This window comes from Budorcas taxicolor, chromosome 10 (assembly GCF_023091745.1).
Source record: "Budorcas taxicolor isolate Tak-1 chromosome 10, Takin1.1, whole genome shotgun sequence".
NCBI classification, from domain to species: Eukaryota; Metazoa; Chordata; class Mammalia; order Artiodactyla; family Bovidae; genus Budorcas; species Budorcas taxicolor.
This window is the reverse complement of record NC_068919.1, coordinates 23,069,779-23,141,867: the sequence shown is the minus strand read 5'-3', so window position 1 is coordinate 23,141,867 and position 72,089 is coordinate 23,069,779. Positions and strand designations below refer to the sequence as shown.

The 72,089-nt window shown below is 41.8% G+C and overlaps 1 pseudogene and 3 gene segments (V, D, J or C); all 4 read left to right on the top strand.

Annotated features, from left to right (window-relative positions):
* The first annotated feature begins 18,322 nt into the window (after positions 1 to 18,322).
* LOC128054686 (T cell receptor alpha variable 12-2-like) lies at positions 18,323 to 18,995 on the top strand. The segment is given in 2 exon segments: positions 18,323 to 18,374; positions 18,586 to 18,995. Coding segments are annotated over 2 exon segments (462 nt in total).
* Positions 18,996 to 33,227: 14,232 nt separating this feature from the next.
* Positions 33,228 to 33,819, top strand: LOC128054685 (T cell receptor alpha variable 16-like). The segment is given in 2 exon segments: positions 33,228 to 33,348; positions 33,464 to 33,819. Coding segments are annotated over 2 exon segments (468 nt in total).
* Positions 33,820 to 57,470: 23,651 nt separating this feature from the next.
* Positions 57,471 to 58,045, top strand: LOC128054684 (T cell receptor alpha variable 18-like). The segment is given in 2 exon segments: positions 57,471 to 57,516; positions 57,687 to 58,045. Coding segments are annotated over 2 exon segments (405 nt in total).
* A 3,405-nt stretch (positions 58,046 to 61,450) lies between these two features.
* Positions 61,451 to 62,122, top strand: LOC128054683 (T cell receptor alpha variable 18-like; annotated as a pseudogene).
* Positions 62,123 to 72,089: the final 9,967 nt, after the last annotated feature.

Below are 72,089 nucleotides of genomic sequence, written 5' to 3'. Positions count from 1 at the left end.
TTTCCTGTGTGCCTCAACTTCACTGAAACTAAACGTCACTGTCACTGTGACTTCAACATTTCTTCATGTTGAGAGTCAAGAACGTTATTCAGGAGACACTCTAGAGATGAGCTCTTCTCCAGGCTTAGTGACTGTGATACTCTTCCTGCTGGGGAAGAAAAACGCCTCTAAACATTTGGATCCTTCTGTTATGTCAACAAAACCTTGAAGTGTAATTTTATCCCAGAGTTTTATGCCCAAGATCACAGAGAACTCTCTTATTTCCCCCTAGGACAAACCCGTGGAGACTCAGTGAGCCAGATGGACGGCCAAGTGACCCTTTTGGAAGGGGCTACCTTGACTGTGAACTGTACTTATTCAGTCACCGGTATACCCCACTCTTTTCTGATATGTCCAGTATCCTGGAGAAGGTCCACAGCTCCTCCTGAAAGCCACGAAGGCCAACGACAAGGGAACCAACAAAGGTTTTGAAGCCACTTACAATGCAAAAACCACTTCCCTCCACTTGGAGAAAGCCTCAGTCCAAGAGTCAGACTCGGCTGTGTACCACTGTGCTCTGAGTGACACAGTGAGGGAAACTGCGGGGCGAGCTGACCACAAACTCTGAGCAGCAATGGGGCCTGGATCCATGTGGTTCCAGCAGAGCCTATGGTTGTTTGTCTCTTAGTCTCTGGTTCATACAAAAAACATACAAATGGCTAAAGCATAAGAATGCTGCTGCTAAGTCGCTTCAGTAGTGTCCGACTCCGTGCGACCCCAGAGATGGCAGCCCACCAGACTCCGCTGTCCCTAGGATTCTCCAGGCAAGAACATTGGAGTGGGTTGCCATTTCCTTCTCCAATGCATGAATGTGAAAAGTGAAAGTGAAGTCGCTCAGCTGTGTCAGACTCTTCGCGACGCCATGGACTACAGCCCACCAGGCTCCTCTGTCCATGGGATTTTCCAGGTGAGAGTACTGGAGTGGGGTCTATTTAAGAAGTGAATATTCCCCATACTCAACTCTTCATTAGTGAAACTGAAAACTCTCTGACACCAATAGTTCCTTTTCCAGGGTCAAAGTAATTTCAAGGTAAACCACATAAGCAACGAAGTGGTGTTTTGCATGTTCTGCTGCTTCCACAAGTTGTTCCAGGTCACCCAGGTGGGTGTTACTAGGCCTCAGTATACTTTCACAGAACCAAAGTGTGCCAGATGAGGTGTGGTCTGCACAATGTCTTCCCGACAGAGCATGGCATGAGAGGTGACAGGAGAGCCACAGCCTCCACAAGTTATCATTCTTAATAGAGAAAGAAGGGATGAAGGAGGAGGAACAGAATCTCATACATGATGGAACAGTGGAAAGAGAGGAAAGGATTTTATTCACACTCATCTCTTTATCCCCCTGAAACTCTATTTAAAAGATAGTAAATAAATTAGAATGGGTATACACCTGAAAATACAGAGAACAGAAAAGGAGTTAGCAGCACAGAGTGCTGTCAACAATTTTACAGGATGAGAAGTGTAAGGAAGAACGAAGACTTGTAGAATAGTTGAAGAAGAAACCTCGACCTCGTGTGAGATGCGTCACAATGTGCGCTGAACACCTGTGCAAAGGCTAAGAAGACAAGGCACCGATCATCTCTGAGTAACAGAAAGACGGTGTTGCCCCATGAGTGCACATGTGTGAGTGCTGAGGGTTTTGGGGAGCACTGAAACAGGAGGCCTGAGTGAGGTCACTGTGAGCAGAGAAGAGCCGTGCTCGCCACAGTTCTTTATGACAAGCAATGATGACTTTCTAAACTCAGCATAAAAGTGGAAGTTAGTCTTTGATGAACTGAAAACAACACAAAGAATTCCCCCAAACTTTGTATGTGCCGTGCTGTGCTTGGTCCCTTCAGCTGTGCCCGACTCTTCACAACCCCATGGACTCCTCTGTCCATGGACTCCTCTGTCCACAGGATTCTCCAGGCAAGAATCCTGGAGGGGGTTGCCATTTCCTTCTCCAGGGGACCTTCCCAACCCAGGAATCGAACCCAGGTCAGGCAGATTCTTTACTGTATAAGCCACCAGGGAAGACCAATAATACTGGAGCGGGTAGCTTGTCCCTTCTTGAGGGGAACTTCCCGACTGAGGAATCAAACTGGGGTCTCCTGCATTGCAGGTGGATTCTTTACCAGCTGAGCTACCCAAGTTTGTTAAACTTTACTATTAAACTTTTTGACTTTTACTCATTGCTTAGGCTTTCTTTTCTTAAAAGCGTTCTGTAAAAATTTTTCCCTTCTTCCCTATAACCCCTGCAAACACTGGTCTTTCTATTGTCTCCATAGCTTTGCTCCATCCAGAATATCATGTAGGTGGGATCAGATGGTGCAGCTTTCTCAGACTGGCTTCTCTCATTCGTGTGTGTGTGTGCTCAGGTGCTTCAGGCCTGTCTGGTTCTCTGTGACCCTGTGGACTGTAGCCAAACAATGGCTGTGTAACGGTTTTAAAGGTTAGCTTCCATTTACAATTATTACAAAATATTGGCTATATTCTCCGTGTTGTAACAAGACATCCTTAAGCCGACCTTGTACCCAATTGCTTGCATCTCCCACACCCACACCCCTCTACTGGCCCTGCCCCCACTAATAACCACCAGTTTGTTCTCTGTGAGTCTGCTTTTATTGTTATAGTCACTAGTTTATTGTGTTTGTTAGATTCTATACACAAATGATATCATACAGTATTTATCTTTCTCTGACATATTTCACTTAGCATAATGCCCTCCAAGTCCATCCCAGTTACTGAAAATGGCAAAATTTTGTTCTTTTTAATAAATTACCATATTTACAGGACAAATTCTATAAATAAGGATTTATTTTGAAGTAAAGAAACGAAAAAAAAAAGCACAAGATGAAATTCATCAAAATTTTTTAAGACATAAATTTCCATGAAATGACATTTTAAGAGTAAGAGTTTATTTTTAGTTTCCATTCAGTCTAGGCAGTGACTGTTTTTTTCTGACCACTTTCTTCACCAGGAAGCATGCAGTGAATGGGACTGGGGATTTGAGATGCTGCAGTTGTTGGTCTGAAGGGGTCTTTGTTGAGGGTTTCAGTCCACTAGGGGGCACTGTAGGCTTTACAAGACATGAAGACCTTTTCTGATGATTCCAAAGATAGAACAGTTAAGAGAGGAGCCCAGAGAGCATGGGGAACGGTCAAATTTTAGACAGCAAAGGTGGGGAGAGGGGAACCGTGTTTGTTTAAAGTTAATCTCAGATTGCAGCTTTGTTATTCTATATAAGGTTTGGAAAGCTGTAGCCCTTACCTCTGTAAATCCATAGTGAGGATGATTTTTCAGAGGTAGAGAAGTTGGGATACTACTGAAATCTGAGAGCATGGAAGCTCAACAGAAAACATCTGCATTACCTTTATTCATTTTTAAAATTTTTATGACTGAATTCCCCAAACCCACTGACCCAGAAATTATTCCAATACCCCAGACCTCCTACCTTTTCATATATTTCTCGAGAGTAGAAAGAACAAGAATAAAAAGAGGAAAAAATAAGGAACAAAAATAGAAGGAAAGGAGAAAGACAATATTGAATTTGAGGAAAAAAGTGTGGTCAGATCAGAATCAAATGTAGGTCAGCAGGGTGTCCAAGAGTTGGACAGTAGGAAGGGAGAGGTGGAAATTAAGGCAGAGGGAATATTATACGCATGTCCTGTTTTTCAACAACCAAATTCTTATTGGAATCATTTCTGTGCAGAGGCCGCCTATATATCTTGGTTTCTAAATGATTTCAAGAAGTTGTATTTATTTCTGCAGTAAACAATGCACATGTCAGATAGTTTTCCTTGATCAACATTTTCACATAACTGAATTATCAAAATCTCTGCCAAACTATGCAGTTTGAAAAATGGGTCATCCTTCCCTATAATTCCTCAAGGTTCTACATAATCCATCATGACCCAATTCTTCTAGAAATATCATCTACCTTTCCTCACACACTATCCCACAATCTTCTCTTACATATAGTCTTTTAAGGAAAAAAAAAATTCTTTACAACTTCACATATCAGAAATATTGCTTTTACTTCTCTGCACTGTCCCCCCAAACCTCAATTTTGGAGAAACTGCTGACCTTACTGCAGTCTCACTAGGCCACTGTGGGTGGAGTTTCCTGTTAAGTGAGTTGCCTCACCTCAGATGTGATTGGTACTCAGTGATTCTGGCGGAACATACTGACAGTAAGAACAAAATTTCTCCGGCCCCAAGACTCTATATTCTTCAGAGCAGGGGTGAAGGCACCTCAGTAACTGGGCAAGGGATCATGAAGAGAAGATCGGGAGCCCTGCTGGGGTTTCTGTGGGTCCAGATTTGCTGTGAGTTGGGGTCATCCCAGACAGGGAACTGGGGAGTGTCCACAGCTGTCAGTGGGAGGGAGGGGAGGAGAGCTGACCTGGAGCTCCTAGAGGGTCCTACATCCTCAGGTGTTTCCTCAGATAGTTTCCTGGTCTGGAAAACCCATCCATGACTCTCCAGTGAAATCATATGTGTTTGTTTTCCTCTTTCCAAGCAGGGGTGAGGGGAGTGAAGGTGGAGCAGAGTCCTTCAATCTTGAGCCTCCAGGAGGGAGCCAACTCTACTCTGTGGTGCAATTCTTCTGACACAGTGAGCAGTGTGCAGTGGTTCCAGCAGAATCCCAGAGGCAGCCTCACCAGGCTGTTTTACATAGCTTCAGGGACGAAGCAAAATGAAAGGCTGAGTTCCACAGTGAATTCTAAGGAGCGGTATAGTACCCTACACATCACAGCCTCCCAGCTGGAAGACGCAGCCACCTACCTCTGTGCGGTGGAGGCACAGTGCTCCCAGGCAGCCTGCAGCCTGTACCCAAACTGCAGCTGCCTCAGCCCCAGCCCTGCACAGTACTACACCATCCAAGTACCCTTGTTACCTCTGTGGGTTTCCAGATACATAATTCAGCATTTTTTCCTCTGAAGATCAGATCCTTTAGGACTGTCATTTCACTTTTTTTTGCCCTTCTTCCCAGAAATCTCTCGTGGATACAAAGCTCTAATATGGAGCCATTGTCATAACTGATGTAGATGCTAATATCCAATGTCCTGTTAAAATAATCTAGTGTGCCTGACAGATAAAATGTAAGCTATATATAAATTTCTCTGATGGAAAATGCTTGGAAAAATATACGGTGATCGACAAATAGAAAGAGATGACTCAATTTTTTGGTTAACTGCACTTGTGTGTTCCCTCAAAGTGAAAAGGGAATTAAATGTGTGTAATGTTTTTAAAGTTTGTATTCAGATTTTTGAGTCCTGGTAATAACAAATATGAGAGAAATAATTTTTTATGTGAAGACAAGGCAGAGACTGGAGTGATGTGTCTGCAAGCCAAGGAGCACCACACACTGACGGCAGCTGCCACAAGCTAAGAGAAAGCATGGGAGTTTAGAGCACTTTATTCATAATTACCAAAATCTGGGACTAACCAAGATGTCCTTCAACAAGAGGGTGGATAAGTAAATTGTGGTACATCCAAACAATGGAATATTGCTCAGTGTTAAAAAGAAATGGGCTGTCAAGCCATAAAAATACAGAGGAAACTTAAATGCATGATACTAAGTGAAAGAAGTCAATCTAAAAGGCTGCCTACTATATGATTCCAACTATATGACATTCTGGGAAAGGCAAAATTACAAAGGGAGTGAAAACCAGTGATTGCAAGGATTGAGGGGAGCGGAAGGATGAATGGGCAGAGCACAAAGGATTTTCAGGAGTGAAACTACTCTCTGTGATACTATAATCATGAGCACATGCCACTATACATTTGTGTAAACCCATAGAATGTACAACACCAAGAGTGAATCCTGGTAGACTATAGACTTTGCGCGATTATAATGCATTAATATGGGCTTGTCAGTTGTGAGAAATAGACCAGTCTCATGTGGCAGTTGATAAGAAGAGAGGTTATGCAAGTGTGGGAGTGGGAGGTGTATTGGAAACCTCTGCATCTTCTCTTGAATTTTTCTGTGAACCTAAAATGATCGAAAAGTCTCAAAAAGTTAGATTCAGATACATGAAACTAATTTGTATGAAGAGTTAAAGCATTTTAGAAAAATGGTGCCACTAGAAACGTTGAAAGTGAAAGTGTTAGTCGCTCCATCCTGTCCTACTCTGTGACCCCATGGACTGTAGCCTGCCAGGCTCCTCTTCCCACGGAATTCCCCAGGCAAGAATACTGGAGCGGCTTGCCATTTCCTACTCAACGGGATCTTTCTGACCCAGGGATCGGACCCGGGGATGGACCCAGGGATCGAACTCAGGTCTCCTGCATTGCAGGCAACTTCTTTACCATTTGAGCCACCAGGGAAGCCCTCTAGAAACATTACCTAATGAAACTTTACTCAGCTTCTTGTAAAGAAGATTCCAAATTTTCATTTTGCACTGGTTCTAAAAATGATGTAGGTGATCCCCACCTACACTTGCAAGGAAAAAGGCAGAAGCCAGAAAGCAATTTGGTTGCTTTAGAAAGAGCCTCTTGCTTTACCTGTAGGCAACTCATCTACTTCCTCCAGGTCCTCCAGTTGTGCAGATGTTTTTTCTTTTGTTCCTACAAGATGAAATAAGACTTATAGAATGAGTCACCAAAAGAATATCTTCTTGCCAGTTAGGTCACAAAGCCCCTTTGATTTCACTGTCTGTGATGATGCTTACATTCAGTGAGCCACGTCCCATTTTATGCCATTTTACTATGGATTTATATTCTCCTTGATCTTATAGGAGAAATGAAATCACAGATAGGGATTCATTCCAAGGAAGGCCCTAGGGTTAATTAGTGGCCACTGCAGCCCTTAAAGACTGCATGGGATGCGAAAATAGTGTTGGGGGTTCCAGAGGGCAAGGGGGTTCTCCCCACTCTTTCTCATCACTTTACATTGTATATAAGTAGACCTCAATAAAGATTTGTTCTGCGAATAGTATAAAAGAATTTAGAGCCAGATGAGCCCTTAGACAGGGTTTAGTTCAACCTCATTTTACAAAACAGGAACTACATCCAAAAGACAGAATAAAAAATTATATAATTAAAAAATAGATCAAATGAGCCAGCAGTAGAAAGTAGAGGATAAACTGGATACTCTTATCTCCCCCTTATTCTGTTCCTATCTCCTTCTTCCAGACCCTCGTTGCTGAGCAGAGAAAAGCTGTCTAATGCAAACTGCAACACTTAGATCTCTGCCATTTAGTAATTGCATTTTAGGATACATTTCAACTGATTCTACTGTCAATTCTCTGAGATAGCAAGGGGCCACTAAAAACCAGCTTAGAGGAGACAGTCTGAGATAACAGGCAGTTGAAATGTCAGATGATCTTCTCTCTGTTACTCTGATCTTTGGCTTACAAGTTCCTTTTAGAGAGAGTTTTCCTCCATAACAGGCAAATGAAAATGGTATATTGGCTGACATTGAAGTCACTCAGTCGTGTCCAACTCTTTGCGACCCCATGAACTGTAGCCTACCAGGCTCCTCCATCCATGGAATTTTCCAGGCAAGAGTACTGGAGTGGAGTGCCATTTCCTTCTCATATATATATATATACAGACACACACACACATATACACATATACATACATACATATATATATTTGGTTTGTTTGTTTAGGAGAGTGAATCATGGTGTTTTTATAATTTAAAAACTGTATATCAAACCCATCATTGAATAAAGAGCAGCAGCATCTACCTCATTTCATCTTATAAACAGTCAAATTCTCTATCTCTACATTCTTACTGTGCATGAGTGCTGAAGAATTGATGCTTTTGAAATATGGTGTTGGAGAAGACTCTTGAGAGTCCCTTGGACTGCACGGAGATCCAACCAGTCCATCCTAAAGGAGATCAGTCCTGGCTGTTCATTGGAAGGACTGATGTTGAAGCTGAAACCCCAATACTTTGGCCACCTGATGCGAAGAGCCGATTCATTTGAAAAGACCCTGATGCTGGGAAAGATTGAGGACAGGAGGAGAAGGGGACAACAGAGGATGAGATGGTTGGATGGCATCACTGACTCGATGGACATGGATTTGGGTGGACTCCGGGAGTTAGTGATGGACAGGGAGGCCTGGTATGCTGCAGTTCAATGGGGTCACAAAGAGTTGGACATAACTGAGCAACTGAACTGAATTTAATTGAGATTACTTCAATTTGAGACATAATTTGTTTGACCTTTGCTGTTTTTATGCATGTCCCTCATAGGCACAGCCATGAAAAGGACATTTAACCAGAGTTCAGTAGTTGGAGATGTGACCACCAGATGGTGGTGCACCTCTGCTGATCAGAACATGTGGAGGGTTCATGTGAGTGGGTTCTGAATGGATAGGGTTAGGGCAGATGCAGAGCCTTTTCTTATTGGTTGGGTAGACAATGAAAGAAACCACTAGAGAAAAGAAGGGAACACTTGGTAACAGAAGCAGGTCTCCTGGTTGGAGACTGCAGGTCCACAATTGATCCTAAATGGGAAAATCAATGAAGACACCCATTGGAGCTTTAATCATGTTCTTATGGCTACAGCTGGACTGTGAGTTGAGGGTTTAAGGGAAATAGAGTGTATTAGTAGATATTCTTTAGACCCTGAGACTGATTTTATTCAGGTTTCTTCTAGTTATTGTAGAAAAGGGAAAGTAAATTGTGGAACTTAATCTGACAACCCTTCTCCTTTCTCTGACTTCTACTTTCTCCGACTTCTACTTTCTCCATAGGTGTCAGCCTTGGGAACAAGGTGGAGCAGAGTCCTTCTACCCTGAGTGTCCAGGAGGGAAACAGCTCTGTTATCACCTGCACTTATACAGACACAGCTTCAGACTACTTCTCTTGGTATAAGCAAGAACCTGGGAAAGGTCCCCAGCTCCTTATAGCTATTCGTTCAAATATGGGTGAAAAAAAAGATCAGAGACTGACTGTTTTATTGAATAACACTGCCAAACATCTCTCCCTGCACATTGCAACCATCCAGCCTGGAGACTCAGCTGTCTACTTCTGTGCAGCAAGGACACAGTGCTTCCCAGGCACCCGCTACCTGTACTCAAACTTGTGACTGGGGCAGCCCCCTTCCTTTGATGCAACCTTCAAAGTAGCATTTGTCATATTGTTTGTCTGCAAGTGGAAACTGATGTGTTAGACAAGCATAGAATAAAAAGGTTAGGTTCAAGATGACCCAGAAAGCATGACACATTTTATGGATAATTGCTGCTTACTGAATTCTTGAAGGGAGTTAGCATTGTTTTGTTTCGAAATTGTAAGATTGCCTTTACATTTGCCACTCAGACTCCTTTTCTATAAATAACCTCTTGGAAGCAATTCACAGTCCTTATTATGAATGGGTTTTTTTAAATACTATGTTTTGAAATAGCATTTATTATTTTTCTGGTTATATATTGCATGCCAATTATGGGGAAATGTGTGATATCCAATAAATATGATATTTATAATTCACATAGTATTGTGAATATTCAGCTTACCTTTTTAATAAATGATTGTTACAATAGGCTTATAATGTTTTTCATTTACTATTATATGTTGAATTGAGCATTCGCCACTCACATAGTTGATTATCAGTAGATGTTTGTTGAAGAAATAAGAAAGGGTGACTCTTGCCATGCAGGAGACTGGTTCAATTCCTGGGTTGGGAAGATCTGCTGGAGAAGGGGTAGGCTGCCCACTCCAGTATTCTTGGGCTTTGCTTGTGGCTCAGCTGGTAAAGAACCTGCCTGCAATGTGGGAGAGCTGGGTTCAACCCCTGGGTTGAGAAGATCCCCTGGAGAAGGGAAAGGCTACCCACTCCAGTATTGTGGCCTGTTGTGGCCTGGAGAATTCCATGGGCTGTATAGTCCATGGGGTCACCAAGAGTCAGACATGATGAGCGACTTTCACTTTCACTTTAACAGGCATACATGATATGCGAACTGTGTTAAAAACCTATAACTACCACTGTATGTATACTTTTTGCAATTTAATGTATCCAAGATAGATCCATAAGTTCAGCTACTTCGTTAATTTCATTTTTTGCTAATGATTGGTTTAAAAAGGAGTTTAGAATAGTTATTGCATGGACAGCCTGGTATTATTTCTTTCAATATTTAAGATAAGATTATTTTATAACACATTAATTCACATTTGGTATGAGAGTGTTAAAAAAATCTGTCCTGGACATGAAGGCATTTTGAATAGCAGAGGTACTATCAGGAGAACCTTTCACTGAGAAGGCTAACAAAGTTGAATAACCTGAGTAATATTTTGTATTAGTCAACCGATTGGTAGAAAAAGGTTGGGGGTTTTAGGTTGGAGAACAATCTGTGCTATGTGTGGTACCATCAGATTTAATGGAGATTCCAGGGCAGGATCTGAAAAAACTTCAACCAGTTTAGCTGAGGCTGTGATTACTTTGAGATAAGAAGATAGTTCTGTTTAACTTTAAGGGGTAGGCCATTGTAGGTAACAGCTCTTTGCTGTTTGCATTGTTGACTAAAAAGATGCACAATGTGAGAGTTGTGAAGTAAGTTTTACTTGGGGCAAAATGAGGACTGCAGCTGGGGAGACTGAAGCTCAGAGAGCCCTGAGAGACTGCTCCAAAGCGGTAGTGGGGGAAAGTCAACATATAAGATTTTGTTGAAGGGAATTCAATGCAATCAAGTGCTTACTTTACAAAAGATTTTCTGCTAGTCACAAGGAGCTGATGTCACCATGAAGGGATTTAGATATGAAGAGATGCAAGGATTGGGATCATGAAATCAGTTCCTGAAAATATCTAGCCATGTAAAGACCTGTTTCACCAGTTTCCCTGGAGCACAGAGTGCCTCACTCTCCACTCTGCATTCCCCTCAGTGGGTGTTGAAGGTCAGCAGCTGCGGCAGCACAGGGCTCAGTCTCTGTAGAGGCAGAAGACAGATGCCCTCGCTGTTGTTCTGTGGCTGGCAAATACTCTTGGCAAGTGCCAGTTTGTAGTTGACACCATGTTGCTTAGTAATATCCTTAGGCATGGCTTTCCTTTTACATTCTTACACAAATATTATAATCAGTAGTGGTCTTATGATCAACTGTCTTATGGAGGTCTCTTGTGGTATATTCCCTTAGAACTAGGTGCACAGAATATAGAGGCTTTTTGTGGCTTTTTTTGGACTTCCCTGGTGGCTCAGATGGTCAAGAATCTGCCTACAATGCAGGAGACCTGGGTTCAATCCTGGGAGAAGGCAATGGCACCCCACTCCAGTACTCCTGCCTGGGAAATCCCATGGGCAGAGGAGCCTGGTAGGCTGCAGTCCATGGGGTGGCGAAGAGTCAGACACGACTGAGCAACTTCACTTTCACTTTTCACTTTCATGCATTGGAGAAGGAAATGGCAACCCACTCCAGTGTTCTTGCCTGGAGAATCCCAAGGACAGGGGAGCCTGGTGGGCTACCTTCTCTGGGGTTGCACAGAGTCAGACACGACTGAAGCGACTTAGCAACAGCAGGGTTCAATCCTGGGGTTGGAAAGATCCACTGGAGAAGGGAATGGCTACCCACTGCAGTATTCTTGCCTGGAGAATGCCATGGACAGAGGAGCCTGGCAGGTCTGGGGTCACAAAGAGTCAGACCTGACTGAGAGGGTTCCAACTGAATCGATGGGAACAATATAAATTCAAAGGCTTGGTAACCCGATGACCAAAATCTAGCACCTATTTGCCTTCTCTGAACAGACTTGGGCTGTCAGAACAAATAGAGAAGAGAAAGGGACCACTGTGACAGGACTCCATGTCTGCGAGATTCATTCTAGCCTTCTGCAAAGGGAGATTATCTTTTCTCCTACTATTAGGTCCCAAGTTAGGTAACTGAACAGATGTTGTGGTGAAGAATTATAGTGATCACTATATTGATTTGCAGGTTGAGAAAGCTGCAGTAATTAGCACAGATTTTTCTTCTTTTCATAAAACAATTATTTATATCTTAAGTGAAAGAAAGCATATGTTGAAGCTCCAATACTTTGGCCATCTGATGTGAAGAACTGACTCATTGGAAAAGGTCCTGATGCTGAAAAAGTTGAAGGTAGGAGGAGAAGGGGATGATGACAGAGGATGAGATGATTGGATGGCATCACTGATTCTATCGACAAGAGTTTGAGCAAGTTTTGGAAATTGGTGATGGACAGGGAAGCCTGGTGTGCTGCAGTCCATGGGGTTGCAAAGAGTTGGACACGACTGAGTGACTGCATTGAACTGATCTTTTCAACTGTTCTGATCCAGGTTACCTTCTAACTTGTCTCTTTTCTCTCAAAGTGTATTACCCAGAGTTTTGATATTCAAAATATAGACCAGCAATATTAGAACTTGTGCAGAATCCCAGGATCAACTCAAATCTACTGAATTTGAATCTTCATTTTAACAAATCCCCAGGTGATTCTACCACTTTGAAATTTGAGAAGCACCAATCTAACTGGTAACAACAGTGGTTTTTTAATTATAAATCAAAGTTGTTGCTACCTGCCTAAATGCTTCAATGGATTTCTATTGCCTCTAGAATAAAATATAAACTCTTGGCTATGGTATACAAGATTCTGCACAATGTGAATCACACCTGACCCTTCAATCTTAGTTCATAACTCTCTTCCCTGACTCTCTGTGCAGTCACAATGCTGACCTTTCAGTTTTCTAAACTTGTCGAGTCTTGTCCCACGTTGGGTCTTATTCTTTCATTTGTCTGCAATTCCCGCCCCTCCCCTCACCCTGATCTTGGTGAGCGTGACCTATTTTCATCCTTCAGGTCTCAGCTCAAATATCACTTGTTTATGTTTGATCACTAATTTGTGTCTAACTCTTTTGTGACCCCAGGGACTGTAGTTCACAAGGCTTCTCTGTCCATGGGATTCTCCAAGAAATTTCTGCAAGAAAACTGGCTTGGGTCACCATTTCCTTCTCCAGGGGATCTTCCCAACCCAGGGATTGAACCCAGATCTCCCACAGTGGAGGCAGACACTTTAACCTCTGAGCCACCAGGGAAGCTCTGTAACAAACACCCTGGTCAATGGTAATAACCATAATGAGCAGGCATATTTTTTATTGACATGTCAATATATTCATTGCTAATAACTCCAGTTAGATTATAAGTCCTGTGAGGTCAGTATTGTTGTGTGTTCTGCTCATGGGCTCTACTCTTAGTGTCTAGAACAGTGACTGGCCCATAGTAGCCAGTTGATCACTATCTACTAAATAAATGTTGCGTGGGCCTTCTCCCTCTTTGCTTTCCTTTCCCTTCTTGTCATTTCCCCCCTTGAAACTCTTCACTTCATGCATGTTCTCATTGCTTCTTCTGTGCTCTAGTTCAGTTATCTCTGGCTCTTACTTGAAGACTCAGGTTCCAGCCTTCCTCTGCTCAGGAGGCTCTGGTAAATGATTAGATCCACGCAGGGTCTCAGTCTGTCCTCAGTCAGCTGACTTCACCTTATCAGGTGTAATCTCAATGAACTGGGTCAACTTGAAAGCTAGAAACCCTGAAGTGAAATAGTAAAAGAGAAAAAAAAAAAAAAAAAAGACATGTCCAAAAGACTTTGGAAAATATAAAATGAATTTCAAGTCAAATAATTATGAGCACAAGTTAAAATTTGATTTCAAATTACTGCAAGAAAAAAGTCTCAGGAAACATATTCAAATAATTAGCTTTGGTAGAAACATTTTACAGGAGATAAGATTTTTTAAAGAAGCTTTGATTAGAGATCATAATTATGGCCAGAGGACTGGTTCATAATTGTTCTACTTTTGATCGTGTACTGGTATTAGATTCCTCACATGATTAATAGTCATTTGAGGGTGCAACACGAATTTCTCAAGAGTCTTTATTTCATTACAGTATGTCAGAGAATTATTCATTTCATTAGAAATAACAGTTAAGTCCCATGTGAGGCTATAAAGAACATCCTTCAGAAAAGATCCATTTTAGACCAGTTTGGGGAAATATTTTTCTCAAAAGTAATTCAAGTATTTATTATAGTATCTCTAAAGATGGCAGAGAGGATTTTGTCAGGTCTTGATCTTACTTTCTTACAGGCTAATAGCTTGTTGTGTCTTTGGTGCTATCAGTAAAGTCACAAATCCTGTGTCAGAGATGAAGGGTGTTATTACTTAGGACACAGCAAGCAGCATGAACACTAGCACATTTGCTTCAGTTGCCTTTGTCCATAAGTCTCTCATGGTGATTTAAGGGGTGTAAATGGATGCTATGCATGCGATGGGATTGTGTCACAGCTGATGAATAGTGAGCTTAGGGAATTCATTGCTATTTTCACCAAGCAGTAAGCAAGCTCATTTTTTGTCTCAGAGAAGACATTACCCCATCCATCAAGGTTACATACTGCAAGCACAACTCTGAGAAATGGTTCAGGTTGACTGGTAATGACCTTACGTTGTTGGTTAACCCACAACATCATGTAGACTTATAAGAGACTCAAAGCAAACTGCCTTTCAACAACATTCACTTCATGGTTCTAAATTGTATTCGTTTCTAGAAATTTTTCTTGAGAGTTTGCCACTCCTTCCACTGTTCTTTTTTCTCTGAATGACAAAGACTGAGATTAAATTTATTTGATTTTTCTCTAACAACATTTAATTAAATCCACTATTAGCAGGGCTTCCCTTGTGGCTCAGTGGTAAAGAATCTGCCTGCAATCCAGAAGACACGGGAAACACTGGTTCGATCCCTGGGTTGGGAAGATAGCCTGGAGCAGAAAATGGCGACCCATTCCAGTATTCTCACCTGGAAAATCTCATGGACAGAGGAGCCTGGCAGGCTACAGTCCATGGGATCATAAAAGAACTGAACACAGCTTAGCGAATAAACAGCAACTGTGAGCAGAAATATATATAGCAGGATGAGACCAGTCTGCATGATCAAGCTCAGTCATGTCTCCTAGGATCCCAGATTCAGTCAACTGTGAATAAGTTCCAGGACATAAACAGCTTGGACGTAGTATAATATTCATTATGACCCATGCAAGGGAATTGGACACACTGGTCTTTGGTTTAATTTCTAAAAAGGGACCAAAGATCAACCATCCCTCCCAATGGAGAGATGTTGTTTCTTCCCAAACACAAACATATAACTCCAAGGGAGACAGATTGGTCCAGTTTTAAATTTATTGTTAAACTTGATTAGAATCATCGTTACATCACTTACTAAGTTATATGAGCAGCATCATTCATGAGGCATAATTCAAGATGGGCAGACACCAAAAGCATATGCATTTGAACCCACCATACTGAAACAAAGATGCACTGAATTACAGGTTTGTACACATAAGGGGCTGGGAATCCATGTTGAGCAGCTTCTGTTGGTGATGTCAGGTGCAGAAGAACAGTCCAGGATGAGCCACATTCATTTCAATTTTTCTGTTTTCACAGACCATATGGTTATTCTGCTTAGGCTGCAGTGCTGGGTCTAGCATACAAAGAGAGCATGAACAATCTTCCCTTCCAACAAACACAAACTTTCCAGGGTCTAAGGTTTCCCCTTCCCGAGTACCAGGGTTGTTGCTCCTTTTCCACTACCACAAAATTGGCGTGATCATTCTAGTAGCTATAACTTTGCCATTTTTCCTAGTCATTTCCTAATCACACTCAAAACTTTTATATAGAATGATAAGGAGCGAGAGGAATAAGGGCATTTTCATGCCATTTACAGAGATCATTTATATTCACCACCTTGGGCCTACTGGGCCATTTAAGGGAATTCTTAGAGCAGTGTACTCAAGTAAACCATAGTTATCTTCATAATCTAGGACTATATTTATTCAACAGGAGAATCTAGGTGGCTGAACAAGAATTAAATAATTTTAATACCATTTGGACGGGCCTATTGCCAAGGAGGTGGACTAGCCAAGCTGGTTAGAGGTTCACTCTTCAGGGAAAGAAGGAAGCATCATGCTTTCTTTCCACATCTGACAAGCTGTAGTAGGTGTATTTTTTTTCTACTCAACCTGTTAAGGACAGTTAGAAACCCTGGACCACATGTAAGAGAAAAACATAAGAATTTGGAGAGAAGAAGCCAGACTAGCTTAGGAACTTGGGGCTTCAGGAATGGTAGAGCAGTGAGTTCCCTGAGCTTTCTTTTGCCTCATGTAACCCAAGTGGGTCCTGGAGAAGCCAGGAACCTGGAAATGCCAACAGATGTAGATTTAAAAGGCCATGAAAAGTCTTTTCTCTTCAGCCAAAGGACCAGGAAGAGGAAAGCTTAGAAAGACAGGAAACTTTAACACATTAATCTGTTCATAGAGGCAAACACCATGGAAAGTTGTGCAGCAACCGAGCAAACACATAAGTGGAAACGGACTCCTGGCAGGAAAGCTATACAGTATTTTAACTCACCCTTGTTCCGTCTTTCCGTCACTGGATCCATGGCAGTTTTTAGATAGCTGCCTGCATCGCCAGTGTGGGTTCCTGGTGGGGGAGGGGGAAGAGCTCTTTGTCATGAGAGAGCAGAGCTTCACTGTTTTAACCTGTCTTGTGGTTCCCTCAAGGACTAACACAAAGGGCTTGTCTACATGTCACATAACTCAGCACTTTCTCAGGGCAGAGAAATTGTTACACAGAGAACATTTTCTAAGAAAAATTCAACAGTAGATTTGAATAGGCAGGAGAAAGAACTTGAAGGTAGGTTAACTGAAATTGTCCAGTCAGAGAGCAGAAAGAAAAAAGAATGAAGAGAAATGAACTGAGGCTGAAGGACCTCTGGGACACTGTCACATTTTCTGACATAAGTATAATCGGATTCCCAGAAGAGGAGGAGAGTGAGAAATAGCTGTGTGAGTTTTGTCAAAAGCAATGTTCTCTTAAAGAAAAGGATCCCACTGTTAGCATCTTTTCCCTCATCCTACTTCCTACATAGCCATCAGTGGGAATAGGGAGGACCTGAGCAGTCCACCTTTAATGGATACTGTTTACCTAGTTCTTGAGCAGAAAGGGACCTGCTGCATTGCTGGTCTCTAGCCACTAGCTTCTACAAGGGCATGAGCAGGAAGTGAAATGAGAAGGAACAGTACTTGTCTGTGCTTCTTTTTCCGTTAGACTCAGTTAAGCTTCTTGCATAGGCAGCCCTCTGATAAACCTGATTTGTGGTTAGGGTACAATAGAAAGGCAGAGAGTGATTGTTGCTGTTCTTGTCTAGTTGCTAAGTCATGTCTGACTCTTTTGTAACCCCATGGACTATAGCCTTGCCAGGCTCCTCTGTCCATGGGATTTTCCAGGCAAGAATACTGGAGTGGCTTGCCATTTCCTTCTCCCAGGGAATCTTCTAAACCCAGGGATTGAACTCACGTCTCTTGCACTGGCAGGCAGATACTTTACCACTGAGGCACCAGGGAAGCTTGTTAGAGAGACTGATACCAGACCCATAATCCTGAGGTGCCAGGGCTGTGTACAAGAAGAGGGATTAGACCCATGAACATGTCCTTTGGATTTTATTTACACTCTAGGTACTGAAAGCTGGTCCATCTAATACTACCATCAGCCCAAGTAATCAATGCTTCCACACAGATATGCCACTGGTACAAAATGGAATTAAGAATTAAGTCCTTGACTTTGTTAAAAATCTGCCCAAGTTGTGAGCTGGAAACATGTTTATTCAGTTAGATTTTAGGCCATTGTGTCTTAAGAGGATTCTTTTGACTTAGATTAGATTTCTTTAAAAATAGAAGTAGGGAAATAAGATAGGAAGTGTTGGCCTGATATGGAGAAGAGCTACACAGACCCCCTGAATCATGAGAGCCTCACCCAGACTTCTATCACTAGAATACCTTAGGACTGGTTTTTCAGTGTGAGAGAGTGGCCATTTGATAAAGCTGCTTCTAATCAGACAAGTGTTGCCATTTGATGTAAAACACACATGTAGACATCACTCTATCCCCACACACATTGACTTGGACCATATGCTTCTCAAATTTTTAATTTAACTAAAGTGGCACATTTTTATTTTCATCAGTTCCCACAATAAGGATCTATGTTTCAAATATTTCTTTGATCAGGATCTTGAGTCCACAAGATGGCAGTGTCTTCTCAGGGACCCTACTCATGTATTCCTTCCTCTGTGTGTGTGTGTGTGTGTGTGTGTGAGGGGGGGGGGGGGGGGCGGGGAGAGAGGGAGAAAATGGGAGGAGAGAGGAGGAGCTTGGTGGTGTGTTGCATGGATAATGAAAAGAGTCTCTTTTGTCTTTGATAGAACAGGCTCTTTTTATGATTTCTAAAGCAGAAGAATTGAAATGTCTGAGCTCAATTCTTTTTTTTTTTTAGGCCTTAAAAATTGAATCCTCAGTGAACCAAAGGAGGCAAGAATGATGAAATCCTCAAGGGTTTTATTAGTGATCCTGTGGCTTCAGTTAATCTGTAAGTTTGGGGCATTTCTATGGGACCATAAAATACACTATTTGGAGTCATTGTCCCTTCTAGGCTCATGGAGAAACATGAACACTATTTCCCTTAAATAAGGGATGGTAGAGGTGGGAGGCCTGTGAAAAGGTAACTTGAATTCTGGAGAGGAGGCATCCACTACCTAACCCACCTTCTTTGACTGAGTGTTCACTGTCTCTTTGCACAGCAGTGAGCAGCCAGCAGAACACAGTGGAGCAGAGTCCTGCGTCTCTGCCTGTCCCAGAGGGAGCCATCGCCTCTCTCAGCTGCACTTATTCTGACAGTGCTTCTCAGTACTTCACATGGTACAGAGAGTACCCTGGGAAAGGACCTGAGTTTCTGCTATACGTGTATGCCGACAAAGACAAAGAGGAAGGAAAATTTACAGCGCAGTCCAATAAAACCAACAGGCATGTCTCCCTGCGTATCAGAGACTCTGAGCCCAGCGACTCAGCCACCTACCTCTGTGCAGTGAGCACACAGTGCTCCCCAGGCACCTGCAGCCTGTGCCCAAACCTGCTGGGGCCTCGGCAGCGCCTCTTGGAGAGCTTAGGCTGCAGGGCACAGACATTCTGTCACCTCTCTAGATGCAAATGAAGATTAAGAGTAACAGTGTAGAAGGTTTGACTGATCAGGGAAGTATTTTCATAATTCTGAGACAGTTGGTTCTGAAGGGAAATTAGAGAGACAGTTTGGTCTGAATGACTGAAATATTTTTCAATCTTCTCATTGTACTCTAGTTTTGTACCGTAACTTTACTCACTGGAATTGGTATTATGATGCTTTTACATATGGCAATATTTTAATAGGATAAATGAGATACTCCCTCATAGTTCCTGGTACATTTTGCTCTTTCCCCATGTAGTTATTCAAGGTGTTTGATATTCATTGTTTTCGGAAATAATGGAAAAACATAAATGTAGAAGTCTTTCTTTTTTTTAATGTGGACCATTTTTAAAGCCTTTAATTGAATTTGTTACAATATTGTTTCTATTTTATGTTTCTTGCTTTTTGGCTGTGAAGCATGTGGGATCTTAGTCCCCAGACCTCCCCAGACCAGGGATTGGAAGGCACACAAGTGGAAAGAGAATGGAAAGTCCCCCTGCATTGGAAGGCCAAGTGTTAACCACTGGACCTCCAGGGAAGCCCCAGAAAGGAGTCTTAAGCAACTATTCTGAGAAAGTTGTGAGTCATGAATTATTTTAGTTATAGATCTGCCACCTCATCTTCACCCATCTTCATCTGCAACTGCAGCCCCATTGGTGGATTAGATAAGGATATATTTGATGGGTGGATGGAAGGACTAACATCAGAAGGTGAGAAGTGGTTGAAACAAAAAGCCTAGACAGTTGCAGGAATTCAGATCAGAGGTTTATGTTACCATTTTTGAGTAAAGGCTGAGTAGAATTCAAAGTTCCAGGTGTGAGCCTTGTGGAAGAGTGCATTGATTCCTATGTACTTGCATGTAGCTGGGGATGGTAGAGAGAATTAGCTATAGCCATAGAATATCCCACACCCACAGCAGGGTGTAGGGGTACAGATTTCCTGAGAAGGATCTCTGAGTAACCAATGTTATGGTGATTAAAGACCTACATGGATCAGTTATCAAAGACCATATGGTACTGAGGATGTTTTAGAGAATGTTGGTGAGAGAGCTGGGAATACCAACAAGAATATGAATATCCGCTCTCCCCTCCTCACTGGCACTGTGGAATTGTCCTATAACTTATGCCAAAGTCTGGGGAAAATGTTTGTGATCTGATGGAAATCAACTGATGCTTTTGAACTGTGGTGCTGAAGACTCTTGAGAGTCCCTTGGTTTGCAAGGAGATTAAACCGGTCAATCCTAAAGGAAATTAACCCTGAATATTCATTGGAAGGACTGATGATGAAGCTTCAACACTTTGGTCACCTGATGCAAAGAGTTGACTGATTGGAAAACCCTGATGCTGGGAAAGATTGAAGGCAGGGGAGAAAGGGATGACAGAAGATGAGACGGTTGGATGGCATCATGACTCAATAGACATGAGTTTGTGCAAGATCCAGGAGATGGTGAAGGACAGGGAAGCCTGGCATGCTACAGTCCATGGGGTTGCAAAGAGTCAGATATGACTGAGTGACTGAACAACAACAAATAGATCCAGGGGAAAAAATTAAATGTCACAGTCATCATAAAGCTGAAGTAGTGGTCTGTTAGACATGACATTGTTTATTTAGTCCAAAGAGTGGGAAAACCTGGAAATGACTAATTAAGATTTTTACTCAGTTTTGTTCACATAGTCACTGACTGAAAGGATGTAAAAGTATAAAAGGCTACAGCCCATGGGGTCGCACAGAATCAGACACAACTGAAGCAACTTAGCATGCATGCAAAGAAGGATGAAATCCAGTTGGAATTTGCTTCAAATTCTCAGTCTAGAAACTTATGACTCAGAAATATTTCCAAATCACGGAAAAAGCACTTGAAAGGCAATGAGAAGGAGCATGAAATGTATTGAGCTCAAGATACTCGAATTCTCTTTCCACTTGTGTGTCTTCTGGTGCCACTGGAAAGAACCTGGTTTGTGGTGCTGGTCTGATTATCTTTTGTTGCTAATGAGTGACTTGATTTCAGGCTATACTCATATATATTTCAGGATAGGTTAAGGATTAAGTGAGGTAGCATATTGTCTTAGGTTGACTTCCTTAACAAAGCCAAAGTTGGGATTTCTGACACCCATCTTATTTTGAGAAAAGCAAGTTAAGTGGGGAGGGGAAGAGGGTAAACATGAATGTGGCTGAGCTGAACTCTTGATCCAGCCTGACTCCATGGGGGTCTCTGGAGCATGAAATGCCCCACAGAATTGATCCCTCCCACCTTGAGTCAAGGGGGCCATACAGCGGATCTTAGAATAAGGCACTCATTGGAGCATGGGTACACTCTACTGGAGAATGGTGATGTTTATTGGTGTAGATCAGCTTTCTGGGAAAGAGGGCAGCTGTGAGGCAAGCATAGCCAACATTTGCAGCATCTGGGAATTGGGTCCACTGGCCTGGAAAAGGGGGTCTAGGTTGAGCACCAGCAGTGTCTGCTACTAGCATGGAACTCTCATGTCATATGAGTGCATTCAATAAATGGTAGACTTGAAAATTATTGTATTTTAAAGGTTAGTTTCTTTCTCTATTTCTTGAAAGTGAAAGTGAGTCACTCAGTCATATCCAACTCTTTGTGACCTCATGGACTATACAGTCCATGAAATTCTCCAGGCCAGAATCTTCTTGTTAATTGGGAAAAGTGAAAAGTCAAAGTGTTAGCTACTCAGTTGTGTCCGACTCTTTGCAACCCCATGAACTGTAGCCTGCCAGGCTCCTCTGTCCATGGAATTCTCCAGGTCAGAGTACTGGAGTGGGTAACCATTCCCTTCTCCAGGGGATCTTCCCAAGGCCTCCTAAATTGCAGGGATTGAGCCCAAGTCTCCCCAACTGCAGGTGGATTCTTTACCATCTGAGCCACCAGGAAGCCTCTTCTATTTCTTACCAATCAGGAAAAATTAAAATAATGTATGGTAGGGAGGCGGTCCTAAGATGGTGGAGGAATAGGACGGGGAGACCACTTTCTCCCTCACAAATTCCTCAAAAGAACATTTCAACGCTGAGCAAACTCCACAAAACAACTTCTGAATGCTGCCAGAGGACATCAGAAAAGCAGATCATTGCCTTCAAAAACAGGTAGGAAAAAATACAAAAGATGAAAAAAGAGACAAAGGAGGTGGGGAGGGAGCTCCATCCTGGGAAGGGAAGCCCATCCTGGGAAGGGAATTTTAAGAAGAGAGGTTTCCAAACACCAGGAAACAATCTCCCTCCCGAGTCTGTGGCGAGCCTTGGAAGCACAGAGGGCAACATAACAGGAAGGAAAAATAAATAAATAATTAAAACCAACAGATTACAAGCCCAACAGTAACTCCCCCAGCGGAAAAGCAGCACAGATGCCTGCATCCGCCACTAACAAGTGGGGGCAGGGCAGGGAGGCGCGGGAGGCGCGGGCTGCAGTGCTTTGTAAGAATCGGGCAGGAATGCACCATGCATAACCAGAACGAACTAACTTGGACTAGCAAACCAGACTGTGGGATAGCTACCACATGAAAAGCTCGAACATAAGACACCGCCAGGACCGTGCACAGAACAAAGGACGGAACGGAAATAGCCGGCTGCAGACCATCCCCCACTGGGGACCGGCAGCCAGAGCCGAAAGGGCTGGAGAGAGGCAATCGCAGCCCCAGAGAGACTTTACCACTATATTGATTCTTCCAATCAATGAATATGGTATATTTCTCCATCTATTAGTGTCCTCTTTGATTTCTTTCATCAGTGTTTTATAGTTTTCTATATATAGGTCTTTAGTGAAAATGAGGATACTGCCCAAAGCAATCTACAAATTGAATGCAATCCCTATCAAGCTACCAGCGATGTTTTTCACAGAACTAGAACAAATAATTTCAAGATTTGTATGGAAATACAAAAAACCTCGAATAGCCAAAGCAATCTTGAGAAAGAAGAATGGAACTGGAGGAATCAACTTGCCTGACTTCAGGCTCTACTACAAAGCCACAGTCATCAAGACAGTATGGTACTGGCACAAAGATAGAAATATAGATCAATGGAACAAAATAGAAAGCCCAGAGATAAATCCACACACATATGGACACCTTATCTTCAACAAAGGAGGCAAAAACATACAATGGATTAAAGACAATCTCTTTAACAAGTGGTGCTGGGAAAACTGGTCAACCACTTGTAAAAGAATGAAACTAGATCACTTTCTAACACCACACACAAAAATAAACTCAAAATGAATTGAAGATCTAAATATAAGACCAGAAACTATAAAACTCCTAGAGGAGAATATAGGCAAAACATTCTCTGACATAAATCACAGCAGGATCCTCTATGATCCACCTCCCAGAATTCTGGAAATAAAAGCAAAAATAAACAAATGGAATCTAATTAAAATTAAAACCTTCTGCACAACAAAGGAAACTATAAGCAAGGTAAAAAGACAGCCTTCTGAATGGGAGAAAATAATAGCAAATGAAGCAACTGACAAACAACTAATCTCAAAAATATACAAGCAACTTATGCAGCTCAACTCCAGAAAAATAAACGACCCAATCAAAAAATGGGCCAGCGAACTAAACAGACATTTCTCCAAAGAAGACATACAGATGGCTAGCAAACACATGAAAAGATGCTCAACATCACTCATTATTAGAGAAACACAGATCAAAACCACAATGAGGTACCACTTCACACTGGTCAGAATGTCTGCGATCCAAAAGTCTACAAGCAATAAATGCTGAAGAGGGTGTGGAGAAAAAGGAACCCTCCTACACTGTTGGTGGGAATGCAAACTAGTACAGCCACTATGGAGAACAGTGTGGAGACTCCTTAAAAGATTGCAAATAGAGCTGCCTTATGACCCAGCAATCCCACTGCTGGGCATACACACCGAGGAAACCAGAATTGAAAGAGACACATGTACCCCAATGTTCATTGCAGCACTGTTTATAAAAGCCAGAACATGGAAACAACCTAGATGTCCATCAGCAGATGAATGGATAAGAAAGCTGTGGTACATATACACAATGGAGTATTACTCAGCCATTAAAAAGAATACATTTGAATCAGTTCTAACGAGATGGATGAAACTGGAGCCGATTATACAGAGTGAAGTAAGCCAGAAAGAAAAACACCAATACAGTATACTAACACACACACACACACACACACACACACACACACACACACACACACACATATATATATATATATGGAATTTAGAAAGATGTCAATGATGACCCTGTATGCAAGACAGTGGAAGAGACACATGTGTAGAGTGGACTTTTGGACTCTGAGGGAGAGGGAGAGGGTGGGGTGATTTGGGAGAATGACACTGAAACATGTATACTATCATGTAAGAAAAGAATCGCCAGTCTATGTCCGATGCAGGATACAGGATGCTTGGGGCTGGTGCACTGGGATGACCCAGAGAGATGTTATGGGGAGGGAGGTGGGAGGGGGGTTCATGTTTGGGAACGCATGTACACCTGTGGTGGATTCATGTCAATGTATGGCAAAACGAATACAGTATTGTAAAGTAAAATAAAGTAAAAATAAAAAATAATAATAATGTATGGTAAAGAACTTAAGAGAGAAAAGTTAAAAAAAATATATAAAAAATTATTATTCAAAGTTAAGACTCCAGATTTTTTGAGTAGTAACCAAGGAACCATTACATTATTCTCTGAGATCCTTTGGTCATTCTCCAAATATGCATTTCCATACGAGACCATAAAGCATGACATTCTGCCACAACTTTGGTTCCAGGAAAAATGAATCATATTCACAGTTGATGACTTGGTGCTTCACGGTATGGAAGGAGACACCATCTGTACTTATTAATGACTAGTGTTACTTTGTTCTTGGTTTATATTTAAGAATGAAGAACTGGGTAGTGGGATGGACTTCTTATGTCATTGTGTCCCTGTTTTCCACAAAGTTTCTTCCTGAATGGGATTCTTGGCCAGTAGTCTGGCCATGTGGACTTACCATGTTACTTGGAAGGCTTGTTTTTAGGATGAATGAGCAGGGACCTGCTTACTAACTTGTTTCTTCCTCTCCTATCCACCTAATATCAGTTTGAAGGTGGCTTAGCTCTGTTACTTCCCTGGTAGCTCAGAAGGGAAAGCGTCTGCCTACAGTACAGGAGACCTGGGCTCGATCCCTGGGTCGGGAAGATCCCCTGGAGAAGGAAATGGCAATCCACTCCAGTACTATTGTCTGGAAAATCCCATGGACAGAGGAGCTTGGTAGGCTACAGTCCATGGGGTCGCAAAAAGTTGGACACGACTGAGCGACTTCACTTAGCTCTGTTAAGTACTCACAGGAAAAAATAGCATTCCAGGTGTTTTATTTCAACTTTGGTGAACATCAGGTGCCCACATACAGGCTAGCCTACTATGCTTCTCACATGTAAGGCCAGTAGCAGGGAGACTAGTATAACTATTCCACATAGTGACCTTCAATTCATCCCCATGTGCTCTCCCTCCTGCCCTCGATCACACTTATCCTTTCTCAGTCCAGAATCTCTATAGGTTCCTAAGGAGTAAGTTTCCTTCACTTGCATGTCCAATAAAATCTTCTCATAGTTCATTATGGGCTGTGCTCTTTCCCTCTCTGTCTCACCCATCAGAATGCTCGTATCTACTTTTTGTCTTATGGGAACTATTGATATCTTTCATCTTTTTATTACTTTCACATTATGGATTTAGTATCATCCTGTTTATACTTGTAAATTTTATCCCAGTGGGAAGTTTGGTGGGAAAGGAGGAGAGTACATATGTTTGATCAGATATTTTGAATCATATAAAATTTATTTTTTAATATAAATTTATTCATTTTAATTGGAGGCTAATCACAATATTGTATTGGTTTGGTCATACATTGACATGAATCTGCCACGAGGGTACATGTGTTCCCCATCCTGAACCCCCCTCCCACCTCCCTCCCCATCCCATCCCTCTGGGTCATCACAGTGTACCAGCCCTGAGCATCCTGTATCCTGCATTGAACCTGGACTGGCGATTCATTTCACATATGATAATTTACATGTTTCAATGCCATTCTCCCAAATCGTTCCACCCTCTCCCTCTCCCACAGAGTCCAAAAGACTGTTCTATACATCTGTGTCTCTTTTGCTGTCTCGCATACAGGGTTATCGTTACCATCTTTCTAAATTCCATATATATGCGTTAGTATACTGTATTGGTGTTTTTCTTTCTGGCTTACTTCACTCTGTATAATAGGTTCCAGTTTCATCCACCTCATTAGAACTGATTCAGATGTATTCTCTTCAATGGCTGAGTAATACTCCATTGTGTATACGTACCACAGCTTTCTCATTCATTCATCTGCTGAGGGACATCTAGGTTGTTTCCATGTCCTGGCTATTATAAACAGTGCTGTGATGACCATTGGGGTACACGTGTCTCTTTCAATTCTGGTTTCCTCGGTGTGTATGCCCAGCAGTGGGATTTCTGGATCATATGGCAGTTCTAGTTCCAGTTTTTTAAGGAATCTCCACACTATTCTCCATAGTGACTATACTAGTTTGCATTCCCACCTACAGTGTAAGAGGATCCCCCTTTCTCCACACCCTCTCCAGCATTTATTGCTTGTAGACTTTTGGATAGCAGCCATTCTGACTGGCGTGAAATGGTACCTTATTGTGGTTTTGATCTGCGTTTCTCTGATAATGAGTGATGTTGAGCATCTTTTCATGTGTTTGTTAGCCATCTGTATGTCTTCTTTGGAGAAATGTCTGTTTAGTTCTTTGGCCCATTTTTTGATTGGGTTGTTTATTTTTCTGGAATTGAGCTGTACGAGTTGCTTGTTTATTTTTGAGATTAGTTGTTTGCCAGTTGCTTCATTTGCTATTATTTTCTCCCATTCTGAAGGCTGTCTTTCCACCTTGCTTATAGTTTCCTTTGTTGTGCAGAAGCTTTTAATTTTAATTAGGTCCCATTTTTAAATTTTCATATAAAGTTTCAAACTGACCATATGATTTGGTCTTACATGTGAAAGAAAGTCTATCAACAGGATCAAGAAGTAAATAGAAGCACAAAGGGGAACTGATTTCAAACTGGTACAACTCAACAGAGTACTCAGAAAGAAGGAAGTTGTTTTGACCCTGTCAAAAGGACCCCAGCTGACCAGACTTTCATTTCAGCAGAGATTTCTCTGCTTACGTTTTTCAGCATTAGGTTTCAGTGTTCTCTATGCTGAAATAAGTTGGGTAGGGAAGTCTTTCCCCTTTAGAGTTGCATCTTCTTATTAGACCACAAAAGGAGTGTCCCTTGAATGCGGACCCTCTCTCCTACCTGCATGGGATGCTAATTGCTTTGCTGTGTTGAGTGTCTGTGTCAATTTACTGCTGTGTCCTCTGTACCTACAGAAGTTCTTCTCATTCCTGCTCTCCTGGTTTCACTCCTTCCCACTTTACTGAGTTTATGTAAGTATACTCTTCTTTTTCTCACAATTCTTTCCAGAATCGTTTTTATGTGTGCTATATTTTCTTTACTGTTAGAATGTAGCTCAGGTTTCTCTGCAGATACTCCTCTGTTGACATTCTCCTTAGTGTGAGGTCCCCTTAATGTGGCGCTGTATACCTGTCTGTTCTGACCATTGACAATTGGAATGGGACTTTCCCTTTCTGCACACAAACATGTGGTGCCCAAGTCATTTTTTAAATGGCTTTAAGAAATATTAAAGTTGTTCACCTGAGAGCAAGTCATATTTAGACTTTCTGACTGACAAAGAAAATTGTTGTTTTTTATTAATTTGCAATGATTAAATAATTAACGTTACATGTTCCATTCTGATGTTAAGTAAAAGTCTCTGATCTAATTTACTCTTTCCCCTTTAGTGCCAAACAAAGGAATAATCTCTCCCCATCCCATATCTGCTATGACACTCATATCCATCGTTCCTTTTTGGAATGTGATACTCGCTGAATCACCTGAGTCCAGCAGGGAGCCCAATCACAGACTTTTAACATTTCTGTCACTTCATTGAATTATTTTTATGTCTCCTACACAAGATTTGAATATTATTCAGATTGTCTCTGTATCTTAAGAGGAAAATTTGCCTATTTATATTTGTGTTTACATGCATTTATTGTTCCAGCTAGTATTTTAACTGCTTGAAGCAGTGTCTTTGTTTGGACCAAAGTACAATAGACCAGGTGGGTTATAAACAACATGGATTTATTTGTTTCTCACCATTCTGGAGGCTGGAAGTCTGAGGTCAGGGTGCCAGCATGGTGAGTTTCTGGTCAGATCCGTTCTCTGGTTTACAGATCGCTCACTTCTCATTGTAGCTTCACATGGAGAGTAGACAGAGAAACAGCCTGTCTTGCATCTCTTATAAAGGCACAAATCCCATGGCGAGGGCTCCACCCTAACTGCCTCTCAAAGACCCCACCTTCAAATGCAATGACATTGGGGGATTAGAGTTTCAACATATGACTTTCATAGCAAATAATGATGACATTTGAGATTACAGAACGCTCCCCTCTTGAAATTCTTTATTTAGATTTAGAGGCCGAGCACCTTCTTGGTTCTCTTCCTGTTTTCAGTGGCTCCTTCTCAGCCTCCTTTGAGGGTTTTTCCTTCATCCCCCTGATCTCTAAACATTGGAATGCCTCAAGAATTTATTCTTAGAACTCGTTACTTTCTACCAACAATTTATTTCCAGCTAATTGTATCCAGTCTCTTGGCTTTGAAAACTATTTAAATATCAGCATTTATATTTGAAACCCACTTGGCTCCTCTGATTTCTGAACCTGTATATTAAATGATCTATCTGACATCCCCATTGGGGCATCTTCTTGGTATATCTCTAGGTGATCTCCTGATTTCCACCACTCCAGCTACTTCACTGTCCACACCTCCCAGCTAGTTTTTGTGAATTCATCCTCATTTAGGCAAAAGGCAGCTCTGTCTATGAAATTCTCTAATCACCTTGGTCAGAGACCTTGAAGTTGCCCTGATCTCAATTTTTCTCATATTGCCATTTGATCTGTTAGGAAAGTCAATTAGCTCTTTCTTCAAACCAGGCCCAGAATTCATCACTTTTCACTTCCAACTCTGCTCTTACCTGATCCAAGCCACTCTCATCTCTTGCCTGGGGGTGGCAGTAATAACCCTACCTGATCTCTCTTCTTTCCTTCTTGCCCCTCTTCAGTCTGGTCTCCACCCAGAGGAGTGAGCTTCTGAGAACATAATTCAGATCATGTGGCTTCTGTGCTCACAACTCTCCAGTGGGTTTTCATCTCACTGAGATGAAAAGCAGAGTCTTACTGCAACCTGTAAGACTACTCCATCTGGTTCCCTGCCCCCTCTCTGACATGAGTCACTGTCTCCTTACTGTCTCCACCTTCACCACACCTGATGTTGCTCTGACATGGCAACTGCTTTCCTGCCCTGGGATCTCTGCAGCTCTTCTTCCTGTACCTTGAGTGCCTTTCCTCCAGGTAGCCACCTAGCTTACTCTTTCACTTCATCTGGCCTCTGCTCAGGAGACAAGCTTGAATCATTTATTGCAGCAATTGAGGGTGGTAATAGTTGGAGAAAAGAAATACAAAGTGTTTCTCAGAAAATGAATTCAAAAGCTGTATTGCAAATCTATTCTACGTTAAGCCCCCTACATACAAATGAGTTCCATTCTGAGAGCGTGTGCACAACTCCAATTTGTTTGTAAGTCCAACAAAGCTAGCTTTGTCCAACTAACGCAATGGATTATATAGTACTGTACTGTAATAGGTTTATAATACTTTTCACACAAATATTACATAAGAGACAAATACAAAAATAAAGAAAACAAAATAAAATTACAGTACCTTGAAAATTATACCAGATATGTGAACTGACTTAAGTAACTGGACGTGAGAATGCATGTTTGCATCTTTGAAAGTTTGAAACTCGAAGGTTCGTATAAATGGGACTTAATTATTATGAAGCAGGGTATTAGCATCAATAGGTCATCAGGATGTATAACTGAGTTCCATAACTCAAGTTGCAAACTGTATACTATTACATATAGAGAGGAGAGATAGGTTAATAATATATTCATATGTCCTTTAAAATTTTGAAATGCACAATAGAATAGAACACTTTACCGCATATCTCCCAAATTACTTCCACCTGTCTGTCCATCTCCTACTCTTACTTTCATCTAGAAAGTGTCTCTAGGCTTTAGTCTACTCCCAACCCAATATCTCTACGTAACCTCTGATTACATTCCTTTTTATCATTTCCAGGAAAAAGACAAAGCGATTTTGTTCTCATTAGTTTTTTGTCTGACTGTTTTCTGTTATAAGAAATGTCTCCTTATTTCTGGATTCATTTTGCACTATCTCATGTGCTACTTTGTATATGAATACACACACATACACACATGTCCTTATCTTTCATATTATACTGCAGCGTCTTGTAAGTAGCCAAAACTGAATTCGTTTTTAAGTTTTAAAGACTTAGAAAAAGATCTCACTCATAGAAAACCTTTGATAATTTGTTGCGGACTTACTTTGAAATAGATTAGAAAAATCACATTCAACTTTGAAGATGCAATTTGACAAAATAGTTTAAGATAGTAGTTTCCATTAACTGACATTTTGAAGAAGGAATAAGTTTACTTTAAAAATCCCCACCCAAGCCGACAGGTCTTTTGTACCTGATAATTTGTAGACGGTCCTCAGGAGAGAACGGAGGGCTAGTGGCTGCTGATGAGCTGGTTGACCCAACAATTTTAGACCACTAGGGTGTACTCTAAGCTACTCCAAATGAGGAAATTTTTTCTCAACGTTTGAAGTGAATCTTGGTGAACATTTAATTTAGGGTTTCTGGCAGTTAGGAAAACATCTGAACTAGTCAGATGGGGAACTGGGGCATCTCCATATACTCATCTGTGAGGAAGATCTGTTGCCTTGAGTGGTGTAAAGAGATGATTCCCCAGCAGAACTGAGCATCAGATTAGGGTCACGGTAAAACTAAAAGTTCAAGAAGAAATCACCTGCATTACCTATCTAGAGTTTTGATACTCATGACTCAAAATTCTGAAATATGAGCCTTACTGTCATTTCACAATTATTCCAGTGATTTCTACCTTCTATTACACCTCCACTTCTCTCAGAGACAAAACAAAAAAAAAGAAAAAAGGAGATGAGAAGATGAAACAGAAGAGAAGTAGTGCACAGAAAAGAGAGAAAAGAAAAGAGAGACTGGGGAGAAAGAAATAGGAGACAGTTACTTGAATTGTGGCCCCTGCTTCATAGTTATAGAGCAGAATCAGTGTGATGTACTTGCAAGGTGAATGGAGAAAGTGCTGGAGAGGAGCAGAAGGGAGGTGGAATTGAAGTCAGGTGGCTGTCATGTACATGTCCTGCTTCTCTTCCATCAGTCAAAATCTTGTTGGAGACACTGTATTTTTTCACGATAATTATGTCTGAGGTTTACATAATTCCCCTAATTTTATTTAATTGTATTTACTCCCTCAAGAGGATTCAATAAATAAGCAATGCATTCAGTGAAATATTCCTTCTTTGTGAGAGCTTCCTTGTAAATGAATTCTCAATCACTGAAAACTTTGTGTACTGATTCTTGGCTAGGAAAACTGGGTCACTGACCCTGATCATTTTTTCAGACTTTATTTTCCCCAGATGAAGCCCTTATTTTTCTCTGAAGTATCCTTTCCTTTCTTTAGTCCTTTCTGACATGTCTGATTGCTGGGGCACTTTAAGTGGAGGCAATGCTGTGAGAGTGAAAAGCCTAGATATTTCTGTACCTGTGATCAGCAATGTCTTAGGCAGTAGGGCCCTGGTCTCAGCAGCAATGCCAGTACCTTGATGAAAATCTAGAGAAACATGTCTTTGCTCTCCAATCTCGTTGTACTCCTCTCCATTTAGGACAGATGGGACTCCACCTGCCTCTTTCTTCTCAGCTATTTGGGGGCTACAGAAAAGACTTTCTCAAAAGAACTAGCTTCCTTAGAGGTCCACTGATCTCTGCATGCAAAGCTTTCTTCACAACCTATAGTTTTCTGCTCTTTATCCTGGAGTTCCTTGCTATTGACTCTAGATTTATCATGAGCCCCAATGGAATAACTCACTTGAGCTCTGTTGGCACAGCGTTGGCTGGCTTCAACAGAAAGCTCATTGGCTAAACACAGGGGATCAGGAACATTTTAAATCTACCCTCTTTCTAGAATTGCCTTCTTTTTAGTTCAAATGATTGTTACTTTGTTAATGAACTATCTTAAAAAAGAACTGTAGGTCTAAAATTCTAAAGGCCTATTCCTGGTGTGAGGAAGGTCAGAATCGATGATGAATGGAAAATAACTCGGTATGGTAATGTTTACACATTTCATTAACAAACCTATACAGAAGCTTAGATTTCTGTGAAGTCTGATCTGCTAATATTTTCCTATATTCTTTCTGACTTACATGCTTAGAAAATTCATGACCATCCTAAATTTATCAAAAAATGCTATTACTTAAAAATATTAATTATCTATATTTAGAATTTATTTTGGAGAAGGAAATGGCAACCCACTCCAGTACTCTTGCCTGGAAAATCCCATGAACGGAGGAGCGTGGTAGGCTGCAGTCCATGGGGTCGCTAGGAGTCGGACACGACTGAGCGACTTCACTTTCACTTTTCACTTTCATGCATTGGAGAAGGAAATGGCAACCCACTCCAGTGTTCTTGCCTGGAGAATCCCAGGGACGGGGGAGCCTGGTGGGCTGCCATCTATGGGGTCGCACAGAGTCAGACACGACTGAAGCGACTTAGCAGCAGCAGCAGCAGCAGAATTTATTTAATAACAGATGCTAAGGTAGGCGTCCAAATTTTTTTGTTAATCTCTAGACGACTCTCCATTTTTGAGGGCATGTTTTATTGAATATACCATCTTTTTCCTATTTTTAATAACTAAATTTTCATAAGTAACTTGTATGTTTGGACTTTCTATTATGTTCCATCGATGTCTGGATCTTTCTGGTAACAAGCTTCTTTACTTAACATAGCATTACACTTTGTCTTACTAACTGGAGGAAATTCCTCTCCAGTTTGTTTCAGAATAGGCCTTCCTGAAGCCTGAGATTACCTGCAGTATCATATATGGCCTCTAGAGGGAGATGCTACACAACTTGAACTCTATAGAAAGCTAGAAAGCCACCAGCCCTTTGAGGAAGAGCTTTTACTTTGCATGCCCTGTAAACCCACTCACTGCTCTGTCAGGGTGTCCATGTGGCTGAACTGTTTCCAGGAAAAACCTGTAGAAAGTATCCTCCTGCTTCCTCAGAGCTCAGACATGAAGTGCGCCCTCATCTCAGTGCTTGTGATGATATTCACACTTGGTGAGTAAAGTCTCTTTTTATTTTATCTTACTATGGTCTTCTGATTCAGAATTGGCTTAACAAAATATTCTGCTCTGTTTGCAAGTCAATCCCTGACCCAGAATTTGTGTTACAGGAGGAACAAGAGCCCAGGCAGTGACTCAGCCTGAGAGCCACATCTCAGTGTCTAAAGGGGACCCCGTGCAGGTGAAGTGCAACTATTCGTATTCTGGGAGTCCTGTGCTATTCTGGTATGTCCAGTACCCCAGAGAGCGCCTCCAGTTACTCCTGAAACACACCTCCAGAGAGAGCATCCAGGGTTTCACCGCTGAGCTCAGCCGGGCTGAGGCATCCTTCCATCTGAAAAAACCCTCGGCTCAGGAGGAAGACTCAGCTGTGTATTACTGTGCTTTGGGTAACACAGTACCTGGCTTCACAGGAGAAGCAGAGCGCAAACCCCTTACAGAAAGCATTTCCATGTTCCCTGTTTGACCACCGTGGGGCGCTGTCTCTCTAGAGACTGACACTGAATTTACCTCTCAGATACAAAGTTGTCATCAGCTGTCAACTAGCTGTAGAATACTTTAAAGGGAATTCTCATTAGCTACTCTGTATAAGTTAATTTTTAAATAGTGTATTTATTTTAGATATTAGTACCTGGAAAAATACTTCTGAAATAAAACTATGTAACAGCATGATAATTCTCTTCTTGGCCCAGATGGGCTCCCCACGTTTAAGTGATACAGTCCCATTTCTCCGACTCTCCTGCCACCTCATCCACACCCACGAGCATCATCACCACATGCTGAAATTCCTTAAAAGTAGAATGCTGCTTCCTGACACATGATTGCTGATCTTTCTGCAGCTGATGCCTTTCTTCTCATGCACTTGATGGACTCATACTATCCAAATAGGGCCTTCTGGAGAAAAACCGCGGGAAGTTGAAAAAGGAAAGTTTAATATAAAGAATTATTAACAAATAGCAGAGCATTATTTACTAATGAACTCTAAAGAGCTCTAGAAAGAACTCTAAAGAACATAAGAATAGCATCTGTAGGGAGGCACTGTTATCTTTAGGACTATGCCAGAGTTTCACGGAAAGTAACACATTATAATATGTACTCTCTTCTCCTATCACAGTGGTGACTCAGGCTTCACTGGGGAGTGTGTGACTGCAGCCTGCTGGTTGGGGAAGTTTGCCGAGGTGCCAGAGAACAAGACAAACAAGCAGAAGAACAGCTCCCAGGGGTCTAGCACAGTTTGTAGGAAGCTGGCAAAGGAGCACTGCTGAACTTGCTCGGGTGCCTGTGAAACTTGCCAAGAAAGCACCCGGGACTGTCACTAAACGTTGCTGGACGTGAGCATCACAGGTGCCCCGCAGGAAGGCCAAGCACCCCGGAACAAGAAGTGCAGAGCACATGCCGGGACCCGGAAGAGAAGCTGCCCCTTCCTGCCGTGTCCTTTCCATCCTCTCTACCGACAAAGCTTAACATCGCGCCAGCTGGCAAGGAGAAATGTTTACGAGGCGCATGTCCAGAATTACCCTCTGAATCTACAAAGGGGGAATTTGTAGTGCAAAGGCGATAAGTTGATAACTGGCACATCTTTCATACACACTCCTCCACACGCAGGTGAACTTTCAAGCAAGGGTGAAATGACTCTGTTTCCATCACATAAGCTAAGTCTGTCCTTTGAACAAGTGAAGAAGTTCTCATCCTTTCTCCCAAATGAGGAAACCTGTGGACACAATGGCACCCCACTCCAGTACTCTTGCCTGGAAATCCCGTGGATGGAGGAGCCTCATAGGCTGCAGTCCATGGGGTCGCTAAGAGTCGGACACGACTGAGCGACTTCACTTTCGCTTTTCACTTTCATGCATTGGAGAAGGAAATGGCAACCCACTCCAGTATTCTTGCCTAGACAATCTCAGGGATGGGGGAGCCTGGTGGGCTGCTGTCTATGGGGTCGCACAGAGTCAGACACGACTGAAGCGACTTAGCAGCAGCACTGGTCCCAACAGTCACTACAGATCACTGGCTGTATTAATTACTTCTAGAATTCAGAGGAAATTCCACGGAAAATTCTGTTATACACAGACTAAATTCTAAAGTTAACCTCTCTCAAGTTGTATATAGAATAAGTACAGTGAGGAGAAGGAAGCAGGAGGCGGCAGTGTACACAAAGGAACACATGAAAATAAACAGCAAGAAGAAACTGTAGAAAACTACTACATTCTTTGGTTCCCGATTTGGTGGTGATGCTGCAATTGATATAGATGACGTTTTTTCTTATTACACATTTTACATTTTCCCTGCTCACAGCCATAACCTCCGTGAATTTGGTTACTTACCTAGTGGTGTGACCCAATTCTTCATTCTCAAAGGATCTGAGTACTCAAAAATCTTGTCTTTTTATTGGTTGTTGTAATTTAACATTAATCTTTAGTATTGGTCTTGGAAGTGCCAAGAGGCTCCCCTAGGAAATCTCCTGGGTTCCAGACATAGTCCTTTTTATATTTGATATGTAGCAACAACCCATTCCTCCTTGGTAATTGGTATCAACCACTGCAGTCAGTAGAGTAACCTCATTTTCTATTCATTGGTTGTGAGACGTATATAACCCGAATAGCCACATGGAAGTCTTATCTTCCAGTTCAGTGAAACCATTGCTGTGTTCCCTGGTGAAAGCATTATTTCTTTTAGAGAATAAGGACTAGTACAACTCAAAGTTACAAACATGACATGCAAAATCTTGCTAGTGAGTTACTGAAGATAACAGTGAAGGGTCCACTCCCAGTGCCGCCTCCTTAATTTCTGGAATCATGCATCCTGGCTGTGGGGAGACGACACCATTACTTATCTCTGCTATAAAGCATGCATTGCATCTGAAGAGACAGAATGCCATCTTTTCAGAGCTGTTTTCCAACCACTGCTATTATAGAATCAGTGTGTGCGTGAGTGCTCAGTCATGCAGTCCCCTTTGTGGCCCCAGGAACTATAGTCCACCAGGCTCCTCTGTCCCTGGAATTTTTCAGGCAAGAATACTGGAGTGGGTTGCATTTCCTACCCCAGGGGATTTACTGACCCAGGGCTCAAATCTGTGTTTCTTTTTTTTTTTTTTTTTTTTGCCCTTTATTTTTTTTATTTTTATTTTTTTTTAATTTTAAAATCTTTAATTCTTACATGTGTTCCCAAACATGAACGCCCCTCCCACCTCCCTTCCCATAACATCTCTGTGGGTCATCCCCATGCACCAGCCCCAAGCATGCTGTATCCTGCGTCAGACATAGACTGGCGATTCGATTCTTACATGATAGTGTACATGATAGAATGCCATTCTCCCAAATCATCCCACCCTCTCCCTCTCCCTCTGAGTCCAAAAGTCCATTATACACAGCTGTGTCTTTTTTCCTGTCTTGCATACAGGGTCGTCATTGCCATCTTTCTAAATTCCAGATATATGTGTTAGTATACTGTATTGGTGTTTTTCTTTCTGGCTTACTTCACTCTGTATAATCGGCTCCAGTTTCATCCATCTCATCAGAACTGATTCAAATGAATTCTTTTTAACGGCTGAGTAATACTCCATTGTGTACATGTACCACAGCTTTCTTATCCATTCATCTGCTGATGGACATCTAGGTTGTTTCCATGTCCTGGCTATTATACACAGTGCTGTGATGAACATTGGGGTACATGTGTCTCTTTCTATTCTGGTTTCCTCGGTGTGTATGCCCAGCAGTGGGATTGCTGGGTCATAAGGTAGTTCTATTTGCAATTTTTTAAGGAATCTCCACACTGTTCTCCATAGTGGCTGTACTAGTTTGCGTTCCCACCAATAGTGTAGGAGGGTTCCCTTTTCTCCACACCCTCTCCAGCATTTATTGCTTGCAGATTTTTGGATCGCAGCCATTCTGACTGGTGTGAAGTGGTACCTCATTGTGGTTTTGATTTGCATTTCTCTAATAATGAGTGATGTTGAGCATCTTTTCATATGTTTGTTAGCCATCCGTATGTCTTCTTTGGAGAAATGTCTATTTAGTTCTTTGGCCCATTTTTTGATTGGGTCGTTTATTTTTCTGGAGTTGAGCTGCATAAGTTGCTTGTATATTTTTGAGATTAGTTGTTTGTCAGTTGCTTCATTTGCTATTATTTTCTCCCATTCAGAAGGCTGTCTTTTCACCTTGCTTATATTTTCCTTTGTTGTGCAGAAGCTTTTAATTTTAATTAGATCCCATTTGTTTATTTTTGCTTTTATTTCCAGAATTCTGGGAGGTGGATCATAGAGGATCCTACTGTGATTTATGTCAGACAGTGTTTTGCCTATGTTCTCCTCTAGGAGTTTTATAGTTTCTGGTCTTACATTTAGATCTTTAATCCATTTTGAGTTTATTTTTGTGTGCGGTGTTAGAAAGTGATCTAGTTTCATTCTTTTACAAGTGGTTGACCAGTTTTCCCAGCACCACTTGTTAAAGAGATTGTCTTTACTCCATTGTATATTCTTGCCTCCTTTGTCGAAGATAAGGTGTCCATAGGTGTGTGGATTTATCTCTGGGCTTTCTATTTTGTTCCATTGATCTATATGTCTGTCTTTGTGCCAGTACCATACTGTTTTGATGACTGTGGCTTTGTAGTAGAGCCTGAAGTCAGGCAAGTTGATTCCTCCAGTTCCATTCTTCTTTCTCAAGATTGCTTTGGCAATTCGAGGTTTTTTGTATTTCCATACAAATCTTGAAATTATTTGTTCTAGTTCTGTGAAAAATATGGCTGGTAGCTTGATAGGGATTGCATTGAATTTGTAAATTGCTTTGGGTAGTATACTCATTTTCACTATATTGATTCTTCTGATCCATGAACATGGTATATTTCTCCATCTATTAGTGTCCTCTTTGATTTCTTTCATCAGTGTTTTATAGTTTTCTATATATAGGTCTTTAGTTTCTTTGGGTAGATATATTCCTAAGTATTTTATTCTTTTCGTTGCAATGGTGAATGGAATTGTTTCCTTAATTTCTTTTTCTACTTTCTCATTATTAGTGTATAGGAATGCAAGGGATTTCTGTGTGTTGATTTTATATCCTGCAACTTTACTATATTCATTGATGAGCTCTAGTAATTTTCTGGTGGAGTCTTTAGGGTTTTCCATGTAGAGGATCATGTCATCTGCAAACAGTGAGAGTTTTACTTCTTCTTTTCCAATTTGGATTCCTTTTATTTCTTTTTCTGCTCTGATTGCTGTGGCCAAAACTTCCAGAACTATGTTGAATAGTAGCAGTGAAAGTGGGCACCCTTGTCTTGTTCCTGACTTTAGGGGAAATGCTTTCAATTTTTCACCATTAAGGATAATGTTTGCTGTGGGTTTGTCATATATAGCTTTTATTATGTTGAGGTATGTTCCTTCTATTCCTGCTTTCTGGAGAGTTTTTATCATAAATGGATATTGAATTTTGTCAAAGGCCTTCTCTGCATCTATTGAGATAATCATATGGTTTTTATTTTTCAATTTGTTAATGTGGTGAATTACATTGATTGATTTGTGGATATTGAAGAATCCTTGCATCCCTGGGATAAAGCCCACTTGGTCATGGTGTATGATTTTTTTAATGTGTTGTTGGATTCTAATTGCTAGAATTTTGTTGAGGATTTTTGCATCTATGTTCATCAGTGATATTGGCCTGTAGTTTTCTTTTTTTGTGACATCTTTGTCAGGTTTTGGTATTAGGGTGATGGTGGCCTCATAGAATGAGTTTGGAAGTTTACCTTCCTCTGCAATTTTCTGGAAGAGTTTGAGTAGGATAGGTGTTAGCTCTTCTCGAAATTTTTGGTAGAATTCAGCTGTGAAGCCGTCTGGACCTGGGCTTTTGTTTGCTGGAAGATTTCTGATTACAGGTTCAATTTCCATGCTTGTGATGGGTCTGTTAAGATTTTCTATTTCTTCCTGGTTCAGCTTTGGAAAATTGTACTTTTCTAAGAATTTGTCCATTTCTTCCACGTTGTCCATTTTATTGGCATACAACTGCTGATAGTAGTCTCTTATGATCCTTTGTATTTCTGTGTTGTCTGTTGTGATCTCTCCATTTTCATTTCTAATTTTATTGATTTGATTTTTCTCTCTTTGTTTCTTGATGAGTCTGGCTAATGGTTTGTCAATTTTATTTATCCTTTCAAAGAACCAGCTTTTGGCTTTGTTGATTTGTGCTATGGTCTCTTTTGTTTCTTTTGCATTTATTTCTGCCCTAAATTTTTAAGATTTCTTTCCTTCTACTAAATCTGGGGTTCTTCAGTTCTTCCTTTTCAAGTTGCTTTAGTTGTAGAGTTAGGTTATTTATTTGACTTTTTTCTTGTTTCTTGAGGTATGCCGGTATTGCTATGAACTTTCCTCTTAGCACTGCTTTCATAGTGTCCCACAGGTTTTGGGTTGTTGTGTTTTCATTTTCATTAGTTTCTATGTATATTTTGATTTCTTTTTTGATTTCTCCTGTGATTTGTTGGTTATTCAGAAGTGTGTTGTTCAACCTCCATATGTTGGAATTTTTAGTAGTTTTTCTCCTGTAATTGAGATCTAATCTTAATGCATTATGGTCAGAAAAGATGCTTGGAATGATTTCGATTTTTTGAATTTATCAAGTTTAGATTTATGGCCCACGATGTGATCTATCCTGGAGAAGGTTCCATGAGCACTTGAAAAAAAGGTGAAATTCATTGTTTTGAGGTGAAATGTCCTATAGATATCAATTAGGTCTAATTGATCTAATGTATCATTTAAAGTTTGTGTTTCTTTGTTAATTTTCTGTTTAGTTGATCTGACCATAGGTGTGAGTGGGGTATTAAAGTCTCCCACTATTATTGTGTTATTGTTGATTTCCCCTTTCATACTTGTTAGCATTTGTCTTACATATTGCGGTGCTCCTATATTGGGTGCATATATATTTTTAATTGTTATACCTTCTTCTTGGATTGATCCTTTGATCATTATGTAGTGGTCTTCTTTGTCTCGTTTCACAGCCTTTGTTTTAAAGTCTATTTTATCGGATATGAGTATTGCCACTCCTGCTTTCTTTTGGTCTCTATTTGCGTGGTATATCTTTTTCCAGCCCTTCACTTTCAGTCTGTATGTGTCCCCTGTTTTGAGGTGGGTCTCTTGTAAGCAGCATATAGAGGGGTCTTATTTTTGTATCCATTCAGCCAGTCTTTGCCTTTTGGTTGGGGCGTTCAACCCATTTACGTTTAAGGTAATTATTGATAAGTATGATCCCATTGCCATTTACTTTTTTGTTTTGGGTTCAGGTTTATACACCCTTTTCGTGTTTCCTGTCTAGAGAATATCCTTTAGAATTTGTTGGAGAGCTGGTTTGGTGGTGCTGAATTCTCTCAGCTTTTGCTTGTCTGTAAAGCTTTTGATTTCTCCTTTGTATTTGAAGGAGATTCTTGCTGGGTACAGTAATCTGGGCTGTAGGTTATTGTCTTTCATCACTTTAAGTATGTCTTGCCATTCCCTCCTGGCCTGAAGAGTTTCTATTGACAGATCAGCTGTTATCCTTATGGGAATCCCCTTGTGTGTTATTTGTTGTTTTTCCCTTGCTGCTTTTAATATTTGTTCTTTGTGTTTGATCTTTGTTAATTTAATTAATATGTGTCTTGGGGTGTTTCACCTTGGGTTTATCCTATTTGGAACTCTCTGTGTTTCTTGGACTTGGGTGATTATTTCCTTCCCCATTTTAGGGAAGTTTTCAACTATTATCTCCTCAAGTATTTTCTCATGATCTTTCTTTCTGTCTTCTTCTTCTGGGACTCCTATAATTCGAATGTTGGAGCGTTTCATATTGTCCTGGAGGTCTCTGAGATTGTCCTCGTTTCTTTTAATTCGTTTTTCTTTATTCCTCTCTGATTCATTTATTTCTACCATTCTATCTTCTATTTCACTAATCCTATCTTCTGCCTCCATTATTCTACTATTTGTTGCCTCCAGAGTGTTTCTGATCTCATTTATTGCATTATTCATTATATTTTGGCTCTTTTTTATTTCTTCTAGGTCCTTGTTAAACCTTTCTTGCATCTTCTCAATCCTTGTCTCTAGGCTATTTATCTGTGATTCCATTTTGATTTCAAGATTTTGGATCATTTTTGCTATCAATATTTGGAATTCCTTCTCAGGTAGATTCCCTACTTCTCCCTCTTTTGTTTGGTTTGGTGGGCAACTCTCCTGTTCCTTTACCTGCTGAGTATTTCTCTGTCTCTTCATCTTGGTTATATTGCTGCGTTTGGGGTGGCCTTTTTATATTCTGGTAATTTGTGGAGTTCTCTTTATTATGGAGCTTCCTCACTGTGGGTGGGGTTCTATCAGTGGCTTGTCAAGGTTTCCTGGTTAGGGAGGCTTGTGTTGGAGTTCTGGTGGGTGGAGCTGGGTTTCTTCTCTCTGGAGTGCAGTGGAGTGACCAGTAATGGGTTATGAGACATCAAAGGTTTTGGAATAATTTTGAGCTGCCTGTATATTGAAGCTCAGGGGAGTGTTCCTGTGTTGCTGGAGAATTTGAGTGGTATGTCTTGCTTGGAACTTGTTGGCCCTTGGGTGGAGCTTGGTTTCAGTGTAGGTATGAAGGCATTTGATGAGCTCCTATTGCTTAATGTTCCCTGAATTCAAGAGTTCTCTAATGTTTTCAGGCTTTGGATTTAAGCCTCCTGCTTCTGGTTTTCAGTTTTATTTTCACAGTAGCCTCTAGACTTCTCCATCTATACAGCACCGATTAAAACATCTAGGTTAAAGATGAGAAGTTTCTCCACATTGAGGGACAGTCAGAGAGGTTCACTGTTTTTGAAGACAATGGTCTGCTTTTCTGGTTGCCTGATGTCCTCTGCCAGCCTACAGAAGTTGTTTTGTGGAGTTTGCTCAGCGTTGAAATGTTCTTTTGAGGAATTTGTGAGGGAGAAAGTGGTCTTCCCGTCCTATTCCTCCGCCATCTTTATCCTCTCTCAAACCTGTGTTTCTTGCATCTCCTGTATTAGCAGGTTTATCCTTTACCACTGCGCCACCTGGGAAGCCCAGAGAACCAATAGCCATTCTAAATTTAATCAGGTCAGCCATTTCTGGATGATAGGGTATGTGGTAAGATAAATAACTCTGTGGGTGTGTGCCCATGGCTGTAACCTTTTGCTGTGAAAATAGTTTCTTCCTCAGAAGAAATGTTGTGGGGAATATCTTGCTGAAATTAGGCACTCTGTGAGTTTATGAGGATGAGGCTGGCCGAGTACATTAAGCAGACAAATCCATATGCAGGTTTAAGTGTCTACTCCAGTGAGAACAAATCTCAGCCATCTCCATCGTAGGAGATATCTAATCACAATGGTGTGATCACTCACCTAGAGCCAGACATCCTGGAATGTGAAGTCAAGTGGGCCTTAGAAAACATCACTACGAACAAAGCTAGTGGAGGTGATGGAATTCCAGTTGAGCTATTTCAAATCCTGAATGATGATGCTATTAAAGTACTGCACTCAAAATGCCAGCAAATTTGGAAAACTCAGCAGTGGCCACAGAATTGGAAAAGGTCAGTTTTCATTCCAATCCCAAAGAAAGGCAATGCCAAAGAATGCTCAAACTACCACACAATTGCACTCATCTCACACGCTAGTAAAGTAATGCTCAAAATTCTCCAAGATAGCCTTCAGCAATACATAAACCCTGAACTTCCAGATGTTCAAGCTGGTTTTAGAAAACCAGCGATCAAATTACCAACATCTTCTGGATCATCAAAAATAAAAGATAGTTCCAGAAAAAACATATATTTCTGCTTTATTGACTATGCCAAAGCCTTTCAATGTGCAGATCATAATAAACTGTGGAAAATTCTGAAAGAGATGGGAATACCAGACCACCTGACCCACCTCTTGAGAAACCTATTTGCAGGTCAGGAAGCAACAGTTCGAACTGGACATGGAACAACAGACTGGTTCCAAATAGGAAAAGGAGTACATCAAGACTGCATATTGTCACGCTGCTTATTTAACTTATATGCAGAGTACATCATGAGAAACACTGGGCTGGAAGAAACACAAGCTGGAATCAAGATTGCCGGAAGAAATATCAATAACCTCAGATATGCAGATGACACCACCCTTATGGCAGAAAGTGAAGAGGAACTAAAAAGCCTCTTGATGAAAGTGCAAGAAGAGAGTGAAAAAGTTGGCTAAAGCCCAGCATTCAGAAAACTAAGATCATGGCATCTGGTCCCATCATTACATGGGAAATAGATGGGGAAGCAGTGGAAACAGTGTCAGATTTTATTTGGTGGGGGGGCTCCAAAATCACTGCAGATGGTGATTGCAGCCATGAAATTAAAAGATGCTTACTCCTTGGAAGGAAAGTTATAATCAACCTAGACAGCATATTGAAAACCAGAGACATTACTTTGCCAACAAAGGTCCATTTGGTCAAGGCTATAGTTTTTCCAGTGGTTATATATGGATGTGAGAGTTGGACTGCGAAGAAAGCTGAGTGCTGAAGAATTGATGCTTTTGAACTGTGGTGTTGGAGAAGACTCTTGAGAGTCCCTTGGACTGCAAGGAGATCCAACCAGTCCATCCTAAAGGAGACCAATCCTGGGTGTTCACTGGAAGGACTGATGCTAAAGCTGAAACTCCAATACTTTGGCCACCTCATGCGAAGAGTTGACTCACTGGAAAAGACTCTGATGCTGGGAGGGATTGGGGCAGGAGGAGAAGGGAACGACAGAGGATGAGATGGCTATATGGCATGACCGACTCAATGGATGTGAGTTTGAGTGAACTCCGGGGGTTGGTGAGGGACAGGGAGGCCTGGCGTGCTGCAATTCATGGGGTCGCAAAGAGTCGGGCACGACTGAACTGAACTGAATGCAATCCAGCTGTCATCAGGCATCCAGGAAGTCTCTCTGGGGAATGACACCATATCAGGAACTCAGTATTTGTCTGTGTCATGGACAGATTAGGCACTGAGCAATAGCATCAGCGGGGACAAACTTGGTAAGGGGAAAGCAGTGTTTTTGAGCTCATGCATGACTTTCAGCACTGATAGCAAGGCCGGATCATGAGATCATGAGGCCAAAGTGATGAAGCAGGTTGCACTGAGATGTTCCTTCCTCTGCATGCAATCTCTGCAACTTCCGAGAGTAGTTTGAGAAGGATCAGTGTTAACTCTTCCTTAAATGTTTGGTAGACTGCCTCTATAACTTTGGAGTCCAGTTCTCTGACCATATTGGAGATTCTGAGGCAAACCCAGTATTAATTAACTTATTCCTTTTCTATTTAATTCAGCCAGAGTCAGTTTCTGTTACTCGTAAGTAAGAACCCTGACTCATATACAATCTGATTCCAGCATGAGGCAAATTAGGAAAAAAGGACAGGGTATCAGAAGTGACAAAGAAGTCTAACCATGTTCCTCAGAGGTACTCTGTAAATACTGGGCATCAGTGTTCTTTCTTCATTGAGTTTTTAGTGCATAAAATTGTATCTGTACCTGTTCTCACTGTAGGCTGGAACTGGAGTTCAATAAAGACAGAGAATAGAACAGCTTTCCAATTTCCTCTGAACCAGCCCTAACACACTTCATCTTCCTCGGGTGGTTCTCTTAGTAGGATGATGTTGCCCCCACAAGAGGGCAGTGCCTCTCTCAGACTCACTTTGTTTGAAATCAATATGTTTGTATTGAAAGCAAAATGATTAAGCTTCCTTTGATTGGCTGGGTAAGAAACCTGAGACTCTCTCTGGGTCTCAGAGGGACTGGATGAGTATACTCAAAAAAAAAAAAAGAGCGAGACTGAGGAAGCTGGCTTTATTTCAGGGCGAGAGCTGCGTCTTCCATGATCCTCCTAAAGAAGAAGAATGGAGAAGCTTCTGGCCCTGTCTTTGGTGATTCTGTGGCTTCCGCTGGCCAGTGGGTCGGGGCTCTTGGTGATGGGAAGAGGGTGACCAAAGTTCAGAGCTCACAGGACTGAGGGGCAAAATCTTCTCTTCAATTGGGAAAAGGGAAAAGGGAAAGCGCTAGTCGCTCAGTCCTGTCTAACTCTTGGCGACCTAATGGACTGTAGCCCGCCAGGCTCCTCAGTCCACGGAATTTTCCAGGCTAGAATCCTGGAGTCAGTTGCCATTCCCTCTCCAGGAGATCTTCCTGACCCAGGGATCAAAGCCACATGCCCTGCATTGCAGGCAGATTCTTTACCACTGTGCCACCAGGAAAGCCTGTTAATTGGGAAATGTACCCTCAAATTATGGAAGGAAATGCAGACACTACTGAGTGAAAATGCAGTGACTGACTCCTGGCCTCTGTCCTTGTGTTTCTGCCTAGAGGTGAATAGCCAGCAAGGAGAACAGAATCTGCAGACCCTGAGCATCCAGGAGGGTGAAAATGTCACCATGAACTGCAGCTATAAAAGTATTACTATAACTGCCTTACAGTGGTACAGACAGGATTCAAGGCGAGGCTTTGTTCATCTGATTCTAATGCGTTCAAATGAGAGATAGAAACACAGTGGAAGACTACTCTTCACGCTGGACAGCTCCATCAAAAGCAGCTCCGTGTCCATCACGGCTTCCCAGGCTGAGGACACTGCTACTTACTTCTGTGCTCCAGACACACAGTGCTCAGCCGGCACCTGCAGCCCCAGCGCAAACCTGCCGGAGCTGTCTCTTAGAGGCTGCGACAGTGTGCAGAGTTGGTGGTTTTGTCTTCCCACAAAGGAGAGTCTGCAAACGGCTAGCAACACGAAAGGGAGCTCCTCTCAAATTCCTGAGTTTTCGGTAGCATGTCAGACTATAGTAAAGGGCATGGGATTTAGAACGGGAAGCTGAAATGCCAAATTCAGCCCTGCCCATCCTGGCTGTGTCTTTAGCCATATCATTGGTGTAGCAGCCTTCAGTGTCCTCAGTTTAAACAAAGGATTTAGACTGATGAGCCTAAAGACCCTTCAAGTTCTAATTTTACCAGGTCACCTCTGGAGGATGAAGAAGGACTTCTCAGTATTAGAAGGGCTCGTCTGTTATATGTGCAGCCCCCTCAAGACCTAGCTGGGGCTTTAAGACGCATGGGATGATTTTAGTGTGTCTCTAATTCCTCTATAAGAAACAGTAGATTCATCAGACACTAGAAATAAAAAGGATCTAGGACTGTTTCCATGAAACTTTTCACTTTAAAACCAAGGAGTGAAAACGTCATGTAATAATAGACACAAAGATCTCAGCATTGAGAGTAAAAGAGACAAAGATGTGAATCTGATTCTGCCATTTATGATTTGCATGGTTTCTAAGCATCAATTTCTCCATTAAAGAGATGGAAATTTATCCAAAAGTCAGAATTTCCCCCCTTACAAGTGAGAGATACATGTTTTCTGCTATCAGCCCCTAAAATATTGTTTTTTGAAAGTGGATACTTCTGTTTATTATCACATATATAACAGTTTTCCATCCATTGTATTCTTCTTCCTGGTAAGAATAGTTTTCTTGATACAGTTTTGATGCTACTGAAAATGTGTTTGTGGACAAAGGGCATTTGTATTTATGTGACACTTGGTGAAAAAGGTAGGAGAGGGCAGGGGAAAAGTTGGTAGGACTGTGGTTCCCACATTCCAGACCTTAAACCACCACATCACCTGTGTCAGAATCACCTAGAACACCTTTGAAGACCTGGGTTATTAGGAGTTTACTCAATCAGACTGATGCAGTGATGGGTTATATTTTTAATGAACATCATTTATATCAGATATTGGTTCAGCTTCACATAACAAAACACTCAGATAATGTTTTTAACAAGCTGGAGTTTACTTCCCTCTCATATAAAGAAGCTCTATCGCAGGTACCCTGTGCAGTCCAGGGCTGGTATACTAGCTCCATAATCTTGTGAGGAATCAAGGGTCTTCTTTCTAGCTGTTTCTTGTCCTTAAATTGTCACTTTTGTTTATATACTTTGCTGAAACAGCAAGAAATCCATCCACTTTATACACCTTCCAGGAAGAATGTCAAGAGGCAAATGAGTACATGCTGGCCAAGTCAATCATTTTCAGAAGCTTCCCCCAGCACCTTCTACTTGCATTTCATTTACCAGAGTGTTAGTCCATGTCCCCACATTTCTTCAAAGGAGCCTGGGATATCAGGATTTTTTCAGCCTCAGCATGTTGTCGCTCATAACAAAATTATTCTCAGTTCAATTCAGTTCAGTCGCTCAGTTGTGTATGACTCTTTGTGATCCCGTGGACAGCAGAATGCCAGGCTTCTTTGTCCATCACCAATTCCCAAAACTTCATCAAATTGATGTCCTTTGAGTCGGTGATGCCATCCAACCATCTCATCCTCTGTCATCCCCTTCTCCTTCCACCTTTAATCTTCCCCAGCATCAGGGTCTTTTCCAATGAATCATTTCTTCACATCAGGTGGCCAAAGTATTGGAGCTTCAGTTTCAGCATCAAACTTCCAATAAATATTCAAGACTGATTTCCTTCAGGATTGACTGGTTTGATCTCCTTGGTGTCCAAGAGACTCTCGAGAGTCTTCTCCAATACCACAGTTTAAAAGCATCAATTTTTCGGTGCTCAGCATTCTTCATAGTTCAACTCTCACATCCATACATGACTACTGGAAAAATCATAGGTTTGACTATACAGATCTTATTGGAAAAGATATGTCTCTTCTTTTTAATATGCTGTCTAGGTTGGGATATCAGGATCTTTTCAATCTCAGCAGGTTGTCACTCACAACAAAATTGTGGTTCTACCATAATTGAAGAAGACACGTGTACCTCAGTTTATTGAAGCACTATTTACAATAGCTAGGACAAGGAAGCAACCTAGATGTCCATTGACAGATGAATGGATAAAGAAGTTGTGGTAGATATGCACAATGGAGTATTCAGTTCAGTTCAGTTGCTCAGTCGTGTCCGACTCTTTGTGACCCCATGAATTGCAGCACGCCAGGCCTCCCTATCCATCACCAACTCCTGGAGTTCACTCAGACTCACGTCCATTGAGTCAGTGATGCCATATAGCCATCTCATCCTCTGTCATCCCCTTCTCCTCCTGCCCTCAATACCTCCCAGCATCAGTCTTTTCCAATGAGTCAACTCTTTGCATGAGGTGGCCAAACTACTGGAGTTTCAGCTTTAGCATCAGTCCTTCCAATGAACACCCAGGACTGATCTCCTTTAGAATGACTGGTTGGATCTCCTTGACATCCAAGGGACTCTCAAGAGTCTTCTCCAACACCACAGTTCAAAAGCATCAATTCTTCAGTGATCAGATTTCTTCACAGTCCAACTCTCACATCCATACATGACCACAGGAAAAACCATAGCCTTGACAGACCTTTGTTGGCAAAGTAATATCTCTGGTTTTCAATATGCTATCTAGGTTGGTCATAACTTTCCTTCCAAGAAGTAAGCGTCTTTTAATTTCATGGCTGCAATCACCATCTGCAGTGATTTTGGAGCTCCCCCCAAAAGAAAATCTGACACTGTTTCACTGTTTCCCCATCTATTTCCCATGAAGTGATGGGATCAGATGCCATGATCTTTGTTTTCTGAATGTTGAGCTTTAAGCCAACTTTTTCACTCTCCACTTTCACTTTCATCAAGAAGCTTTTTAGTTCCTCTTCACTTTCTGCCATAAGGGTGGTGTCATCTGCATATCTGAGGTTATTGATATTTCTTCCGGCAATCTTGATTCCAGCTTGTGCATCTTCCAGCCCAGCATTTCTCATGATGTACTCGTCACATAACTTAAATCAGCAGGGTGACTATATACAGCCTTGATGTACTCCTTTTCCTATTTGGAACCAGTCTGTTGTTCCATGCCCAGTTCTAACTGTTGCTTCCTGACCTGCATATAGGTCTCTCAAGAGGCAAGTCAGGTGGTCTGGTATTCCCATCTCTTTCAGAATTTTCCACAGTTTCTTGTGATCCACACGGTCAAAGGCTTTGGCATAGTCAATAAAGCAGAAATATATGTTTTCTGGAACTCTCTTGCTTTTTCCATGATCCCGCGGATGTTGGCAATTTGATCTCTGGTTCCTCTGCCTTTTCTAAAACCAGCTTGAACATCTGGAAGTTCACTGTTCATGTATTGCTGAAGCCTGGCTTGGAGAATTTTGAGCATTACTTTACTAGTGTGTGAGATGAGTGCAATTGTGTGGTAGTTTGAACATTCTTTGGCATTGCCTTTCTTTGGGATTGGAATGAAAACTGACCTTTTCCAATCCTGTGGCCACTGCTGAGTTTTCCACATTTGCTGGCATTTTGAGTGCAGCATTTTAATAGCATCATCATTCAGGATTTGAAATAGCTCATCTGGAATTCCATCACCTCCACTAGCTTTGTTCGTAGTGATGTTTTCTAAGGCCCACTTGACTTCACATTCCAGGATGTCTGGCTCTAGGTTAGTGATCACATCATCATGATTATCTGGGTCGTGAAGATCCTTTTTGTACAGTTCTTCTGTGTATTCTTGCCATCTCTTCTTAATATCTTCTGCTTCTGTTAGGTCCATGCCGTTTCTGTCCTTTATCCAGCCCATCTTTGCATGAAATGTTCCCTTGGTAGCTCTAATTTTCTTGAAGAGATCTCTAGTCTTTCCCATTCTGTTGTTTTCCTCTATGTCTTTGCATTGATCGCTGAAGAAGGCTTTCTTATCTCTTCTTGCTATTCTTTGGAACTCTGCATTCAGATGCTTATATCTTTCCTTTTTTCCTTTGCTTTTCACCTCTCTTCTTTTCACAGCTATTTGTAAAACCTCCCCAGACAGCCATTTTGCTTTTTTGCATTTCTTTTCCATGGGAAATGTCTTGATTCCTGTCTCCTGTACAATGTCACAAACCTCTGTCCATAGTTCATCAGGCACTCTATCTATGAGATCTAGACACTTAAATTTGTTTCTCACTTCCACTGTATAATAATAAGGGATTTTATTTAGGTCATACCTGAATGGTCTAGTGGTTTTCCCTACTTTCTTCAATTTAAGTCTGAATGTGCCAATAAGGATCTCATGATCTGAGCCACAGTCAGCTCCTGGTCTTGTTTTTGCTGACTGTATAGAGCTTCTCCATCTTTGGCTGCAAAAAATATAATCAATCTGATTTTGATGTTGACCATCTGGTGATGTCCATGTGTAGAGTCTTCTCTTGTGTTGTTGGAAGAGGGTGTTTGCTATGATCAGTGCCTTCTCCTGGCAAAACTCTATTAGCCTTTGCCCTGCTTCATTTCATATTCCAAGGCCAGATTTGCCTGTTACTACAGGTGTTTCTTGACTTCCTACTTTTGCATTCCAGTTCCCTATAATGAAAAGAACATCTTTTTTGGGTGTTAGTTCTAAAAGGTCTTGTAGGTCTTCATAGAACCATTCAACTTCAGCTTCTTCAGCATTACTGGTTGGGGCATATACTTGGATTACTGTGATATTGAATAGTTTGCCTTGGCAATGAACAGAGATCATTCTGTCATTTTTGAGATTGCATCCAAGTACTTCATTTCTTACTCTTTTGTTGACCATGATGGCTACTCCATTTCTTCTGAGGGATTCCTGCCCGCAGTAGTAGGTATAATGGTCATCTGAGTTAAATTCACCCATTCCAGTCCATTTTAGTTAGCTGATTCCTAGCCTGTCGATGTTCACTCTTGCCATCTCCTGTTTGACCACTTCCAATTTGCCTTGATTCATGGACCTAACATTCCAGGTTCCTATGCAATATTGCTCTTTACAGCACTGGACCTTGCTTCTATCACCAGTCACATCGAAGACTGGGTACTGTTTTTGTTTTGGCTCCATCCATTCATTCTTTCTGAAGTTATTTCTCCACTGATCTGCTGTAGCATATTGGGCACCTACTGACCTGGGGAGTTCCTCTTTCAGTATCCTATCAGTTTGCCTTTTCATACTGTTCATGGGGTTCTCAAGGCAAGAATACTGAAGTGGTTTGCCATTCCCTTCTCCAGCGGACCACCTTCTGTCAAACCTCTCCACCATGACCCCTCCATCTTGGGTCGCCCCACACGGCATGGCTTAGTTTTATTGAGTTAGACAAGGCTGTGGTCCGTAGATTGACTAGTTTTCTGTGATTATGGTGTCAGTGTGTCTGTCTTCTGATGCCCTACCGTCTTACTTGGGTTTCTCTTACCTTGGACATGGGGTATCTCTTCACGGCTGCTCCAGCAAAGCGCATCCACTGCTCCTTACCTTGGAGGAAGAGTATCTTCTTACCGCCGCCCCTCCCAACCTTGAAGGTGGAATAGCTCCTCTCAGCCCTCCTGCACCCGCACAGCCACCGCTCCTTGGACATGGGGTTGCTCCTCTCAGCTGCTGCCCCTGACCTCAAGCGTGGGGTAGCTCCTCTCAGCCGTTCCTGCGCAGTCGCAGCCTGGCACTCTCAGCCACCACCCCTGACCTCGGAGGTGGGGTAGCTCTTCTTGGCAGCTGCCCCTGGCCTCGGATGTGGGGTAGCTCCTCTATAAAAAGGAACACATTAGAGTCAGTTCTAATGAGGTGGATGAACTTAAAACCTATTTCACAGGGCAAAGCAAGCCAGAACGAGGAAGACAAATATCATGTATTAGTGCATCCATATGGAATCTAGAAAGATGGCGATGATGAGCCTATTTGCAGGGCAGCAAAGGAGATGCAGACTTAAAGAACAGACTTTTGCTCACAGTGAGGAAGGGAGAGGGTGGGAAGACTGGAGAGAGCAGTACTGAAACATACACATTACCATGTGTAAAATAGACAGCCAGTGGGAATTTGCTGTATGATGCAGGGAACTCCAGGCCCGTGCTCTGTAACACCCTAGGGGCTGGAATGGGGAGGGGGTGGGAGTGAGGTTTCAGAGGGAGGGGACGTGTGTATGCCTGTGGCTGATTCATGTTGATGTATGGCAGAAACCATCTCTAGAGTATAAAGTAATTATGCTCCAGTTAAAAATAAAAAAATAAAGTATATATTCAACTAAGACCCACTGTAGCACACAGGGAAAACTGCTCAGTATTCTGTAATAACCTAAGTGGGAAAAGAGTTGAAAAAGAATAGATACATGTTTATGTATAATTGAATCACTTTGCTGTACACTTGAAACTAACATAACACTGCCAATCAACTACACTCCAGTATAAAATAAAAATTAGTTCTATTAGAGGTAGTAGAAAATGAGCATTCTATAGGCAAATAGTTTCTGCTGTACTCTCAGTTTAGGCTATATTAAGACTCATGTAGTTTTTTTGTTTGTTTGTTTGTTTAGTGATATTCATTTTTGAGATACTGTATTCAGTCTAATTCCCAGTTCTGTGGACGTTGCTCCTGAAAGTCTTCTAGAAGATGTCACAATCCCCACAGCCCAATTCACCTCCACAGTCCTCATTAAAAATCCATCTCAGTCTCCTGCTCAACACTTGACACACCCCATCACTCTTCCATGTAGTCCCTTTTCCATAGTGGGAGCGATTTTGCCAGAGTGTAAATGTTAGCATGTCAGTCACCCATTTGCTCTTAGGACAAAGAGAAGCTACCTCTCCAACTTCATTTCATTATGTGTCCCTAATCTCTCTGTCTCTGTCTCTCCCTCCCTCTTCAACAATACTAAGTTTGTCAAAGGCACTATTTTCCTCTTATATAACCCATTCATAGAAATTTTAGGTGATTTTTTTATTTTTTTCTTTTCCTAAAATTCTTTTCCTTGCTTCAAAAGAGTTTAAAAAAGTAGTAAATACCTACTCATTCTTGTATACTTGTCCAAGAGTCAGTAGCTAAGGAAAGCTTAGTGGATATTTTTAGAATTATAGACCTCTGCATTTTTTTTTTTGTCATTTATTTTTGTTTCTCTCATTATTTGTTTAAGGTCTATTTTCAATCCTACTTTGTGATCTCCTTAATGATAGTGTCCGTATCTGTGTTTTTTCATTCTTGAAAACTCAGCATCAATGTATCTTAGGCATTTGTTGTTGTTGTTTAGTTGCCAAGTCGTGTCCAACTCTTTGTGACCTCATGGACTGTAGCCTGCAAGACTCCTCTCTCCACTGGAATTCCAGGTGAGAATACTGGAGTGGGTTGCCATTTCCTCCTCCAGGGGATCTTCCTGACCCAGGGATCGAATCCACATCTCCCACATTGGCAGGTGGATTCTTTACCACTGAGCCACCCAGGAAGGATCTTTGGCATTAGCATCACTCAATTTCCTTCTTCTTTTCTATCCATTAATGTGTTCTTTATTTTAAGCCTCCTCAAAAAGCTATGATAATATTTAGTGAAGAAAGTAATCTTTAGAGGTTTATGAATAAATCTTTGGAGTATAGCAGAAATTGGCAAAGGATAGCCACAGGGCAAAGTAGCTTGATACTTATGTTTATAAATAAAGTTTTATTGGAAGACAGCCATGCTCATTTATTTATGCATTGACCATGGATGCTTTGTGCTATACCAGCATAGTTGTAGCAGAGACTGTATGACTTCAAAACCTAAACTATTTTCTATTTGACCCTTTATGGACAAAAAAGTCTGCCAACCTACAGGGTGTAGGAATTACATTAGAATTTTTCTATTTGGATTTTTTTGTTTGATGACAACAAATTAAATAATTTCTATCATATTTCTAATATTTCTAATCATCTGTTGGGCCAATTTAGAATACTCCTCATCTTTCTGAAGCTTTTGTGTTATGTCATTTTTCAAATCTAATTAAAGACAAATGGAATAATGACAGTTTACAAATAAAAGCATCATAGGTCTTTAAATGGATAAAAGTTTTAAAAATACTTTTTAAACATTTTAAAAGTTTGAATGTATCAACATGCAATTCAGTAGAAAAAAGAGTAGCAGTACATGCAGAGTATTTTTTTCAGTGCTGACTTTTTGATGCTTTGTTCAATAATAGAGTTATATAATGCTGACTTAAATAGATATTTTTGAATAGAAGTAAAAATACTGGAAATCACTAATCACAGTAATTGAGACAATAGTGCAGAGAAGGCAATGTCACTCCACTCCAGTACTCTTGCCTGGATAATCCCATGGATGGAGGAGCCTGGTAGAGTGCGGCCCGTGGTGTTGCTAAGAGTCGGACATGACTGAGCGTCTTCACTTTCACTTTTCACTTTCATGCATTGGAGAAGGAAATGGCAAACCACTCCAGTGTTCTTGCCTGGAGAATCCCAGGGATGTGGGGTGGAGGGTGGGGGGTGGGGGGTGGGGGGTGGAGCCTGGGGGGCTGCCGTCTATGGGGTTGCACAGAGTCGGACATGACTGAAGCGACCTAGCAGCAGCAGCGGCAGCAGACAATAGTGCATTAAGCTCCAAATCATCTTAATCAGGTGAATTATTGAATGACACAATCTACAGCTTTCTTCTAATGAGATTTCACCACCTCTTTAGTTTCAGTAAAATATCACTTCTACATTAACGTTTTAATATGAATTTTATTAATTTTGTATTTTATGTGCATGGGCTTCCCTGGCAGTTCAGTTGGTAAAGAATCCACCTGCAATACAGGAGACCCTGATTTGATTTCTAGATTGGGAAGATCTGCTGGAGAAGGGATAGGTTACCACTCCATATTCTAGAGCTTTGCTTGTGGCTCAACTGATAAAGAATCCGTCTGTAATGCAGGAGATCTGGGTTGACCCCTGGGTTGGGAAAATCCCTGGAGAAAGGAAAGGCTACCCACTCCAGTATTCTGGCCTGGAGAGCCCCATACAGTTCATGGGGTTGCAAAGAGTCGGACACGACTAAGCGACTTTCACTTTGGTGATTAAGAACTGTGAACCAAAAACGTTTATACTCAACCTAAGTCTTGTATGTATAAAGGTGCTATAATATTTTTAAAATAGTCAAGATGAGAGTGGTCTCTTATATGAAGAACTGTGCCTTAGTTTTGGGAAATACCTAATGCCCCTGTGTTCAGACCGTAGACATGCCGCTGGAAGAAGCTCATCATACTGTAGGCCTGAGAACTATTTCTCATAGAGACTATATTTCATAAACAGATCATTGTACACCCAGACATGTCCACTCATTCACTTATTCATTCATTTTTCAAATATGTTTAAGCCATTTGCCCTGAACTAGTGTTCAGTTTTGAGAAGTTGGCCACTGAGATGAATAAGATTAAGTTCCTGATCTCAGGTGCATCAAACCTACTTTGAAAAACAACACACAAATGACTCCAATACGGTGTAGAAATGACAGTGATATATGTGCATACAAGGTATGGTGGGAAGAGATGTGGGTCCTAATTCAGCCTGAAGGACTGGATCAGTACTTTCATATGGAGTTGGCATGCAAATTGGTTCTTAAAGAAGGAATAAAAAGTTGCCTAGGCAAAGATTCTGGACAGAAAGAAAGAACAGTCTAAGCAGAGACAGCTCATCCCCTGGTTCTAGGGGACCAGTGAGGGAAATGACAAGAAGAGGTCTCAGCTCAGTCTTTCTTCACACTCACACCATAACTTAAGTTGCCTAAATGAGCTTATTGCTCAGTGTGATCAGACAATAGATGCTGGGCCTGGAAAGCCTTAAGGGAACTGTATTTCTCTGCATCTTAAAGACAGAGGAATTACTAACTGTCTCAGCCTTGGGAGCCATTGAGAAGTCTGCAGAAATTATTTAGTGCTTCCTTCCTTGAGCCCTACGCTCACCCCTGATACCTATTTCCCTTCTATGCCTACAGCTTGATGTTCAAGCTGGTTTTAGAAAAGGCAGAGGAACCAGAGATCAAATTGCCAACATCCACTGGATCATCGAAAAAGCAAGAGAGTTCCAGAAAAACATCCATTTCTGCTTTATTGACTATGCCAAAGCCTTTGACTGTGTGGATCACAATAAACTGTGGAAAATTCTGAAAGACATGGGAATACCAGACCACCTGACCTGCCTCTTGAGAAATCTGTATGCAGGTCAGGAAGCAACAGTTAGAACTGGACATGGAACAACAGACTGGTTCCAAATAGGAAAAGGAGTACATCAAGGCTGTATATTATGACCCTGCTTATTGAACTTCTATGCAGAGTACATCATGGGAAATGCTAGGCTGGAAGAAGCACAAGCTGGAATCAAGATTTCCAGGAGAAATATCAATAACCTCAGATATGCAGATGACACCACCCTTATGACAGAAAGTGAAGAGGAACTAAAAGGCCTCTTGATGAAAGTGCAGGAGGAGAGCAAAAAAGTTGGCTTAAAGCTCAACATTCAGAAAACAAAGATCATGGCATCTGGTCCCATCACTTCATGGGAAATAGATGGGGAAACAGTGGAAACAGTGTCAGACTTTGTTTTGGGGGGCTCCAAAATCACTGCAGATGGTGACCGCAGCCATGAAATTAAAAGATGCTTACTCCTTGGAAGAAAAGTTATGACCAAACTAGATAGCATATTCAAAAGCAGAGACATTACTTTGCCGACTAAGGTCCGTCTAGTCAAGGCTATGGTTTTTCCAGTGGTCATGTATGGATGTGAGAGTTGGACTGTGAAGAAAGATGAGTGCCGAAGAATTGATGCTTTTGAACTGTGGTGTTGAAGAAGACTCTTGAGAGTGTAACTGCAAGGAGATCCAACCAGTCCATTCTAAAGGAGATCGGTCCTGGGTGTTCTTTGAAAGGAATGATGTTAAAGCTGAAACTCCAGTACTTTGGCCACCTCATGCGAAGAGTTGACTCATTGGAAAAGTCTCTTATGCTGGGAGGGATTGGGGGCAGGAGGAAAAGGGGACGACAGAGGATGAGATGGCTGGATGGCATGACCGACTCGATGGATGTGGTTTTGGGTGAACTCTGGGAGTTGGTGATGGACAGAGAGGCCTGGCGTGCTGTGATTCATGGGGTCGCAAAGAGTCGGACACGACTGAGCGACTGAACTGAACTGAGCTCCTTTTCAGGCTAAATACCAAAAGATGCACAGCAGACTGCAGGAACAGAGAGAGAACGACAGAGGGCGCTGCTCCCTTTCGTTGGTGGTTTGATATAAATTCATCTTTCATTTCTGAGAACTTTTCTCTCTTGCTCAGCCTACAGCATGATCTTGTAGGGGAGTCTGTCTTGCATAACACTTGAACTAAGATTTTCTTGAAGATTTCAACAAAGAATCAAGAAACTAGAGGAATAGTTTTTTCAACTTTCGTGTATCCCCAAACTCAGCCACCCACTGCTTCTGAGCCAACTATGCTCTCTGCTTTGTGCTTAGGATTTGTGATCTTGTTGATAATGCGTGAGTAACATTTAAAATTTCTAAGATGTTATATTCCTTGGTTTTAGGATGTCATGTAATCTCTATCAAGCGAGAGATGGCTCCTCTTCCTTATCCAACTTAACGAAGTCTTTACTGTGTGTTTGTGTTTTTTGTTTTTTGTTTTTTGTTTTTTCTTTTTTCTTTTAAAGGAGGGACCAGTGGAGACTCGGTGACCCAGACAGAAGGCGTTGTTATCCTCCCCGAGAAGGCATCTCTGACTCTGAAGTGTACTTACCAGTCCAGCTATTCAGATTTTCTTTTTTGGTATGTCCAGTACAAAAACAAAGAACTTGAGTTGCTCCTGAAAAGCTCATTAGATAACCAGAAGGTGACCAGCAGAGGTTTTGAAGCCACTCATACCTCGAGTGACAGCTCCTTCCACCTGCAGAAATCCTCCGTGCAAACATCAGACTCAGCTGTGTACTACTGCGCTCTGAGTGACACAGTGAGAGAGGCTACAGGGGGAGCTGAACACAAACCCAAGGGCACAGATGGGGTCAGGCTGTGAGCACCTCTACAGAGTTTTATTCTAGAGGCTCAGAGTTAAGAACCTTGGAATTCTTGGATTGCCCTACAGAGAGGAATCTGGCGCGGGACAGTGTAAAGAGGAACCTAAGCGCTTTTCTCCAGAAATGCCTGTTTTCAGCCCATTCACATTCCCCTTAAAGGCACAGAATCTCTTAAAGTGTCATTAACTCTTCAGTGACAATTCAATTGATATATGCTGAAACATTTCACAACCTGTTAATGAAAACTCCCAGGAACATATTTAATGGATGACTGTGTGATCTGGAAGGTAGTCTCTGGTTTTAATAATTCAGACTAGGATTGTATGTTTTGCTGAGATACACCTGCAGACACTCCATCTTCAGTGAGTAAGAGCTTTATTCTCTCTTCCCTTGACTTTTCCATCCCTATGGCTGCTACAGCAATGCTGCTACCTAAGTAAGCTCCAGAGGGAGAGTTTTCTCACAAGATAATCCTTCTGTCAATGGCTCTGTGGGTCAGAGCAGCTCAGTTGGTAAATATTGCAGGCATGTTGGTCTTCAAACAGGATACAGGATATTCTCTTTGCCAATAATAATGTCACCTCAGGGGAAATCTATTCATCAGTCATATTTCTGATATATGGAAAAAGTGTTTATGTACTCTTACAATAAGCTATCTTTGGAGTGGAGTGAGCTTTTCCCCTGCTCCAAGAAACTAGGAGAAAGTATCAGCCCCTCCCGAGGCAGGACCATCTCCCCACTCCTCTGCCCACGAGCAGGAATGCGGAGCCCCTCGGGTCAGCGCTCCGCGACAGTCATGCCCAGGGCACAGAGCAGCCCCTCTGCATCCCTGAAGGCTGAACTCCTGTCCGCGCCTTTGGGGACCAGCCTTTCTGGAAGGACAGTGGGGGACACAGAAGGTGTGAAAAGAGAGATGTTTTACTGCCAGGCAGTCAGGGAGATGTGGCCTAGACACTGATTATTTGTCATCTCATAATTTATAAACACAGCAATAAAAATACAGATTTAATAGTTAGGATAGTTTTAATGGTCATGGAGGAGGTAGTCCCCATTCTCATTTAACAGCGTGGATGTCTGGACACCCACCTGAAGGTCAGTGCAGACTTCCTCCCGAACATCCTAGAGTCCTGCGCACTGGGTGTTGGCCACCTGAGCACTGGGGGTTCAACATCTTGATAAACAGGCCAGAGAAAGGGAGAGGGAGATGAAAAAACAAAAATAAATCTTACAGTGGAAAAAAAGTATTGAAGCAGGGTTTATTTCCCTGGTGGTAACTGTATCAACTCTCTACTTCTGCTGTGATCTCTCATTCCACATCTCTGGGTCCAGGCTAGTGGGACTACAAACAGGGCAGAGGATTTTATTTTTTTTTTAATTTTTTGCTTACCTGCTCCTCAGTCAACTGAAGGCAATTTGAGATAGGAATCATGTCTGGTTTTCAGTTTCCACGTTGTAGAGAACTCTTCAAATTTCCCGAGTGAATGCTGGAGCCTAGGGATTCCTGAACATGCACCACAGTTTAGGAGCACCTCGGTGATCTGCTGAGCCAGAGGGTCCTAGCAGCACAATAACTTGACTCAAGACTCTAATTTTAGGGGGAGTTTTGGTCCAGGGGATAGGACTCTGCACTCCCAATGTGGGTGTCCCAAGTTCAGTCCCTGGTTAGAGAACTAAATCTCACAAGCTGAAGCTAAGACCCAGGGCAGCCATAAACAAAACAAGCGACAACTCAGCAAACAGCTGTGCATTAAAAAAATAACTCTAATTTTAGTAGGAGTTCATTTTAACTGGTGAGAAAATCTCTGTAGGTGGAAAGGTACATTTGAAGAAGATTGTTCTTGAAATTGCTCTTAGTCAGTTCAACTAAGTCATAGCCATTGTTACTGGATTGACAGCACTGCCCTGAAAACCCGCATAAGGCAACCTCCCACCTGACTGCAGCCACAAAGTCTCCATGCCTTAAAATGGTTTATGTCAGCAAAGAACAATGTTTTGACTTCTTACCATAATACAACCATACTTTCCATAAAGTAAATCCTAGAAAAAGCAGCAGCTATGAAATGACTTTGTTATATCTTCTGCTGGGTTCACTTGCACAAATAATTGCACAGGAACCTAGACAAACAGGCTGATAGACACTGAGCAGAGAGTTCTTTCCACTGAGATTCCTCAGTCTCTAATAAAATAAATAAACAGGAGCCTGATAAACACCACACACATGCCTTTGAAAGCCTGAATGCCATGAAGCAAGCCTGGTTAATATATTAAGCATCTGAACTTGAATTTCTCAAAAAAATACTTAGTTGAATTAAAACAAGAATATGACAAGTGCTATCATCCAAGTATGGTCCAGGGGCCCCAAAGGAGATCTTTTCAGGGAGGTTTACCAAACTCACTGAGGTTTCTCTCTTTTATTACAGATTATCACTCAGCCCAGGATTCACCTTGGATCTCCTCCCTCCTCATGCTACCGCCTTGCCCTTGTCTCTCCCTTTCTCTCTTTTGTCCACATCCCTCCTCTCTTGTACAGTGGTCCACAAATTTCTAGGTTCCATCTCAATCCCACAGTGAGACAATTTGGTAAACCCCTCCTGCCCTGGCGCCTGGGAGCTGCCTCCATGAAGCAAGCTGAGCAATGTCAGTGCTCGTCTCATCTGTCTTCCTTGTCTCTGTGCTACCTGATGTACAAGATCCAAGATTTATTTCATATATTTTGTCCAGTTTTCTAGTTGTAAGGTCAACTCTACCTTTACCTGTGAAAAAAAGTAATGGTAATTTATTTATTTATTTATTGGTATTTTTACAAATGTGTCATTTTATGATGGTAGGGTATGTAATAATAACCTTATCATTAACCACACATTATTTGACACCTGCCATATATAAGATTTCCTCCATGGCATGTTGACTGAGTCTTAGGGATGAACAGAGCTAGTTCAGGTAAAGAACTTGAGGAGAGCAGGGAGCACTTTCCATTCAGGGGGATCCTTCTCTGACTCATGGGAATCTTGGAGACACATGGAAGGAAGAAATCTGACTATTCCATCTAGAAATTGTAACTGGGATTTCTTGCGAAGCTAGAGATACCTGTACAACGCAAAAAATTATGGAAGTAATAATAGAATATCTCCCTAAGCACGCTTATGTTTAGGACTCTCTTCTTAGGGGCCTGTCCCACTCTCCTGTATGTACCCCACAAGCTAATATCAGGAGAAATAGGTCAGACCAGACTGTGGTGCAATATTCACGATCACCACCAGAGGGCGGGGCTTCCTTCAGATGCGGTTCCTCACTGTATTCAGGAGCTGGTTTCACTTGACTACTTTGTAGCCACAAGGCAGAATATTGCTGCAGTACAGAAAGGGGCTCTCAGTTTCTGAGGGAGGAGCTTCTGTAACATCCAGATGGATACTAGATTTGTTAGACTGGTGTATTGCAGAGAACAAGGATCGTTTTCTTTTGCGAACCTGCATTCTGCCACTCACTCAGTTCTTCTGATCATCTTAATATTCAGTAACATTTTATAGTAAATGTTAATGATTTTTCATTTTTCTATGATTTCAGGTAAGTTTTATTTTTCTTCTATGGCTGAAAACTCTCCTCCAGTACATTTCTACGATAACAAAGTGATTCTTTTCCAGGAGGGACCAATGGTGACTCAGTGAACCAGACAGAAGGCCCAGTGACTGTCTCAGAGGGGGCTCTCATGACCCTGAACTGCACTTACCAGACTGCTGGTTTTTCTCCCTATCATTTCTGGTATATCCAGCATCTCAACAAAGCTCCTCGACTCCTCCTGAAGGGCTCGATGTCAGACCCGAAGCCAAAGAGTGAAGGTTTTCAGGCCACTCTTGTTCAGAGTGACAGGTCCTTCCACCTGCAGAAACGGGCAGTGCAAGCATCAGACTCGGCTGTGTACTACTGTGCTCTGAGTGACACAGTGACACAGGGCTGCAGGGGGAGCTGAGCACAAACCCAGAGTGCAGATGGGGCTCTGGCTGTGGGCAGCCCTGCAAGGGGGTTGCTGTTTCTGTCTTAGGTGTTTTATGCTAGCTGTGTTGCTGTTTATTTGCTAAGTCATGTCCGACTCTTTTGCGACCCTGTGACTGTAGTGGGCTCTTCTGTCCATGGGATTTCCCAGGCAAGAAGACTGGAGTGGGTTGCCATTTCTTTCCCTGGGAGTTATCCCGACCCAGGAATGGTACCCATGTCTCCTGTTTATCAGGCAGACTCTTTACCACTAGGCCACCTGAGAGCCCGTTTTATGCCAGAGGCATCGTCAAAGTACTTCCAGCTCTGAAGCTCAGTGCCAAGAACGCTGCAATTCTTGGATTGGTCTACAGAGAGGAATCTGGGAGGGACAGTGAAAAGAGGAATCTCAACGGCCTTCTCCAGAAATGCTTGTTTTTAGCCCAGTCACATTTCTCCAGATGGCATGGAATTCCTGGAAGTGACATTAACTCTGTTCAATCACAGTTCAGTTGATATATGCTGAAATATGTCACAACCTGTTGATGAAAACTTCCAGGGCACCTCGTTCATGGATGAATGTATGACCTTGAAGCTACTGTCTGATTTTTATAATTCAGACCGGAATTTTGTGTCTTGCTGAGTTTCACCTGCAGACACTGCATCTTTAGTGACTGGGACCTTCACACTCTCTTCCCTTGACTTTTCCAACTCTTATGGTTGCTCAAGAAATGCTGCTGCTGCGAGTCCCATGAAGATGGTTTCCTGAGAAGATACTCCTTCTGTCAAGGGCCCTGTGGGCCAGAGCAGTCTAGTCAGTGAACATTTTGTGCATGAGGTGTCTTGCTTATATGTTGGTGACACAGCTCCACCCGCATCTTGTCATCATGGCAGCTCTTTACAGAATGCTGAGTCATGATCCCAATCCTGGTCTTGAGGATCTGTGCTGTGAGAAGTTCTAGACATAAGCATGACCACGGAACCTGACATTATCTTTATCGGTGAATTGAGGCCTCTGATCCTTTTGAAATGTGTCAAATTCAGTGACCAAGCAAACACTCAGTCTGTTAGTGAAAAGAGGGCGCATGGACTTCTGTTGACTGGGATTCTAAATTCTTGACATATTCACAATGTTCCCACAGCAGAGGAGCAGAAAACAGAGAAATGTGTGGCTCTCACTGTAACTTGCAATGAATGAAACTCACCGAGAGAAATTCGTTCTGGCATTCTGGAGTCTCTGAACCTCACTCGTCCTTTATCCCTCTTGTATGATTCTGTGGGACTGACAAGTAAAGATGAAGGTTTTGCAGAGCCTGATCCTTCTTTGATTTCAGACACTCTTCTTAAGAAAAAGAAAATGAAATTGCAGAGTCAAGTTTCTTGGGCCCAGGACACTAAGGGATCCTGAAATACAAGCTGAATTTTCTTCATGGTAAACCCTCTTCATAAATTTTACTCTCCTCTTTAAGATCAAAGCATTATAACCATCTTATTTTGTCCTGATATTGGCAGGTTAGAACCCCCCAGGACGTTTTCTGTCCCAGCACTTGATCTGTAATTAATATGAATATTTTCAGCTCTATCACTTTTTAAATAACAGCTTTATAAAGATAATTCACATATCATCACCTTCACGCTTTTAACTGTACAATTGAGTGGTTTTTAGCATGTTCACAGAGTTGTGTAGTCATCAGTACTGTAACACCACCCCAGGAAGAAACTTTGTACCCATTAGCAGTCACTTCTGTTCCCGTTTCCCCCAGACACGGGCATCTACTCCTCTGTTCTTGGTCTCTGTGGATTTGATGGTTCTGGGAGTTTCCTAGAGATAGAATCAGCTCGCATATGACTGTTTGTACCTGTCTTCTTTCGCCTCGCAGAGTCTCTCCATGGCGTGTCTCCATATCAGCTCTCCACTACGCCTTATGGTCACTTAATAGGCTGCTCTGCGATACCACCTATTCTCCTGATCCATTCTTCACTTGAAGAGTGATTGTTTTGGAAACATTTTGGTTATTTCCACTTTTTAGCGCTTATAAATAATGCTGGTATGAGCACTCATGTGCAGGAGCTCTATTGCTCTAAGTAAATGTAGTTTCAGTTAAAGGTTCGACTTTTTGTGTTTTCATATTTGTTTCATTTCATTTTGCTTTATTTGGTACCAACATTTCCTTAGGATGTAAAATGAGTAAGTACAAGAGAAAATGCTCTTTAAAATTATGATTTCATGCTTACATGAGATATAATCATTCCAAGTTATACCTGCATTCATTCAGGAAAACTTTTTGAGCACATACTCATATGTGTCAGTCATATGAATAAGTGTTGAGAATATAGTAGACATGACCGAGTCTCCTGCTTTAGGATTGTATTGCTTTAAGACACCACACGTGTCTTAAAATAATGTTTCTTTCACAAATCAATCACTTTATTCACTCACTGAGCTCTGTTTGTCTCCAGTATATGACATTGGCAGTTTTATGGGCAATGGGCTAAGCATTTTAAATCCCTCTCCACCTCTTCAGGTGGATACTAGGAAACTTCCAATTTAAAAAATGTTAAAATTTGAGGTGTAGAGATGTTTAATAACTTAATCAAGGTACATAACCAGTTAGGAGCAGAGCTTGGGTAGGTTGTCAATCATTCTGATGCATGACTTTTATTCTTAAAAGCTAATTGATAGAACCACCATGAAATCTCTTTCTTTTTTGTTAAATACTACTGCCTTCTTAGAATTTTATAATTTTTGAAATTTTCATTTGATGAAAACTAAGTTAATGCAGTAATGAAAACTGTACTTTACTCAATGGGCACTCACAGGAGTCTGTATATATTCCTGAACACTGAGGCCAAAAAATTGCAGTCATCATCTTTTATGACTTTGAACATAAAGTTGCTCAGATTCTCAGTGATTGAATAACCTGCTTATTTCAGGGCTAATAGCTGAGCCTCAGTAGCCATATGAAAGGGGCATACATTACAGGTCTTTGCCATGGCAATGAGGACTATATTTTTCAAATAAAAAAACATCCTTCATGTGACAAATATGTCTCCTCATTGGGACTGTAAGATACAGCATTTTCTGTTCTGCTACAGTGTATATCTTATTAAAGCAAATCCTTTTTTAGACAATTAGTAAATATGGGTCTTGGCTTCCTTGGGGGCTCAGTGGTACAGAATCTGCCTGCCTATGCAGAAGATCTTCTCCAGGATGAGTTCAGCCCCTGGGTCGAGCAGATCCCCTGGAGAAGGATACAGCAACCCACCCCAGTATTCTGGTCTTGGAAATCCCATGGACAGAGGAGCCTGGTGGGTTACAGTTCATGGGGTTGCAAAGAGTTGGGCACAACTTAGCGACTAAACAGCAACAATACAGGCATGATGAGGAAGTTTCATTGCTTTTTCCAAGCACATTAGTAATTTGTGCTAAAGTAAAAACATTCAAAGGCAATTTTCTCTCAATTAAAAAGCCTACAATCTAGTGTTTGCTTTAGTGACTTCAAGAATTTCGAGGGTTTTCAAGTGAAAGCTACCTGATAAAGCTGAGAGGGAGGGTAAAAAGAATGCTGGTCCATCTTCATCTCAGGCATTAAGCAAATTGATTTATCAAGAATTCTTCAGGTCAGAATACTGGAGTGGGTAGTCATTCCCTTCTCCAGGGGACCTTCCCAACCCAGGGATCAAACCCAGGTCTTCCACATTGCAGGCGGATTCTTTACCAGCTGAGCCACCAGGCAAAGCCCTTATGAAGCAAAAACATTTAAAGTTTTGATGACCTTGGTCTTACATGTTCTCATGGACCTATGTGAGAGCAGTGAGACACAACTCCCAATATTTACGATGTCAAAGAGTTTTAAGACTATGATGCAAGCAACAGATGTCAATGGAGATTGAACTCTGCTGGCATTTCTAACAGGATTGCTATTGCTTTTGATAATGCTTGGCTTCGGATTTGTGTATTTTCAGGGTTTTCCCTATCCTAATTTGCACCACAATTAATGGATGTGGTTTGGAAGAGTTGCGGGTGATTCAGAAAAACATGTATTGAGTTTTAACAGGAGTTCTTATATTTAGGCAATGACTAAAATTTTCTGAATTTACTTTTGTTTACACAAATACACACATGTAAATTGTGATCACATACACATGTATTTCTCCCCCTGCTGCTATTTAACATGGCACACACTTGACAGATTTGTGATGCAGAGGCAAGATATGAATTCGTTCACAGACAACAAAATATTTCGCAGGTAACTTTTACCAGATTCCATAGGAGGCAGAGACAAAGATTGAAGCAAAAAATTCAGCGTTTCTGTTAAAATACAAACCCCATTGTTCCTTTTGATTCTTTGATCCAAAGGAGAATGAACTGAACATGATTCTGTTTTACCACTGTTTATTTCTAGTCTGATAGTGTCCTAATTCGACAAACTGATGTGCAGAAGTCTAGCATTTCCCTCCTAGGAAGGAAGCGTGTGACCCGACACAGACAAACTGCCCTCCAGCTGCTGACTCAGTTTCCTGCGTGGGGCAGAAGCATCTCACAGCCCCGGAGCTCTGCCTGGACCTCTTGAGCACAGGGTGCAGAATTCAGATCTGGATCTGAAATGGAGCAGAGGACGCATCACTGCAGGGAGGAGCTGCCCATATGCTGGTTGCCAGTGCACCGAGGGCGGGCAGAGCCTCTGTCTGTCTTGGTGAGGGTGGCCACACACAGGACTCATGCCCTCTCTCAGTGCCAAGGTTGTGGGGAGGGCAGAGCATTGTTACCTGATGCATCTTGAAAGGCAGAGATAAGGGGCAGTGCAATCGGGGCATTAGGTCCTAAGCCACTTCATCCCTATACCATCATGCTTGTAAATAAAGGCTCTTTCCTGCAGGATCCAGCATGACCCAGAAAGTAACTCAAGTCCAGTCTGCAATTTCTGTGGTGGAGAAGGAGGCTGCAACCTTGGACTGTGTATATGAAGTTAGTAGTTATGGCTATTATTTAAAAATCAGACATCACATTGAAAACTGGATTTCTAGCTTCTCTATAAAAATATCTAAGGGCACAACATCCTCTGGGGTAGAGGTCAAAAGTCGTGTTTGATTGCATAATGCCTTTGATATAGACTCATTTTATCTTTAAAATCTATGCAGATTTACCATTCACAACATGAATAGCCCCAAAATAAAATTTTAAATTATTAGTCATAATGTAGAAGCTAATCCACAAAGCAAACAGATCTGAATTAACATCTCATGGAAATATACCTGTTTTTTTGTCCTGTGAATTTTATCATCACAGCATGGATCCCAGTGTGAGAAATTTCAGTATAGTTTATTCATTAATTCTTCGTTTTCTGGTCAGCTCTGGGGAAACATCAGTTGGCAAGAAAGATGTGATGTCTGCTTTGATGGAGCTCATGTTCCAGGGGGCTATATGGTCTCCAGTACAGGATAGGAGGCAGAAAGGACCTCACAGCACAGACTGTGTGACCTTAAGCAGGTCGTTCACTCTGACTTTCTGCTTCCTCGTCTGTAAAGTGTAAAGGTTAGTCATGAAGCTGCTGTTGAGTTAGTGTGAGTCGCGCAGTCGTGTGCAACTCTTTTGGGACCCTGTGGACTGTAGGCTGCCAGGCTCCTCTGTCCATGGCACTCCCCAGGCAGGATGACTCGAGTGGGTTGCCATTTTTTCCTCCAGGGGATCTTCCTGACCCAGGGACTGAACCTAGGTGTCTGGTATTGCAGACAGATATTTTTTCCATCTGAGCCACCAGGGAAGTCCTTTCCAAAATTTTACTCACCTCACAGGACCACTTAGTTCACTATCCTTTTTGAGTTCCTAACACCCTCCCTTACTTAAGCAAGGACTAGTATTATTATTATTATTATTTTAAACTTTTATTTTTATTTTATTTTACTTTACAATACTGTATCGGTTCTGCCATACATTGACATGAATCCACCAAGGGTGTGATGTAGAAGTTATCAAGGAGCTGCTCACATTGCTTCACAGTGTAATAAGAAGCCACGGGCTCAGGAAGAGAGTAGAGTGATGAGGGAAGCCACCTGCCTTTAACACATCAGAAGCTGTTCTGCGTCGCTGGACGGGAGAGGGCGGAGGCAAAGGGACAGGCAGGCAGGAGGGGAGGACAGGCCCAGCCTTTGCTCTTCCATCCCTAACACTTTTGTATACATTTGATATCATCCTTAATAAAAGGATGAATTGAAATTAGCTGGATTCAAACCCTGTCATCTGCATCACAGCATGACTTTTGAGGCACTCCTTAGCCTCTCTGTGCATGAGTTTCTTAATATGTAAAATGGCAATAATAGAACCTACTTCATGGACTTAAGAATCAAAATCATCTCTATATCTCTATCTGTTTAAAATCATTATAAAATTAGATTATATATAAACACACCTGCCTGTGTGTTTTATAGAAATAAAACTTTAAGCACAGGTACATATTAAGGCATCTTGATACAGGAGGGATCACTCACTGATGACCATTATTAATATAAAAGGCAGAGTTTGTTCCAGTACCTACATCAGATTTTCATTCATGACATTATTTTTATTACACAAAGTTTCTCCTTATTTTTCAGGAAAGGAACCGAAGCTCAGGGAAAAGCCAGGGCCGTGTTGGCACTGCTAGGAATGTTGCCTACAGGGTTTGGTAGCCCTGTGGTCAATGTTCCCATCTCAGCAGCCCCTCCAGAGAAGCCCCCGGTCCTGACAGAGAAGAGCAGGTGACTTATGCTCAACATAAAAGTGCCCTTCTCAGGGCCAGGCAGGGCCACTTTAATTCCCCTGACTATATAACAGAAGGTGTATTTTCCCATATTTGTTGACAGATCAGTGGAAAAATGCACTAAGACATGATCACCACTGCAGCCTTCAAACTCATTTGCTTTCAGCCTTGCACACAATTAGTAAACATTCAGCAAAGTTCCACATGTCAAGATAAAAGATAATGAAGAAATGGCATTTTTCACCTGAAAAAAAAATATACTGCTATTGGATAACTTGTGAGACACAATATCTCTATAAGTTAAGGAGAGATTTTTTTCTGTTTTTATTTTAAGACTATATAAACACTTTTTCAATATATCTGAAACTTGATTGATTGATGAATTAATTTTCCCTGAGATGATATGATCACTGGCAAAGAGGATATTCTCATCCTGCACCCAGTTTGAAGGCAGACTGCCTTTGGAGTGGAGTGAGTTTTTTTCATCTGCTCCAAGAAACTAGGAGAAAGTATCAGCCCCTCCCAAGGCAGGAACCTCCCCCCACTCCTCTGCTCATGAGCAGGAATGCGGAGCCCCTTGGGTCAGTCTCTGCATCTCTGCTACAATTGGGCCCATTGCACAGAGTTTACCCTGCGCATCTCTGCAGGCTGAACTCCTGTCTACAAATTCAGGACCAGAGTTTCTGTAAGGACAGTGGGGGACACAGAAGGAGAAAAGAGGTATATGTTTTATTTCTGGGCAGTCTAGGAGATGTGGCATAAACACTGAATCATTGTCATTTAAAAATGTATAGGCACAACTATAAAAATGCAGAATTTAATAGTTATAATGGTTTTAATATTCCTGGAGGATGTAGTCCCCATCCTTATTTAACCGGGGGGATGTCTGAACACCCACCTGAAGGTAAACACAGATTTCCTCCCAACAACCTAGAGTCTTGCACACTGGGTGTTGGACACCTGAGCACTGGGGCTTCAACATCTTGATAAACAGGGCCTAGGAAGGGAGAGGGAGATGGAAAAACAAAACGAAGTCCGAACAGTGACAGGAAAGTATCCAAGCAGGTTTTATTCCCCAGGTGGTAACTGTGTCAGCTCTCTGCTTCTGGTCTGACCCCTCATTCCACATCTCTGGGTCCAGGCTGGTGGGACTACAGACAGGGCAGAGGATTTTTTTTTTTTTCTTTAACCTGCTCCTCAGTCAACTGAAAGCAGTTTGAGACAGGAATCATGTCTGGTTTTGGTTTCCACGTTGTAGACAACTCTCTAAGTTTCCAGAATGAATGCTGGAGCCCAGGGATTCCTGAACACGCACAAAAGCTTAAGAGAACCTCGGGGATCCACCGAGCCAGAGTCCTGCCAGCATGAGAACTTGACTCAAGCCCCTAATTTTAGAGGGAACTTTGGTCCAGGGGATAGGACTCTGCGCTCCCAGTGCCGGGGGCCTGAGTTTGATCCTTGGTCAGGGAACTAGATCTCAGAAGCTGAAATTAAGACCCGGCACAGCCAAAACCAAAAACAAAACAGAAAAGCTCAGCAAACAGCTGTGCATTTAATAAATACCCTAGTTTTAGAAAAACAGGTCATTTTGACTGTTGAGAAATTCTATGTCCATTATTAGGTATCATTTGAAGAAGATTGCTTTTGAGTTCCGGAGAAGGCAATGGCACCCCACTCCAGTACTCTTGCCTGGAAAATCCCATGGACGGAGGAGCCTGGTAGGCTGCAGTCCATGGGGTCGCTAAGAGTCGGACACGACTGAGCAACTTCACTTTCACTTTTCACTTTCACGCATTGGAGAAGGAAATGGCACCCCACTCCAGTGTTCTTGCCTGGAGAATCCCAGGGATGGGGGAGCCTGGTGGGCTGCCATCTATGGGGTCACACAGAGTCGGACACAATTGAGACTTAGCAGCAGCAGGAGCAGCAGAAGCAGCTCTTGAGTTCAACTGACTTGGTCATTGTCGTTTAGAAACATTTATTTTTAATCAGAAGATAATTGGAAAGCTACAGGTAAAAGGATGACACTAGAACCCTTCCCAACACCATACACAAAATAAACTCAAAATGGATTAACGACTTAAATGAAGGCCAGAATCCATAAAATTCTTAAAGGAAAACAGGCAGATCACTCTTTGACATACATCACAGCACGATCCTCTTTGACCCATCTCCTAGAGTACTGGAAATAAAAACAAAAATAAACAAATTGGACTTAATTCAACTAAGAGTCACAGCTATTGTTCCTGGGCTGACAGCACTGCCCTGACATCCCATGTAAGGCAACCTCCCAGCTGTCTGCAGCCGCAGCATCCCCACGCCTTAGAATGGTGTGTGTCAGCAAAGACCAATGTTTTGACTTCTTACCATAACACAGTCTTACTTTGCATAAGGTAAACCCAACCCTAGAGAAAACAAGCTGTGAAATGACTGCGTTAAATCTTCTCTGGGTTCACTTCACTAGCCCGGATAACTGCACAGGAAACCAGACAAATGGGCTGACAGACACTGAGCAAACAGTTCTTTCCATAGAGATGCCTGAATCCTTAATAAACAAACAAGACAGATGAACACCACCCACACATGCCTCTGGAATGAAGAGTGCCTGGCTAACATATTAAGCATCTAAACTTGACATTCTAAAAAATACTTAGTTGAGTTAAAACAACTATGTGACAAGAAGGGAAATAATAGCGTTTGTGTTTCAAGAACCAAGGTACCTAATTAAGGCCACCTGTCCCTCATGAGGCTAAAGACGTAAGGTTGCCATCATCCAAGGATGGTCAAACTGTACCCCTCCCTGACTCCTCCCACTCCTGCCTTGCACTTATCTCTCTCTCTCTCTCTCTTTTTGTCAACATTCCTCCTCTCCTGTACAGAGGGGAAGCTGGGCAATGTTAGGGCTCATCTCATCTGTTTTCCTTATCTCTGTGCTCCCTGATGTTCAAGGTCCAAAAATAGTCTTCCAATTGGAAGATCAACTCTACCGTTATCAGGGAAAAAGAAGTCACCTATTTTACTTTTATTGTGTTTTACAAATCTGTCATTCCATGATAAATCGGGATAATAACCTTATCACTTAACTACACATTATTTGACACCTGCCTTAGATAAAATTTTCTCCAGGGCATGCTGACAGAGTCAACATGAATATAAGTACTTTAGAGAAATGACTTGGGGAGAGGAGGAAGCACTTTCCATACGGAGGGATCCATCTCTGACCCATGGGAATCGAAGACACAAGGAGGAACCTCTGACAATTTCATCTAGAAATTGTAACTGGGGTTTCTTGCAAAGCTAGAGATACCTGTACCATGCAAAAAATTATGGAAGT